Genomic DNA, 53808 nt, shown 5'->3' with positions numbered 1-53808 from the left:
TATCTATCTCAATTTCATCGGTTGCAAAAGTTCTATCAATTCTTTCTGAAAAAGGTAAATTAGAAATAATAATAAGTTTCAATATACCTTAATTCTAGAGCATGGCAACAGTAACATCAATATTTTTCATCTTTGCAAGTGGAAAATTTCTTGTCTTGAAAGCAGTAGACATAAGATAGAAACGATTGATAAAGAATTTGATGAACCCTTAAATAACCCCAAGTTTTCAGAAGAAACAAATCTTTGAATTCTTCAATAGTTATGTTCTGTATCAACTTCAAGATAGTGAAGATTCACTAATTTTATTCCGGGTGCTTCGAATCATTCAACTCCTAAAAGATTTGCGCTTGAACCGTCTATAATCTTAATATACCCTTGAATTTAGCATGTATTTTGCATTAGCATGCTCTTTAATATCTATCGGGAATTTTTAAAACCACAAAGCTGAAATGTAAGAGGGATATTTTTGGGTTTCTTATTTGATTATAAGCGATCTAGTTTTTGTGAAGCAATAATTCTGTATCAATTTCCAATATATATTCACCATCACCTAACCAAATAGAAATGTTTCATTTGTTTAAATTCTTGCTATCCCATGCTATTCAAATTACAGATAGCTGCAGTTTCCTTTTTATTTTTACTGCACATGAGCTGATGGAATTTTTTTGCTCATAACCTGCACGGAATTTTTCATCATTTTTGCATTTTGCTCCATATATGCATTGAATGCGCTCCTTCTTTTTAAAAAATCGGCAAATACCATCTCCATACCTCACATACCTTAATTTAGAAGAGCACTCATGGTTGCCTCCACATCCTCCACATTACATAAGTTGACTGTGAATTCTCAATTTTAGATTGACTATCACTAGATTTAAACAAAGATTTTCTATTATTGTTACAGTGGTGTCGAATTAAATTTATTGAGAACTAATACATTTAGCTTGCTCCACAACAGCCAGCGATAATACTTCATTGAATGGAAAGTAAATGTTAATTTAGCGAGATTATTTCTTTGTAATACTTCTTATGCCGCAAACTAATGATCCCAAATTCCTGTGACTAAAGCATCAAAACTACATTTTCAACCAGTCGACGTAATTCACTTACGTAATAAGAAAGTTTTAGTTACTGTGCTGTATGTATTTGTGGAACTAAAAACGTCGATAAATTTCAAATTTTTTAAAACTTTTATCAAATTATTATACGATTTAATTGAAAACGACTCTGGTGCCAACAATGAACTCAAAGCACCCAGAATTTTAATTTTGCACACATACAATAAGAATGCTCTTTACTTTTCGGCATTAGTTATTTCATTAGGTCCAAGAAAAAAAATAATTTCTCTGAAATAGGGTTCAATAAATAAGATTCCATGAAGCAGGATTCCAAACATTGAATTCAGCAATAGAGCCGATGGTTGAAATTGTACACACGATCATAGTTCTAATCGAAAATTATAGTTTAAAACAGAAGTTCATAACAACGAAATAAAAGAAACCTTACAGTTCAATATAATTAATGATAGTACACATTATCCATCCCATTCTTGTCGGCAGATATTGTGCATTTATAAGCTTATATTTCTATTTAAAACGATACATAGTTCAGGGATATATAGAAAATTTAAAGGCACAGTTACATGCTCACAAAATCTGAAACAGAATTGAATTTTTTTAAAAATCATAACAATTAAAAATGTAATCGAAAATGAAACACAAATTAATTAATTAAAATTGACATACATAAAACATTAAAAAAAAGTCAAAGACAAGTATTTTTGCATACAATAGTTTGTTGCTACTATTAATGTTTGACAATATTGTAAACCATATCGATAGACATAATGAAATTAAACGATTTTGCGAACAACTTGTTTCATCCACCTTATAAATTGTGTTAATTTAGTCATGCCAACGTTGATGAACTTCCTCTCATCATTTCAAACTAAAATACTATTTTAATTAACACTTGCATTGCAAACAAAAAGCATTCTAATTGTTTAATTTTACTTAGAAAGTGGCGAAATAAATTGATATAATTGTTGAAATGGTTGACGCTGGAGTGATATCATGGATTTATTATATGATTAATCTAGAAAATATAAAGTAAAAAAGCTAGGAGAACACTGATGACGCATCTAAGGGTCAAAAAGGTCAAAAGATCATAAGCTTTTATATAAAAAAAAATTGGTGAAATTGTTACAGTAATTATGGCTGAGGAAATTTATGAAGGTTTTCTGCATAGAGTACTAAATGAAATCTTGCTTTTTGAATGTTTCTTAATAATGGAGGGTGGTAGAAGTCAAGCGACCACTGATAATACTTGTAGGAGGTCATGAGTTTTCATATAAGATAAAAATAGGAGAAATTGGACTGATAATTGGGACTGGGGAATTGGTTTTTGACAATTATTTTAAATCTGTAGCTCTGCTTTAAGAGCAAAATGTCCAATATTATCATTAAGATATCATCATGATATTGTACGGTATTTAAAATATTAAACAATATCGTAGAAACACTGTATAGTATTTCTTGTGGTAATAGGAAGATGCGGTATTTTTTTCACTAACCGAAATTTTCTCACATACTCTCAAGGTGCTTATACCACAAATAAAATTATGGATCTTGGGTAAGGCCGTAAATGCAATGCACGAGATTCATCAACAATAATTATAAAATATAGATTTTGTCGTGAACCTAACATTTTAATTGAATATCTTCTGCGAATATGTGTTTCTAACCACTCTTGTTCACCGAATGGAGCCAAAATTTGGTACGAAACTACAGCTCCAGTCATAAGATAACATAGCAAATTTCATGGATTTAAAACATTCCGTTTAGGAGTTATTACATTTACATGTATCAAAAGAACAGATTGACAAACGGTCAATTTTTCCGCAGACTTGGTTCAAAATTTAATACGAGTTTATATTTTAGAAGTTAAACCTTTGTACCAAATTTTAACTACTTAGCACTTTGCGTTTTAGAGTTATCGAGTTTACTTGTAATCGATTATCCAAACAGATAAATTTCCTTCGGAATTCAATAAAAATCTACAAATTTGGTCATGAGTTCATATACCAAATTTCAGCTGTTTATTTCAAAGCGTTTTTGAGTTATCTTTTTTTTTTCTTTTTTTACAGATTGACAGACGTAATGCTAAAAATGTGTTTTTCAAACTAGAAAGATCTGAAACGTTGTGATTCATAAAAATTTAGAGTTTCGACTTTCTCTATTCTTTGTGTAAGGGAAAGTAATAAATTCATCTAAACGATTACCCTTCTGTCGTACAGAAATTGCTTTGAAAGCTATCTTTAATTTAACTGGCAGGTATTTATAGATGTATAAGAATTTAAAAACCAAGTTTTCAAAATTATATTATATTCAAAACATTATCCATGTAGTTCATGAAAAAATGCTTTTTACAAATAAAAACATGAAGATCTTCGCCAGTTTTGTTCAGACTATCAAATAAAACAATCTGAAAAGACTCAGCAACCCTCAAACTGCCCTTCCCTGTCTAGATCTTTCGTGGCTGCTGAAAAAGCTAGACATAATTTTAAATAAGTTCAGTAGAAATAATATTAACATAATTACTCTAAGATTAGTACCAATGGAAAAAAATTTGCTAATAATAGTACAAGATCTTGTGCGATATTTCCACGATCGTCATTCGATATTTTGAATACTAGATATTCGTAACATTTTTGATGGGAATTTCGTGTTGATGTTATAAATTCGCTGAAAAACTTTCATAAACCTTACTGTAGAAGCACGCACACACACGCACATGTATATATATAAGCATTATTTTATGTGAAGCAGAATGCAAGTGTGACAAACAGTGAAGAGACTTTGTATTTTTAAGTTCGTTTCATTCTCTCTCGGGAGGCAGGCATGATTATTTACAAGAAGGCGCGAACAAAGCATGTCCGCCACAGCACGTTGCAAAAGCAGAAGACGGGAAGAAGAATGAAATAAATTATATCTCGTCTTATATAACATGAGATGTGGATAGGGAAAATATTTTTTTACAGTGCTAATATATTATTAAGATTCTGATAGGGATTTCTGACGCATGTCAATCACAAGTAAGGGAAACACAGGGATCTTTTAAAAAAAGAATGTGCTTATTAGACATTTTTCTAGCCCATCACGCGGAGCGTGAGAATGTATCGGCGTTTAGCCGATTCAGCAATTTTATAAAGCTTCTCTTGAATTAATTAAGTAGAGAAAGTGGTATAGGGTCAAGAAATAAAAGAATGAAGTTACTATGGGCTAAATTAAGATAAAACTTTGTAAATTAATTAGAATTGAAATCAGAGTTTAAAATATTATTACACACACACACACACACATATTATCGTATCATTGATTTGCATATCATCTAATTATCGTATCATTGATTTGCATATCATCTAATTATCGTATCATTGATTTGCATATCACCTAATTATCGTATCATTGATTTGCATATCACCTAATTATCGTATCATTGAAGTGCATATCACTGGAATTTATCGTAGCGGTGACTTCACTGGGAAGTGTGAAGTCACCGTTCCACTTCATAAGAGTGACCTTGACTAGGAATGACGAATATTTTATGAGCGGTTATTACGTAACCAAAATCATAAAGTCTCTAATACCACCCAAGCAGCAAAAGATCGTTGGCCAACCATTGGCCAAGTATCGCCCCACGGAACGAGCGAGATTGGGGCGAGATCGGAGGCGATCTCGCCCCGACATTGGTCATGTCCCCCGGCGGTACGCCGCGCGATGGTCGCCCCGACTTGTTTTCGACGAATTTGCCGATCCTTTGGCGACTTGTTATTATCACGGGCGACGTTATACCAAGCATTTCGCGTCCCGTTTTATCAATGGGCGACCCAATACCAATCATTTCCCCATGTGTTTTAACAATCGGCGACCCAATACCAATCATTTCCCCATGTGTTTTAACAATCGGCGACCCAATACCAATCATTTCCCCATGTGTTTTAACAATCGGCGACCCAATACCAATCATTTCCCCATGTGTTTTAACAATCGGCGACCCAATACCAATCATTTCCCCATGTGTTTTAGCAATGGGCGACCCAATACCAATCATTTCCCCATGTATTTTAGCAATGGGCAACCAAATGCCAATCAATAGGCAATTTATTTCTGAACACTTGCTGGTGTCAAATTGAAATATTAGTTTAATGGTTATTCAATTTTCTCAAACTCTAGAAACTAGTGTCATAATATTTAAAACTATCATACTTAAAAAATTTTGTCAAAAGACTGAAAATACGAGATATTTTGAATAGTTTACTTTTCTTTTTTACCTATTAATAGTAGTGTTTGTTATTTATTTTGATAAATTTAAAATTCCATAAAATACTTGTTTTCGATAAAAATTCATGGAAAATGTCATTCTAACAATTCTTCCAACTTTTTTTTAACTATTATTATAGCATAGATTTTACCACAATCTTACCCTATAAAATGTTTAAATGACATTTTTTTACTGCTCTTTAAAAAAAATAAACAAAAGTTAAAATTATCTGAAATAATTTTAAATTTGATCACCTCAACATCTATCTACATATAAGATTTATTTCCTTCATTGATATTTCCTATTTATTTTCATTGTTTAATGCATGGGAAGAAATGTTAACATAATCATAGTTTCAATTATATAATTAATCAGTATGATTTTACCTGATATTAGAAATTTAAAAGTAGATGTATTATATATATTGCCTATATCATCTGTTTTTAAAAGCTATTTTATAAAAATTCGAAACAGAAAAATATATAATTCTTATTAAATTTTTTTTTTTTTTTTTTTTTTTTTTTACTATACACACTTTTATATTGCTTAATGTGAGCAGCAATAAACAAATAATTCCTAAAGAATAATGAATAAAACACAAATTCCTATTTTAACACCCTAAAATTTAATGCATTGGTTAAAAATAGTTTAAAACACTAAATTATATAATTCCTATTATATGTTTCTTCAATAGAAAATATTTTACAAGCACAAATTAATAAGTTACTTCAAATTTCTAATATTTTCATAATTTATGTTTAGTGAGGTTTAGATTCGTAGCAAAATAACAAAATTTGATCAATGTTAAACCCCGAATATTTCACAAATATGTTTCATAAAAATTCCATATACAAAAATGTAATGCTTCTTTCAATTTTACTGATTCTATTTACTATTGATTTTACAAAATTACTTCATGAAAAAATTTTATACCTCATTATAAATTTTAGTGTTAGATAATGTCCAATAGATAACATTTTACAAGCACAAAATAATAATTTACTTCAAATTTCTAATATTTTTTTATTATCTATGATTAGTTTGGTTTTATGGCACAAGAATTAAATTTAAACTTTGATTAACACTGAATATTTCTCAAAAATTCCATACACAAAAATGCAGCACTTCTTTCAATTCTACAAAATTCCTTATATTTACTATTAACATGCAAAGTTTCTTCAAGTTGTAGAAATTTTACACATTATAAATGTTAGTGTCGGTTGATGTCCAACATACAACATTTTACAAGCACAAATTAATAATTTACTTCAAATTTCTAATATTTTCTTGATCTATATTTAGTTGTTTGGTTTTGTAGCACAAGAACCAAATTTAATTAAGGATTAACACTGAATATTTCACAAAAATTCCATACCCAAACATGGAACACTTCTTCCCATTATAGGAAATTTTATTTACTATTAATTTACAGAGTTACTTCATATTGCATTAATTTTAAACCTCATTATAAATGTTAGTGTTAGCTAATATTCAATAAACAACAATTTACAAGCACAAACTTACTTCTTATTTAATAACTTACTTCAAATTTCTAATATTTTCATAATTTATGTTTAGTGAGGTTTAGATTTGTGGCAAAATAACCAAATTTGATCTATGATTAACTCTGAATATTTGAAAAATATGTTTCACAAAAATTCCATGCACAAAAATACAACACTTCTTTCACTTATGCGAAATCTTATTTATTATTAACTTACAAAGTTACTTTATGGTGTAGAAATTTTATACCTCATTACAAATGTTAGTGTTAGCTAATGTCCAATTGATAACATTTTACAAGCACAAATTAACAATTTACTTCAAATTTCTAATTTTTTTAAAAATCTATGATTAGTTTGGTTTTGTTTAATGGCACAAGAACCAAATTTGATCTATGATTAACTCTGAATATTTCACAAAAACTCCATACCTAAAAATGTAAACACTACTTTCAATTATACAAAATTTCTTTAGACAAATATTTTTTTAATTATTATTTTCCCCTCTTTATTTTTAGGAGAAAAGAAAAACAACTATGCAAAACAATTTATTTACAAAGACCTTCATTAAATAATATTTTAGAAATACAAAGTAAAATAATAATTTACTTGAAATTTTTTACTGAATTTTCTGTAATGACTTATACACCCAAGCAAAATCCTGAAACTATGACTTATAATTTAGAAGAATAAATAATATTGACACAAAGTAATTTATAAGAAATTTATTTAAACTTTAATTATTATGTAATACTTGAAGAGTTTGAAATTTCTAAAAATCCACACACATTTATATAAATATTATATATATGTATAACTGAATCTTCAGCTACATATAAAAAATTATACATTTATTTATACATTTCATTTTTCCTTTTTCCTGAACCTAGAAAACAATTATAATAGTAATTGAGATTTCGCTTCATTTAAAAGTACAAATAAAACATTTGTTGACAATTGGAGATGAGTAATTAACAAGCAAAAGACCTTTTTGCAGATTTGATGAACCTAAAAAACATATTCCTTAATTAGAATAATGATTGAGCTTTCACTTCTTTTAAAAGTACAAATAAAATATTCGTTGACAATTGGAGATATGTAATTAAGGAGTAAAATAGATATATAGAACTTCACAAGCTTGATAATGTTTTCAATCTGATAATGAACTATATAGGCAAATATTATAATAATGTTTAGGACAATAGAGAAAAATAATATAAACTAATGGGTGTAAAATTTATGTTACTATTTTATGAAAGGTGAAATAATTATAAACTATTCACATAAGAGTATTCAAATATAACTACATAATTGCAAGTTTTAAAGATTTTTTTTTTTTTTTTTGAAATTTACAATAAATATATTCTGCTAATCTATTTTTTTAGCCTTATGTCGAAATAAAAATAATAACACAAATGTTATTGCAAAATCAAAACATAAGAACGCAATTTAATATTTTTTAAAAAACTTTTTTCATTAGAAATTGTTGTTAACAAAAGGAAAGGCATTGTAAATGAAATGGAAAATATCTGCAATAATTTAAGAGCAGACACACACAAAAAAAAAGATAGGAAATAAAATCACTTGAAAAGAATACAAACAAGAAAAGAAATGATAATGGTCGCTTACGCCTAACGCTAATAATATCACGTGCAACTCCATGTTTCAGGTAAGCAACGAATTCGAACGGCTTCAACAAAAATAATCTTTTTTATTCACTATTTAGAATAAATAATATATTATTTACAAATATATAATAATAAAAACTTTACACTTACCAAGTTTCTTGAAATGACAGTATGCGTTGCTGGTTGAATTTCAAAATCCAATACACGCCAGGTGATTCATGGGAAATTTCTAAAATATGTTCGCATAGCGCCACCTAGGAAAAGCAACTTTCCCGACATCGAGGCGACTATGGGCCGATTGCTTTGAGCCGGTCTTTTTCACTAAGTCGCCGTAGGAGTTCGCCCCGATGAAAAAGCGATCTTCAGAGGCGACAGAAAAAAATATGGTCAAAATCCGATGTCGCGCCAATGCAAAGGTGACATTGGCAAAATACGGGCGGCGTATATCAGATGGCTGCGATGCTTGGCCAATCGTTTAGCGACTTCTCTTGCTGCTTGGGCAGTGATCAATACTTTTCAAAGAGGGGTGTGATTCAAATCCTCACTACGATCTTACTGGTGATATTTCGATTACAAGTTTTGGATCACGATAGAAAGTAACAATCGATAGGATCTGTCCAATGGAAGCTCTCGAACAAAACATAAAAGGAGAAATCTGTGAATGGGTTGAGAAGCGAACGGACTGGTTATTCTTGGAATTATCGTATTATTAAATTGCATATCACTGAAATTTATTGGAGCGGTAAGTTTACTGGAAAGTAACAATCGATACAATCTGTCCAATGGGAGCTCTCGAACAAAACAGAAAAGGAGAAATCTGTGAATGGGTTGAAAAGTGAACGGACCGGTTATTCTTGGAATTATCGTATCATTGAATTGTATATCATTGAAACTTATCGGAGCGGTGACTTCACACTTTCCATTGAAGTCACCGCTCCACTTCATGAGAGTGACCTTGACTTTCCGATATGCGTATTTCATGATGCGCTATTCCATACAAATAATTTTTAATTGCTTGTGACATGACTTTGCATATATTCTGTTTACTGTTGGCGCCATCTATTGGTAGAATATAGATCTAAAGTAAACATTTAAAGAAATAACGTATATATTTAATTCAATTTTTGAGAAAATGGTTTACTCCAATAAAGAAATTAAATAAATAATTTTGAAAAAAAAGTTTAAGAAGTAAGCTGAAATAGATAAATTAATTCAATCACACGTTACCTAAATTAGTAAATTAAGTATTAATTACAATTAATAAATTTTATATTTAATATTAAGAAATAATTTTCAATTAATAATATCATGGAAATAACAGATATTTGGAAATAACAGATATTTTAAAAATAACAATAGCAAAATTATTTGTTACTCAAAAAATCGTGGATTATGCATCTCTGCGAAGTGGCATTTACACCCTTTCGAATTGGCTGAACTGGCCGGGATTAAATCCGTGAAACATTATAATAATATATAATTTTTTATAATATGATATTTAAATAAAAATATTTAATAATTTGAAAATTCTTGAAATTCCTTTTGTTTAGATACTGTTACATCACTAGTCACTATGCTGCTATTTAATCATTTTAATCAGTGATTTTTTTTTCCCCCTTTCTATTAAATTAACTGTGACCTTGATTCCTTTTTCTTATCTTATGCGCCAAATTTCGAATAATCCCGTATTCTCGATTTATTTGCCGCGCTTTGGCAGTAGTTCTGGTTACTTTGTTCTGAAGTTCATAAGTCTTTAATACATTTCAAATACAATTTATTATTATAGCTATTTCTAATATTTTAAGTATTTAAGTACCGTAAAGATGAAACAAGTTTTAAGGATTGCCAAGCTTTCAAATAATGCAAAAATTCCAACTAAAGGCTCTAAATTGGCCGCAGGTTATGATCTATATAGGTAATGGATTGTTTCTATTATGTGATGATTTGATTTACAATTTTGTTTTTCATGAAACTATGAATGAAGTTACTATTTTTTTCAGCGCTTATGATTATGTTGTACCACCCAAAGGAAAAGTTCTTGCTATGACTGATATTCAAATTCAGGTTCCTCCTGGTCATTATGGTAGAGTTGGTATGTTGAATCTTGATGAACTACTTGTATGCAATTACAGTACTAGTATGATGTGTAATTTATGAATGCAAATTTAATGATCTGAAAGAAATTAGTTCATAGTATAATGTGTTGTAATTTTCAGTGCGTCATTCCAGGTTTCAGTGTTCATTCCGTCATTTTTAAAGCATGTCTTGACAGACTTTTTTTTTTTGTCTGTATTACTTATAAAATAAATAATTATTGTTCTGCATTAATGCTCTAACAAAACAGCTAAATTAGTCTTCCAGATCTAAAAGTATGGCAGAAATTAAAAGATATATATAATATGATATTGAAGAACCAGAGAGTAAATTGGTATTTACATACCTCAACATTTGTTTAATATTAATTATATCTGTCAAAATATTTGAAAATATTTTTGTGGGCGAAATTGATCCATTTCATTTCAAAAATATTTTTTTTAATGTCAAGCCAGACTAAAGAATTTCATGTTATTTCAATTTTGGAAAGGTATTGATGCTACATTTAAAATGCTTATTAAAATATTTAGAATGCTTATATAGCCATATTAGATGCCTTTATATTCCAATGATTCGCTTGTATCAGACTAGATAATTGTATTTAATTCATTCCCGAAGACCATTTTCTTTGAAAAAATCTCTGCAATTAATAAGGGAATCAAAATTTTATCAAATGGTTGAGGTGCTGTTATGTAAGCTGAACACTTATTGTCGGTTGAAAAGCATATGAATAAACGTAAAGTTAACATAAAATTGTTTGATCTGAACCCTCTGTCAGAAAGAAACAAAGTTAATTTTCTATAATTAGTTGTTGTAATGATTTAGCACAGATCCTTTCTTCTAATATTTCTAATTAATTCTTAGTATTAATTAAATATATTATGAACAAATTTCCCCTTATAGAACTAGAGTTGAAAATTTGTCCACTTAGTGACAAAAGATCATTGACATAATCATCCATTCAGAGAGAGGTTTTAATTTGACAAAAATTACAAGACTACTGCTTCTAATGAATGTTCTCAATCATTATTTATTATGGAAATGTTTTGTTTCTGTAGCTTCAAAATTATGTTTCCAATTAGTGGATTAAAATTTAAATATTTTAGATTGATCTAAACATGAAATTTTTTTAATTTCGTCATATTATAATTTAAAAAAAAATCAAATTTTGTTTCTTTTTTAACTCTAGCACCAAGATCTGGCTTAGCTGTAAAAAATTTTATTGATGTTGGAGGTAATATTCTTTATTTTATTATTAAAAGTATAATATTTTTATTTTTTAGCTCTTAATTTATTAATATCCAACTTTGTTTAAAGCTGTGATTCCAATAAATTTCATTCATATTATTTTGAAGATATCAGAATTAAGACAGCTGTAAAGTAAAATTTGGTTATTATTTTTTTTAAGGAAATTGTCTTTCAAAAAAATTATTAGTTATTTTAGAAAGCATTTTTATAGGTTAATATATATATATTTTTAAATACTGAAAAATTGTGAAAAGATTTTGTTACCTAATGAATAGCAATTTGACAGGGCCTTGAGAGTTAAATAGTTTCTTAATTTTTATTCTTTCATATTTTATTTTAAAAAATTAGTTTGTTTTTCAAAATTTACATACTTTTTCAACCTACAGACTCTATTTTTAAATAAAATATTAAGTAGTTAATTTCTCTTTTAATGAAACATTATCTAAGAATTCTTTTATGATAATTTTTAAAAGTAAATGCCAGATTCATAAAAACTGACTTGTTATAATATTTAAAAAAAAAAAAAATCGTTTATTTTGTCCATTCAAAAATTCATTTGTTATAAAAACTGCTTTTTATATGGATTTGTCCTTATGATATTTAAAACTGCTATGTCAAGAAAACTGTATTTTATCAATTGCTGAATGTTTTCTGCAAAATATTTTTTATATGAAAATCTTAAAAACAATAACAAAAGCCTTGTAATTAATTTAGTGAATGTTAATTGGTATCTTTGGGGGAAAATAATTGCTCTATGTTTATAAGCAATTGCTTTCAGGCATTAATTACATAAGGAATTGAATTATTGATGTTGTCTATAAATAGTTTAATTTTGTTGAAGTTGTAACATTGACAAATCATGTATGCATACATCTTCCGCATTTCTTCTTAAACAAATGTGCCTAATTTAACAAATCTTTGCACACATTGTTTGGGACAAGGTAAAGAATTCTGTGAACTTTTTAATACCCAAAAGTTAATTAAATATTAGTAATTAATCAAATTCTATAATAACTTTAAAGCAAAATATCTCGCAAAAAAAATATTTTTACCATTTTAGAATTCAAATTTTTACCTTTTGAATTGTTCTGATTTAATTTTGTGCAATTTTTCCTTTGACTTTGTTTCCTACTGTTCAAAAATTTAATTTAAATAAGATAAATTATTGATCAATTTATAGGTATTCTTTTAGCTATATAATAGTGAAATTGAGTTACTCTATTTTTTGAGATTTTTGTTTAAATAGTTTTGAATTTTTTTTTTTTTTATTAAAAGAATTCTAAAGTTTATTTAATCAGATTTTAAAATTATTCCCATTACCTTTACTTGTAGTAATAATAGATAATATAATTGAAAAGAGTAGTAGTAGTAAAAATTTGGAGTAGCAATTTAACAATATATATAAAATAAGTAACCCTTTTACATATGTTTTTTTTTCCCTCCAGTATCGAAATTTCGCACACATTATCTTTGATACAAGAGAAAGATCACTGCAACAATTAAAAGACAAAAATTAATTTAAAATTTTAGATAATAACATTTTGGCTAAAATACATCTTAAATATATTTTCTTTCAAAAACTATTTTTACATCTTTTAACTTTTTTCATAAATTTCATTTCTATACAGATTTATTCTCTCATTCCAATAATTTTTTACTTATTATTCAGCAACAGATTGTAAAACCCTCCGTGTTTTTGCGCATGCATTAGGATGGGTTTAATTCGTCAAAATAGGGGTGAAGGGAGGAGATGTTTACATTTACTAGTATCTAATAGGGGAAATGCAAGGTCAAAGGGAATACCGGAAATGCACTCATCATTCCGCGTTTCGCCCTTTAATGAGATAGCGTCGTCAAAATGCGGTCATCTCAGAATCTGTTGACAAACAGTAGTTTGCAACAATATTTTTCATTGTTGAAGAATGAGGAACACTGAGTGTTGCCATGACATGTTAGAATTCTAGAAAAGTTTAAAAGCTAACAGTTAACAATTTATATGAGAAAAAGTTATTGATTTTTTTTCGTGTCTTTTATTAATGACAAGTAATGTAATTATCTTAACATATATTAAACTTTTCTTAAATTTTAGTATTTGTGAATAAAATTTGAAGAACTCGTATTAAAAAGCATTGATAATCATTCTCAATAAAAGATTTTATAATCTTTTATATGAAAGGTTTTTTTTACATTTAAAATGTTATAAAATATTGCATGTTCTTGGAAAAGCCAAATTTCAGTTTTATCTTACTTTTTGTATTAACTGATCATTTTTACAAAAAAAATTATTTGCTACAATAGTTAATCATTAAATAATTTATTGCTTTTAATTTTGTGATAAAATATTGTTTGATATAGCTGGTGTTGTGGATGAAGACTATAGAGGAAACCTTGGTGTTGTATTGTTTAACTTTGGATCTGAAGAATTTAAAGGTATGTGATTTCATTTTAGTAAAGAATTATCTTTCTTGTTATCTGCCTTTAGAACAATTTATAAGAAATTTATGTTTCTACTGAGTTTTTAGTTCATTAGGTAGAATATCAGAATTTTTACCTAATGTATCAAAATTTTTAGAGTGAAAATTATTTATTAATAAAGACTTAAATGTGAGGGTAAGCTGTTTCTTAAGTGGTAATCAATATTAAGGATTAAATGTTGAAAGAGTAAAGAAAATTATTATTATTATTTGAATTGGAAAAATTCTTAAAACATCTGTTATATATAATGTATATTTGAACTGTTAAGCTATTTGTGAAAATGCCTGATTGTTAATAATGTTTCTTTGTGAATAAAAATTTAACTAATATTAGTCTGAACCTCTTCTCACTTCATCTTCAGTATTATTATTATTTTTTTTAATAAAGCAGATAAATAATAATTCCCAGTATAATTAATGTAATGTATTGAATAGTTGTTTTGAAAAATTACTACATAAAAATTCCATAATAAACTGGCTTCTGTGTTTTTTAATTATAATTCTGCAAATAAAACTTACTAGTTTCAAGTAGTTAGGAACCTGGAATCTATATATAAATAAAAAATGCACAGTAGGGGTATGGGCAAAACTCAGGTAAAATTTAAATTTATGATTTAGATCTCAATGAATTCCATCATCTTATGAAAATAAGAAAGTTTATGGATATCGATTACATTATAGGTTATAAAAAAAAACTGATTCTGAATATGGTAGCATTTTTAGTTCTATGCTATACTTCAGATAATTTACTTAATAATGAATTCTGATATATTTATCAATGTTCTTGCAATTCTAGTAAATAAAGGAGATCGCATTGCCCAGTTGATATGCGAAAAGATTTCTTATCCTGAATTGGAAGAAGTTGAAGTAAGTATTTATACATTTCTGAATTAGTTTGTTCTTTTTTCATAGATAGTAGATATTTTTAAAAAATTGTTCATGTATGTACTTGAACTGAGCTGATGAGTGCTAACTGAAAATAAATTGTAATTTGAGTTTATAGTATCATTTAATCTAATTTCAAGAAGTTGTTACTGAAAGCAGTATAATGGCTAAAATGCTTATTTATGAAAATTTTGTCTTAAAAATAGTGTGATGAATATGAAAGTGAATTTAGACACAATGTATAATGATGGAAAAGGAAGCTCAAATAAAAAATGTTTTTATTTTTAAGCTATAAATTATTTTTAATTTTTTTATTCTTTTATTATAATTTTGTGGCCCATCAATAGGTATCTTTCATTAAAGCTTAATAGTTGTCAATTAGAAATAAGATTGTTTATAATTGTGGAATCTTCAACTGAGAAACTATTATTTTGGCTTATTTATTTTTTTTATATTTCTTTCATTCACTTTAAAGATTACTTCATACATTTTAACATACATCTACTGTTAGTAAATGCTTTTTTGAACTTTAAAAAAAAATGTAATCTCATTCATGTATTATTTCAATTTAATACTAAACTTTTTTCTCTCATATAAATTATTCTGCTATGATCATGTTGGTTCTAGAAATGCTATGTATTTTGAAAATGGCACTGTAATGACCAGCATCTGTATTATATTTAAACTTGTAGAAAACTGAATTCTAGAATGCATAGATCTGTAACTTATTAAAGTTTGATTAGAAAAAGAAATTTAAATTTCTTTAAAAGGTTCTAAGTGATATACAGATATATGAAGATCAGATACTACCTTAGCATCAGCATTGTTTAAATCTCTTGAGTTTTTCTTTTTTCCCCCCTCATTTTGGCAAAACTAAAAAGTTATAATGATAGAGCAGTATCAAGGTTTTCAATGTATGTGTTATAAAGCTATTAAACAGCCATGATACATTTTTGCATAAATATAAATTTCTGCATTTCAAAAATCAAATTTTAAGTCTTTGGACCAATTAGTTTTCTTTTAGGTAGTAATTCTAAAATATTTTCAATATTTCAAGCTCTTTTTGTATACATTTACTCATTATTTTTCTTTTAGACTTTTGTTAGGTCTGTAATCAGATTAAGTCATTATGTGCAATACGTGCATTCACAAATATATAGCATTAGCCATGAATTGTTATAGCTAAATTAGCTACATAAAAGACTAAGACATGAAGATTTTATTTTTATTTATGTACTTTTTGTTATGAACTCATTATTCAAAGTAACTGTTTTCTTTTATTGCAAGCCATAAGATAACATGATGAAAAATTCTGTTAAAATATTTATAGATAGGTAAGAAAACACGCTGTAGAATGTTATAACATTCCTTCAGTTTCTAATTATATTTAACCTAAATCTATCTGAATGAGTAAGATTATATCTTATCATTACTATGGGACATAGTTAGGATAAGATAAATATTAATCTTTTCTCTATGATTTGAAATCTAGGTTTTATTCATTCATTATGAAAAATAATGGCTGCCAGGAGGAGGGGACTTGAGATTAGAATTTTTTTTGAAAATTCTTGAACATTCATGTTACATTTGAATTTAAGGAAACAAAGATGTGTCAATATGAGACTTTACAAATTAAGTAAAAAGAAATATTCGACTAAAAACTAATATTTTATTGCTAATTTTTGCTTACTATTTCATGTTGTCATAAACATAAAGGTTTAGTATATATTTTTCACTTAGAATTGTCCAGACAAATCTTAATTCTTTCAAAATATCTTCCTTTACTTTTTAAGCAAGCATGAATGAATATATAATAATAAGTAATTGTTAGCTTCCATCATAATGCAAAAATAATTGAATCATGTTTTTGTTTATTTTGTCAGTAGAAAAAAGGAATAAAATGCAATAATAATTAATAAATAAATTATTAAAAAATATGATTAATCAAAGGTTTGAGTAGGGTTTTTTTAATGTGGAGAATAGATAAAATCTCTTACTTTCTTTGATTGCTGATGGAGTTCTTGTTATCCTTCATTAGCATTCAAAATACTTGTTGTACATAATGCCTATTTAGGACATAAGATTAAAATAATCGGATAAGAGAATGAGATTGCAAAATTATTATGGCTTATTATTTACAATAATCAGATATTTATTGATGCCTGCTGAAAATTGAGATTTGTCTTGTAAAATCTTAATTCTATACTAATACAGCAACTGTACTAATCCATAAGCATTTGTAATGTCTATAAGGAAAGATTTTCTTACTGTCTGTCGGCCATTAGAGCTTTTGCTATTAATTGTCTATGTTTATGGTGGTCACTATAAGAACAAGATTTAGCAAGAAAGATCCATTTTAATTAGCAGAAATCGGATGGAGGTCTACTTTATTTTTAGTGTCAATTTAATGTGATAGTCGCTCTTAATATTTTACTAACTTAAAAAAATAAAAGGTTTTCTTTGAAATAATTGTTTCTTTTTCAAGTTTGCGAAAATGAATGTCTAATCACCCGGAATGCTATCTAAAGTAACCTTGTGTGTGTGTAAAAATAATGTAAAATATTATAATAAAACATTTTATTTGGGCTTTCATTTAAGTCTGGGAACTTTGGCATGTACTTGAATTTTAAAAGTCAGAATGCTTTTACATAAAAACTTTGTAAATTATGTTTTATGTATATAGAAAGCTTGTGCAAATCAAATAAAATTATTTATGCAAGAATGAGTGCTATTATCGTGTTGGGTTTTAGTGAATTATTATTTTTTAAATTTGTTTTCAAAAATTAAGTGTGATACCATATGTAGCAAATTTGTTGCTAAGCATGCCAACTTGAATGAATTTTTTACTTACTTTAAATGAATACTTCCAACGGTAACCTGTTTCTGTACTTCTATCATAATTGAAGACATTTGGTAAGAAGAGTTCTAATTGTAGACAGGCAGTAACACATTCTGCCATACATATATAATTAATGTTCATAGCATAATGACTGATCTATGTGTATTGCGAGTTAAAATATTAATTAATATATTTTCTGTTTCAGGCTTTAAATGATACTGAAAGAGGTGATGGAGGCTTTGGATCTACTGGCAAAAACTAATTCCATTTCTTTTTCTTTTTAATGTCTAATTTATTTTAGTGCATTTATTTTTAAATGAGTTTGTACATAAGAAATGAATAAAAGCTGTCCGAAATTCATTTTGCTTTTGAACAAATATTATTTGGCAAAATTTAATAAACAAAATGCAGAATTTCATCATTCTTTTAAAGGTGTGTACATAAATTTACAACTGAAAAGATTGTTACAGAATTATTGTGAAAGTGCAAATACTAAATAATGAATTGAATACCGTTTTTGAAGAACTAATGAAGACAATTCACTAACGTAAGTCTTTTATTGATGTAATGTCGTTTCATGATTGTCACCTTTCTGAAGCAAAGCTCTTCAATAATACTACTCTTTTATATTACTTGTGAAAGTGACAAATTTATCATGAAGATTTAAATTTGGATCTCTATCAATCCTTTGTAATTGGTTCCCAAAGCTTATTCAGTTTTTAATCTCTTCATTGAATATTAATAATTGTACTAGATGAAAATGTAAATTATTTTGGTGAGAAATACTACAATCTGTGACAGAATCCTGTTCTTTTGATATCATAAGTTGTTTAAATTTTATCTCCAAATTTTGACATCTGTTTCTCTTTTGATTTCAGTCTCTATAACTCTGCAAATATCTGCTGATTTTTCTGACAATTTTAATATGTAACTTTTTTTTTTTTTCAGACTCTTTATAAAATTTTCTTAACAGTCTTATGCTGCGTTCTAATATTTTTTTTTTATGTTTATAGAAACATAAAAAAATGTTAGAACACATTTCTTACAATATTATTTAATGATGTACTTATAGTAATCACTTGCGATTAAATCTAAATACAACATAAAATAATAGTATAAAAATACAATAAAATCAATGACTACTGTATGTTGTGTTTTAACTTCGACTAAGTTGAATAATTTTTATTGTTCATTAATTTGCACACTATTTCCTTTCTAATAGTAATTATAGCGAAATATGTTACAACTCTTGAAAGAATAACAAAATTTAAAGCTATAAAATGTATAAACTATATTTTACAAAAAGAATTCGACAGAAGTTGGGATTTGGCAAAAAGGTCGTTACCCCCTAATGCCAAAAGAGTGAATATAATAGATATTAAAAATATTTTCAGAGAATTGAAAAGGATCTGAAGATACTGTTCATTAAAAACGGCTTTTTGAATGAAGATCCATATTAAGTTTTGGAAAAAGATTTGATCTACGAGTTACATATTTGGAACAAAGCATGTTCATTGTTTTCAAGATTACAAACTTCGCAGTGAGAATTATAGTGTAGACCAAATCTATTCAACAGAGCTGGAGTTAGTCATCTGGATTAAAAGGCGTGCAGTTACGATATCTTCTTTTATTTTCGGCCCATGGGGTAAGGGAAAACATGGTGGAAACATCGCCAATTGATTCTTGATATTTGCTATTCTGGAAAATGCGTAATGTAGTGATGTTTCCTGATAATGAGAATTAAATCCTTTGAAACAATCCACTCCGTGACCGTTTTTGCGATTACATCTGCCTTTTCATTCCACTGTATCTATGGCTGTCCTCGATACTATACCAAAGCATATTTTCCGATTTAATTTACCCCGGGCTTAAATTTTGCCAACTAATCTGTAGATGACTTTTGATTTGAGTGTAAGGCATTTTAAAGCTTGAAGAGTCAAATAGCTGTCAGTCAACAAAGCAGATTTTTTCCTGTAACAAAGTTCGTCGAGAGCTTGACAAAGTGCCAAGGCTTCCGCTGTTAATATGGAATTGATGGAGTGAATTCTATAGATGAAGGATTGCTTACTAGAAATACACGCAGTAGACGTAAAAGATTGAGATATGGGTGCGTCCGTGACGATACTACAAAGAAAATGTTTGCATACAGTTTCTTTAGAGATTTTTCATCATATTACTAGGAAGAATTGAAAACTAAAATCTGAAAGATGAATTTCACAAAAATCGTTTCAAGAGACGATGCTGTCTGGCAGAACAATAATATAATTTGTAGAAGCATGCAAGTTCACAAACAAATTTTCAATTAAAACTTCGTATTTTTTAAACTAATTTAATGCCAAGATTGGAATTATGATGATAAACTGGTGGATGAGAGCCATTGGCAAGTTGCCTGTGAAAGAATTGTAATTTTTTTCTGATAGTACTTCCTGATCCGCGATTTTCATTAGAACAATATTTGAGGTCAATTTAGGCAGTCCCAAGTGCTTACCTGGAATATATATATATATATTATTATTATAAATCCAATTTGAGTTGTTTTGAAAAAATTGATGCCTAAAAATTTAATATATTGTTTCCGAGGGAGAGGGAAATCGGCATATGTAATTCGAAGAGTCGATTGCTGTTTCTTTTTTGATAGGTCAGCAATATAGCATTTCTCGGGGCTGATTTTAAGTTTCCAACGATTACACAGTTTGTGGACATTTTCCCATTATATTCTGAGGCTTCTTTGAAATGTAATCTAAAGATGTATGAGCACAATAGATGAAAATGTCACCAAGAAAAATTGAGCATTCCACGCCAACATCAGGAGTTTCAAAGGAATCCGCAAGGAAAATTACAAAGATTATAGGTGAGATAACACCCATCGATTTTGGAGAAAGTTGTGCAGGACCTTTGAAATGTTGCCTTTGATACCAAGTTGAAGGCAATTCTGCATGTGACCATTAATGTAAACGGAATCGTATGCACTTTTAATATCTAGACTAATTCCGATGAAGTATTTCTTTAGATGGTGGGCGTCCGTAATGGCAATGTGGATTTTATGATTGTCCCTGAGGGGAAGGAAACCATTCACAAAGGGACGAAATTTTCTCTCGATTATTAAATGATGGGCGATACTCAAAATTCTTCCAATAGAAGTTTTACTCGTTGAAAGCAAATTTCATCTACAAACACAAGAGCGCGCACAAAAACAAATTGATCAGAAGTCCTTACTCGGATTAAAATTAACAACATTCCGATTGATCACAAAAATCTATTGCCAATCTACATCTTATAAATACAAAGCAAACAATAATATAACAACGACTATTTTAGGAGTGATATAATTATTGCAGTCGGATAGGATTTTGCAGGTAATATTTGAATTTAATCATTTAATTTAGAAACAAAATATTTTTTTACAAAATGGCAATCTTCAGTAATATTATTTTCAAGAACCAAACGTAAACAGCTCACAATTTAAGATAAGTGTAATTATAACACGTAAAATTTATTCCCAATGTTTAAAATATCAAAAGAATCTTAAATTATAAATATAGTAATAAAAAAATTACACTTATTTGCCTTATTTTTTTCAGAAAGATCTAAGCTTAAATATGACAAGTAAGTTTTTACTTATTTTTTCAAGTTAATTGTCATTATCACTAAAACAGTATTTATTTATGAAAATATTCTGATTGATATTAAAAGAGCAAAATAACATATTCATTATTGTAATAACGTACAGCTACATTCAAGTAAAAAAAAAAAAAAAATGTTTTAAAATGTCATAGGAAACATCGCACGCATTTTGGTTTATTGTCTTTATATAACACGCTGTATTTTTATTGATAAGCATAAGCTCTTCTGTTTCTGGGATGATATTTTAAAGCAACAAGAACACAATTATGTTCCTTTTCGCTGGACTTGGTCATCTTTAACTCTATACCGACGATATATAATTCAAACACAACATCTTAAAATAAAAATCTTTTTACCTTGTATTTTCAGTATACAAAGAGAAAATATTGTAATTGCAAAAGATTTGATCTCGAGATTTCGGTTTTAACACCAAATTTGTCGATTTCTATAAAAATTTGGATGAAATCCAGCCAAAGGAAGCTTATCTGTAGCTTGAGAACAAAGTAGCTCAGAACTGCAAAAAGGCATATAAATGAAATTGGATATATATATTTATCATCAGAATTATAGATTGAATTTTGGTTCAAATAATGACAGATTTCTGACCTGCTGCAAGTAGATCAATGAAAAAAGCTTTATTTTTTAATTGACAAATAAATGTCTAAAATATACGAGTCCAATCAGTTATAAAATATTAGGAAAATATTGATATTTTATCAAATATTACTAATTAAGCTTTACTGCGTTCACTTTGTTATTAAAATATTTATAAACATCGCATATCTATTTCAATAATATTGCTTGAAAACGTGACTGTCAGGAGTCATGATATATAAATAAAGACATACATTTTCAGAAATGAAGTAAACAAGATTAATCTAAAATAAAATATAATTTACTGAAATGTGAAACTAAATTGTGCAATTTATTTAAAGGGCGGTCTCATAATGTACACTGCCACAAATTACCTGAATCCACCACTCGATATAAATATGTATATGGAGATAATATTATGAATGCGAATATAAGTAAAAAGCCAGTGATTTAAATTATTAAATTTGGTATAGTCTAGAAGCCAAAATTATAGATTTGAGTCAAATGTTAGAACCAGTCAATAGAAAAAGAAGGCGTCTGAAATGTATACTTAATTTTCTTCATTATGTCAGAAACACAAAACCTGCTATATTGAATCACTACATGATGATGAGGGCACTTATGCTTTCAAGCTGTAGCGATTTTCGAAGATTTGTCACTTTCCATATGTTCACAGGATCCAAAGAAGGGGAAAATAGAAGAGTTGTTAGATTGTGTAAGTATGTGAGAAAACTGAAAGGAGGACACTCCAACTAATTAAGTTAATGTTTTTTTCGCAAATGTCTCTTACCATAACTGATAGCATTTCAGCAGTAATATCGGGCTTCTTCAAAAGCATTTTTGTATGATTATCACTTCTCAACCATATATTTATTTAACAGATTGCAATGATGCACTAAATCAAAAGCATAATATTCCTTCTGTAAAATTCTCATTCGACGGAATTGTGGTGAGCAACAATTTGAGAAGAAAAGCACCAAGAAATTTGAATCACAAAGTTAATGGCCATTGCAAGACAAATTGGTATGGCTTGAATTGCATCATATATTCATGCTCTTTTTTTTAAAAATGAACTTTTTTGAACAAGCAGTATACAAAGAGAAAATATTGTTATCTTCAACAAATTTTAACCTAGAAATTTCAAATTATCTTCTCTTTAAATTTTCTCACGACACACACACACACACACACACACAAAAAAAAAAAAAAAAAAAAAAAAGACTAATTTTGCTAATCCGTGAACGTAACTAAAATATAAAACCATATAATTTTTTCAAATTTATGAATTTTTAAAAATCTATTCTTGGCTAAGTTAAACTATCTTTTTACAGCTCATTATAATGGATTTTTAATACATATAACTTTCTCATTTAAATTCTTTTCTCACGGGTTAATAATCTATTATTCAAATACGAAAACACAGGTTTTTCACATACAGTCTTAAGTGGGTTGGGGCGGCGTTGTATGGCAGTATCTTTTGGAATAACAAAGCAATAAAATTGCAATTATGTATTTTTTTCCAGGTCCACGTGAAGTTCGACAGGACTATAACACGACTACAGTATTTTAAACTACAATTACGCATGCTTCGCCAACAAATATTGCAACTTCATCAGTGGCCAGAAATAAGGCGATAACTAACCAATAGTTTAAATATCGTAGAATTGCCTTATTAGAATTAAAAAAGCTTCACATAAAGGCAGCTATGCCTACAATTTCATCATCAAATCATTATTAAATTGAGCAGCAACCAATAATAGAACAGTTCGGGAATTGCTGGGAAGTACAGGATGGTTATAATTAAAGTTCTAGAGGGGTTCGAGACCCCTCTAGAACCCGTTCTATATACGCTATAGGGACCATCGGAAAAAAATTTCTGCAATGAAAAAATAATAATTCAAATTTTAACCACCAGATGGGACGTTAAAAAAATGTCTTATGCAAATTAATCAACTCTATAAAGAGACTTGCAGTCAGAGCCTGAAAATCATTATGCGTGCCTTATAATTGTTAAGAAAGACAGAGTTTTAGTGGTAAAACTTTTTATCAGAACGGCAGCAGTAGCTCCGCTGCACTGCGTGAACATCGTCGTTTAAAGGAATTGCGAAAAGGGCTCATGTCGAAGAGTTTGAAAAAGATGATTATGAAATTTGATGAGACTGGAGATATGGGTATGCTGCCAGGAAGAGGGCGGAAACCGTCTTAGAATGAAGCTGTCGAAGAAGTCGCTACTACTGTCGTTGAAAGAGCCTCCAGTTCCAGCTATTTTTCAGCATGTGCTCGATCAGTGTCACGTGAGTTGGCGATTTCGTGGTCGATGAAAAATTCTATGATCCATTTTAAAGTGGCATCCTTATAAGATCCATGTGATGTAAATGCTGCAACCTCAAGACCTCCAAACATGCTATGAATTTGGCTGACGATTTTTGGCCAGAATGGAAGTTGATGACACATGGCCTTGGCAAATTCTATGGGCAGATAAGGCGAACTTTTCTGTAGACGGATCTGTGAATAATCAAAATTTCCGCATATGGGGTGTTTCACCTCCTAATGTCCTGCACCAACAACCACTGTGGTGTGGATTTACTGCTGATTTTATCTTCAGACAATGTTACTCTCACTCCTCAAGGTCTTAAAACGAGCTCTGTCATGAGTGCATGGTACAGTGAACTTCTTCGACAATAGGCCATTCCTGCTTTACAGGAACGGCAATGTTTTCGAATCACTGTCTTCATGCAAGATGGTGCAACATCCCACATTGGACGCCATGTCAAAGAACTGCTTCGTGCTACCTTTGGTGACAATCGTGTAATATCCAGTGCTTTTCTGATGTAATTTTTTAATGTTTCCAATATAATTATTTATTTTATAATGATCATTACAAAAAAAAATCCTCTTTTAATTGCACTTTTTTTCGGATGGTAAAGATCTTTTACTAATTTGTTGGAACAAAAAAGATTCATTACTTTGAATTATACATGTATTTCTCCCCCCCCATTACATTTCTATTAGAAATTCCAATAATAAGATAATTCCAATAATAATTAGTAATGTTAAAATATTTATGGATATTAATAGAATGTTTAAATAACAGAAAATGATGACTGAATATCTATTTTCTTTCAGATTGAAAGAAAACAGTAACAAAACTTTTGGTAAATAAAGAATAGATTTAATCAAAAATGGAAAGAAGATCAAAACAACAAAAATATGTACAAATGGTTATTACAAATAACCAAGATCCTGTAAATTTAAAATTAAACAAAGATAATGTATTGGAAATCAGCTTTCTTCCCAAAAGTAAATATTCTGATTTTCAGCAAGATCAGATTTGGATTCCACCACCTGCAAAAACTTCAAGGCGATTGGCGGGTTCACAAAAATATCCGAAAAATAATATTTTCATAAATATTCCAGCTGATGGAGCTGTTGAAAAAACAAATGACCAAACTCTTCGAATCGCGCTCGGCAAAAATGAAAAAATTATTCAAGAAAAACATATAATTCCATCCGCTAAAGAAGACGATAAAGCACTTGAGTTCCAAGAACAAACACAACGAGTGAGAGGTACATTTCAAGCCCAAGAACATGTTCTTGAAGAAGCAGAAGAGTTACTTAAAGAACATGAAAATAAACAAAAAGTTTTATCAAAGTACTGTCGAGCATTGAAGAAAAATATGCAAGACATAGCCAAATCAATTAAAGAGCTGGAAAATCAAAATAAAGTATTAAGAAAAACAAAATCCACAGAGAAAACAAAAATGTGCAACAATAACGTTAAGAAAGAACATCGATTTTCCTCATCCTCGAAACAAAAAATTGTCCATGAAGAGGTAGGAACAGCGAATATTTCCCAGGATGAAAATACAGGAGATGATCCAAGTCTAAGTGAAGAATATTCTCCTATTCGAAAACGGAACGATTTTGACAAACGCGTTCAAAAACAGAAGCTTAAAAGGACATGTTCCATCGAAAATGTGTCAATAATGTATTTACCAATTGATAAATCTACACGAGAGGAATCTGAAGAAGAAAGCAATAAAACAGTACAAATTAAAGACAAAACTCGTAAACAAATGGCATCACATCAATGCATCCCAACTGAAAACTTGATGATGAAACTTTCTGATAACATGAGGAAAACGAAACTGCTCATCGATTCAGTGTATCAGGAAGATGAAACCGTCGACACAATGCAAAAGAAATACGTTTCAGAAGTAGAAAAATTATACCGTGAACAACAAGAATTATTAGAAAAAATTTACCAAACTTTGGATAAGACTAATAGTGATGTTACAACTAGAAGTTCAGAGTCTTTTCAGATAGATAATGTGCAAAATCACTATGCTAATACTACAGAAAGAAGCTCAGCACAAGAAGAAATGAAGGAAATGCAAAGGAAAGAAAGAATGTCTAAAAGTTTCCCAGATATTCATTTACAGAAGGAGACTAAATCTCTGGAAGATCGGCTAGAACACGCTGATAAAAAGCTCACAACACTAAAAAAAGAATTAGAAACTACTAAAAGATTCCAGTCGAAATATAAGCCTGAAATCGATGAACAAGAATATCCAACTATCCATAAAAATCTTGAAAATAAAACGATAAACAAATTGAGTGCCCCAATCAAGTTTTTAAAAAACGATGATATGAAAAGCACTCCCCAAAAAACTGGATATAATAACATTTTAAAAAATGATGATTATGCATGCCAAACTGAAATAACGCAGGTAGTGAGGCAATTGCCTTCAAATATATCAGGAAAATTTAACATTACCAATGACCCCAAAACGGAGAGTGTTTCCAAGAACGATAGCTATGTATCTGAGACTAAAATAACACAGAAATTACGGTTCTTGCCTTTAAAGGCAATTGAGAAAACAATGAAGACCAGTACTGCTTCTCCTATTACAGAAATACTTAAAGATATCAATAAATCAATAGATAATGTAATGCCTTTTTGTAAATATATATTGCCAGGAGCTGAATATTTAAATACTGAAGAAGGTTCTTTAACAACCGATGAGATTAGTTACAAAGAGGTTCCACAGAAAGAATACTACGATAGAGATTCTTCAAAAACAGACAATGAAAGCACAAAAATTTTGGAACGTACGGGTAAAGACAAAATTCAAAAACATCAGGTACAAATGGAAAGTAATAAACGTAAAGAAAATGGGAGAATGAAATTTTATTTTGATCCCGAAGGGCATGCATTAGTAAATGACAACACTAAGTACAAAGTCGTTGCACAGAAGTCTTATAATAAAAATGACATTTCAAAATTGCAAGATAAAACAAGAAAAGAACTTGAATATTCTGATAATAATAGAACAAGACAGAAATATCAAACACAGAAGGATGATAATCAATACATAGAAAATAGAGGGATAGCCGATTTTGACAGAAAGCCAACAGACAGTAATGGATATGGTTCTTCACAAAGCTTTACTCAGCTTTCAACAATGGAAGAATGCGATTGTTCTGGGGAATGTACTGATCCAAGACATTTCAATGAATTTTCTGAGTTTCAGAATCCATCCCAAATGAAAGACAAAAGCAAGCAAAAAACCAAACATAGTACTTTAACTAAAGAGACACTTCTTGAAGGATCTATTGGAATAGACGACGATACTACTGAATCAAAAAGTGATTATCAGAATAAAAAACTCGATCCTCCTGAAGAAAGGAACAAAACCAAAGAAGAAGAAAAATTAAATTTTTTTGTTTATCAGTCACCCCTTGCAGAATCTACAAAAATAGATGATGGTACTTCGCGTTTAAAAAATGATTATCAGGACCAAAAATCTGATTCATCTGGAGTAAAGAATAACACAATTCAAGAAAACAAATTAAAATATCCTTTTAATCAAACACCTCTTGCAGAATCCACTAGAATAGATGACAATGTTTTGGATTCAGAAAATGGTTACCAGAACAAGAAATCTGATTCACCTGAAGTAAAAAATAAAACCAAAGAAGAAAACAAATATAATTTTTTTGCAGAATCTACAAGACTACAGGATGATAGTTTCAATTCAGAAAATGATTATGAGAATACAAAATATTATCCAACCAGAGCAGACAATAAAAATAAACAAGAAAACAAATATGAGTTTTTTCATAATCAAACACCTGTTACAGAATCTAATAGAAAGGATTATAAGAACAATTATTACAAAGGTTTCAAATCACAATACAACAAGACATCACAGACAGACTTTCCAGTTTTTACATTAGACAGTTCAATTTATCAACCTACTTTTCAATCAGATTTGTATTCTCAAAAAAATAGGATTGATATTGATGGTAAAAATTCTGATCATAGAATACACAGTAAAAATAATCTTGACAATGTCAAACAGAAATGGAATGATCAACCAATATATAGGAGACATATGCAAACAACACTGAATGAATTCGTGTATTCATATCCTAAAATGCCAAAAGAAAAATTTCCAGATTCCGTCTTTGCAAGCACACCAAAGAAAGTCCCCCCAAGTGTGAACAGAGGGGCCAAGAATGCCACAACTGCCATTTCAAACATGGAAAAAGCAAGTAATAAAATAAACACTTTGTACAAAGACATAATGTCTCAATTTTAAAAATAATCAAATATTTATTTTAAAGCTATGATTTCTTTGATTATATATAATAGATTGAATTAAAATTATTTTTGAAATATTTTTTTTAATACTTAGCCAGTACTTTAGGGAAAAAGTACATAACCAAGAAGTTAATTAAAAATAAATTAAACAATACATTATTAATTGTTGCTCATACTTAACACTATGTCCTTAATTAAAGTCATTCCTTTATGAGAAATATTATGAGAGATTTTTTTAAAACAACTAATAATTAACATAATATTTTTTAAATAGCTACTATTCAATTAAATAATGTTTCGAGAAAATAGATATAATTTACTAAAGGTATTAAAAATGTTATCAGTAAATTTTTGAGTTTAGAGATGTTTTCTGACTGAGCAAATAGATTAGGAAAGTAGATGATTAAGAATTGGCAATTGCATATTTCTTAATACTAGCAGATTGGAACCTTAGGTAATGCAAATCTTGACAGCCCTTTCCCCCTTTTTTATTTCTAACACCAAATATTTTTTTATTGATTTTAATTCTCTATATAAATAGATTTATGCAAAAAAATTCTTTTAAAGATTTAAATAGGGTCCTTTTCAAGAGAGTTGGTTCAACATTTCACATATAAAAGAATTATAGATTTAATTCAAAAATAAATTGCAAAATTTTTGAACATTTTATACAGAATCGGGCATTTTTAAATTATAAAGCAACATATTTTTTTAGAGATTTTAAACAACATAATATATAAGTTATATAAAAAAAGGAATTTGAAACATTATAAAAATATTCTAAATGATATTTGATTTTAACCAATAACATAAAAATATTCCAACATTTAAATGATATTTGATCAATTTGAATTGCTTGACCTTGAAATGTGAATTAAATGAAAGTGTAAAATTTATATACTCAGTAAATATCGCAAATAATATTTCGCATCCCCTAACTTTGTGTGTGTGCAGAGGGGGGGGGGTCCTTAAGCAATTGACTACTTGATAATCTGGCACTATTAGAAATACAATATCAACAAAATGTATAATTTGAGATGAAATACAGAAGTTGGTATGTGAAGATATTCAAATACCTGTAGAAGTTTTTGACTGAAAGACTCCGGAAATGAAAGTTGTTTTTTGTGATAGTGTAATATTAAAATTTCATAAATTCAGTTTCTCCCTCAAACAAATTTTCATATAAACAAATGGAAAACCTCATTCAGATGGAATTGTGTTTAGTCAATTCTAAATTATCTGCTTTCCCTGACTTGAAGTAGGATACAATCAATAAATAAGTGATTGCATAAGAGCCCTTGGGTACTCCCAAGACTTTGAGTTGCGTTTAGAGTAATTTAATTTTGTGCTTTCACTTTATTTAGAATGATACTGTACTCAGTTGTTCAAATAAAATCAAATATTTAAATTTTGAAGTATCACTATATTAACACTCTTAAGTAATTTTTGCAAGGTTCGGTTGATTTATAATTCTAAAAAAATATTAGCTTTATAATTAAAAAAAAATACCCAATCTTATAATTAAATAGTATTTGGGTTGTTTTAAGAACATGTCATTTTTCAAAATCACTTAAGGACATAGCCCAAGTTAATTCATTTTACATATGTAGTGACAAATTATAATTAAAATTGCATCTGACTATGAAATTATAATTTGATCCTTAAATGCTTAAAATTACTTTTAAATTTTCTATGAGCAAGGCAGAGATTTGCCGACGGGGGGGGGGGGAGACAAATCCAACAGAGGGGCAAACACAATATCTCTAATTTGTCTTCAAAATAACTCATAATAATTACTTTTTCATTTAATTAAAGGCAATTAAATATTAACTAGCTTCTTTTTTTATTCAGATGCTGCTCCTTTCTTTCATTGTTAAAACTTTACAAAGGTATAAGTAAAAAAAATTTTCATTTTCTATTACTGACCATAAAAAAATTGTCCATATTTGAGTCTATTTCTTTATGAGACTCTTGAGATTTAAATTCCTAAGATCTAACTTCAGAAAAAGTATGGTTATATTCCATTCTAGATTGTAGTATATAGATAGAAACACAGATTGCTACAGAATGACTTTTCATGCTAAATGAACAAATGCATGCTCTTACTATTTTATATCAGATGCTATATAAAAGGAATTTTGATACAAAAAGTTTCATAAAAGAAGCTTTTTTAGAAATCCAGAATAATAAATAAAAAATATTCGATATTTTCGCCAAAAATCGATTTTTCTTTGTAATTTCCTATCTAAAATATTTGTTAAGTAAGGATTGCAACAACGAGCAGGAATTCAGATGTGTTTGGAATCCGAGGAGAATAAGTGCGCGTACTCAACAAAAATTTACTATAGTTCGGTCACGAACAATATAGAACGCGGAAAAAATAGAATGATGTTGTTTCCTAAGAAAGCTGGAAAAATTACTTTGTAAATAACATACAAAGTTACTATTTTATGTAAGATATGGAAAATAATCTTATGAAAAATAGACTGCTTAAACGTTAGATTCCTCCAAGTATTTATTTTTTCAATATATATATTTAGGCTTGAAAAACCAATGCATTTTATTAAAAAACAATTAGATCTTGAATATAAATTTCTCTATCTTCATTTTTAGGCATGTGTTCCTATGGATAAGGACTTTTTTTTTTTAATTTCGAAGTTATTGCAAGCTAATATTTCTTTCAAAAAAAGAGTTTTATCCTCTCAGTTGCATGCATCGGTTTTTCTTAACCCCTTCGTATACAACGACGAGTTTGACTCGCGTATGGAATAATTAAATTTTTAATCTGGAATTAAGTGAAAGTATTAAATTATTTAAAATGCAAAAATCACTTGAAAACATATCATTACCTCAAACGCCCTTATATTATTCAAGGGATTAAAATAATAATAACTGTCCCAAATAAGATCTGCCATCTAATTAGGAAGTTAAGTAAATTCGTATGTCAAGGGGTTAATATTTATGACTACTCTATGAATAACTATTTTAACCATCTTTTTATCAAGACATCTTTATTAAAAGTTTATTAAAAATTTAGAAGCATCTGAAATTATAGTTTTTGCCACGAATTGAATATATAATATAGATATATAAACGATACGTTCATAGATTACATAATCATAATATTGAATGCAGAGTCTGAAGAATTTAGGTCGTAATTTATTTAATAAATTTAGTGCGTACTTGGAAAAACTCTTTTAGTGTAGCTAAAAAACTACCCTACCATATATATATATATATATATATATATATATATATTGTTACGAATCTGTGATGCTGCTTCACAGCATAGTTGGTTCCATAGGAGGTCCCAGAGCTTGGCGATGAATTTGGCGACTTTGGCGCCAAAATAGATTATACCCGAAACATCGAGAATTTTCCCGATCCGTCCATTAGGAACCAAGATACGCCTCGAACGTTCCTGATTGGTTGAGAGGCTTCTAGCCCCGCCTCCTGAGACCTATAAAAGGAGGCAGCCGAAGCAACAGAGAAGGGTAGTCAGAAACGACAGAGAAGAGTAGTCGGAAGCGACGGTGAAGAACTGGTCTTCTAAGGATTAGCAGAGCAGCGACGGAGTGCTAATGCTGAACTAAGCTGTGCGCTACTGTCTGCAGTAGAGTCTTGTTTATGCTGCTGTGTATGCTATACGTCTCAGCTGAAGATAATCGTCTTCTATGCTGTATATAGTTGTCGTCTTTGTGCTGTCCTGTGTGTCTTCGTGTAAATAAACGTCGTTGTTTCTTTTTCTACTGCCGCCTGCTGATTGAGCGTTCTCCACACCATATAACTCCCACTATCCAAACGAACCCCGGGAAATTTCGTAACAATATATGTATTTGACGTCAATTGCAGTCGATAATATTTCTTTAGTGTAATAACTGCAGCCTGATAAATAAGATTGAGAAAAAAAAAAACCCATAGATATTTTGCTATTAAATTAGCTTAATTTACAATTATACAGTTTACTTACTCGAGTGATTTATAATGAATTCACATAATTTGGCTACAACAAATAACTCTTTTTAGCATGTACATTCACAAAAGTGTCAAAAGAAAAGTGATTTGTTAAATTTAGTTTAACCATTAACTAGATTTTAGTCTTAGAATTCTCACAGTCGAATGAATAAAATAAATTTATCAATTCGTTACCGAATAAGTAATAATTAGATGAATAAAATGACAATGGATTTTAGCACTTGAATTTGAACGATGAATGATCGTAAACAATTCTATCGTCCTATTCATGAATAATATAAAAGCGTCAATTTCTCTAATAATTCCACCGACAGATTATCGAAGTGTCCGATGAAAAGAATTTTTTTTTCCATAATCTATGATAAAATCTTCTTAGCCGAAGGACAAAGATTAGTTGGAGAAAATGTGACGTCTTGTTCGCTTCCAAGCTTAATGATTATTCTTCTAGATATAGTATAAATTATATGCTGAAGGAATATTATAACATTTAAATCAGATGACTGAGAATTCGGACTTAACATCTTCGATAACAATCGCGTTGAATTTTTAGTCGACCGATGAAATTTTTTTGACAAAACGCGACATGTATTGTCTTAATTACATGTCGCCTTGTCGGTTATATTGCCAAAAGTAGTGCAAATTAAAAGCTTGGCGAACGACATTTGAATCAAATGTCTGAAAATCTGTGGATATGTCGTCGACATTCATTTCATAGTCGGTCGCCCAGAAAATGTCGGCAGAATGCGATATTTTATTCACTTGTCAAATATATTGCAAATCTGGTGTAATTTATAACCTAAATGAATGACATTTCAATCAAATGTCCGAAAATCTGCAGACTTAACGCCTTCGACACTCACCGCATTGAGTTTAAAGTAAGTCGACCAAAAATTGCCAGCAAAATGAGATTATCACCTTGTCGATACCTTATTCACTACTTACCTTGTCGGTTATATTGCCAAAAGTTTGAATCAAGACATTTGAATCGGATGTCTGAAATTCTGCGAACTTAACGTCTTCAACTACCATCACATTCAATTCTTAGTCGGTCCATCAAAAATTGTTAAAAAAATGCGGCATATTATTGACATACCACTCTATCGATTTTTTTTTTTGCAAAAAATATAGTCAAAACATTTAACCGTTACTTGGATATTTCGACTGTTTACAATATAAACTGTAAGGTAGTTTTCAAATAATCATATTCGATAATGCGCAACTCTCTACAACCATCCTGAAGTGGTGAATACTTTTGCCGACTAAATTCTCAATCTATCACCGATAAGGGGGGAGGGGGTTAGAGGCTGCCACAAGGGTGCAATTGCCCTCCTGCTACCGCCGCCTCTAAAAGAAGATACTAAAACTTTTTTTTTAAATTACCCAAAATTTAATGTTTTATTATTTTAATTTGTCAAATTTTGTTTTATATAACTGCTCATATACAGATTAAAATTAAAATTAATTTAAAAAAGTCTAGTTTAAGAGGTTGAAAAGGATGAATGGAAGGCCCCAAGACTTGCACTGCTTAAGGGCCCTTAGGAGAATTAATTCAACATTGACTTCAGGAAGATACTTAATCCCAAAAAGAAAACATTGCTATGAAGCCGTGATTTTCAATCAGTATCAACTACTAAAATGTTAATCATAGATAAAAAGTAGCTAGGAGTTAATTATCATTCATTTGATTGGAAAACTTATTGATTGCATTTTATTTTTAGTATTCATATGTACAGTTGAAAAAAAAAAAAAAAAAGGGAGGCACCCATCTTTATTCTAACATTGTTCCTCATTCAATAAAAAAAAAAAGGCGTCATTTGAAAGAATTTAATGTAATCTTAAAGATTTTTGAATTAAAAATTTCTTAAGGGGCCGTCTATATTTTGAAGTAAGAGCAAACTTCAAAAATTCTAATGGCAACACCCATTTTTCAGCATCAAATTTTAAAAATACTTCAAAATTTATTTCTGGAAACCAAGTATCATTAGTTTAATCTATTCATTTCGAAATTATAGACCAATAAAATTTGGACTTGTAGACCAATAAAATTTAATATTAACATTAGATACTTTTATTCATATCACAAAAACTTTAAAGTTATTGACCTACACTCATTTCCTAATGAAAATATAAGATATTCTACACATTTTGCATACATATTTAACAAGTGAAAAAAAATTAAAGTTTAAAAATTTTTAAATTGCAACATACTTAAATTTTGGCATAAATCGATGAACAAGACCATTTTATGGGGACATGCAAAACTTCAGCTCATTTCTACAAGTAGTTTTCCTTTTACAATAAGTTTTTCTGTATTGATCCTGAAAAGACGGCACATTCAAACATTTCAAAATATTGACAGCTTTTTATATCGCATTGAAATGCCACTGATCATGCATTCATTGAAACAAATATTTTCTGCATTGTTGTAATATAAAAATATATTTAAAAATTCATCATCAGCAAAGAAAATGAAATAAAAAAAAATTATTGCTCTATTATTTTATTAACAGTCGCTACTTTTATATGTGGAGGATAGCCTGCACCTTTGTAATAAGATGGAATTTTTACTCGTCAGCTCATATGTCACTTACAGAATATAACAAATTCCAGAAAAATGGGAAATTTATTTCGTAGTTATTACTTTATATTATTTAATTTTACGAATATTTTGAAAAATTATTTCTCTTAATAATTTATGGATAGCAAACTTCATATTTTCTAACAAGAAAAGGACTTTTGTGTTTGTTGACATTTACTGATGTTTGTTTAAGTGCACAATATTTTTAATATGAGTCTCAAATTTCATAATATTAATTTGCAGTGATTATAATTATTGCAAATTAAATTGTAATAATAATTCATTGCAATTATAATTAAGAGTAAAGAGTGTATTTAATTTTGTATCTTTTACTCATACAACAAAACTTTCCATTTTGGTGTTTTCAGTGTAATGGAGAATCAAGCCCTTCAATATTTCTTTCCTGAAAAAAATCAAGACTCTTCTAAAATTTTCGCTATAAATATGTTGACATGGATGAAATAGCAAACGATTTTACCATGTGGATTGAAGCTTTAAAAGACAAAAATAAATAAATACATATTACCGATTTCAACAGATTATCTAAATTTTATGCATTTAAATATGGATACAACCCTTTAAAAGAAAATGTCAAATATCTCCGGATATAATTATGGCATATTAACCAAAAGTTGTACTTTGGGTACTTTTTTCATGGGAAATCTATCTATGGGAAATTAAAAGGGCGTTACTTTATTAAATTTCAAAATTTGCACAGTTTTAAATATGCAGATAACTCCCTATGAAAATGTTAGATTCCGCATTATACTTCATTACTACCTTTAAAATGGTACTTTTAGTTTTTACATAGGATGAAGAATTGCAAAATAAATCTGGATGGCTCAATTTTTTTCCTCCGATAGTGCATTGAGATCTTTTATTAGTAAATGACTATTTTATTATACATAACTGCCTCTTTTATGATTAAAGTAGCTGCTATTTAAAATTAAAGGGAGAATATAACACTTTAGTGGATATTTTATGTGTTGTAGATGCAGGATGTTTATTAAAGTTCAGCTTAAATTCAAAAGAGTGAAGTAAATAAGAAATTTGTCTAAATATAATAAAGCTGCTTTGAACTGATGAAACCACTTACAGCAAAATAAAAAATAGAAATTTTTATTTTGAAATAGCGTGAAATAAGTCACTTGCAAAGTATCATAGATTTAGTTAGAAAAGAGCACTTTTATGCAAATTAGAAAACACTTTAAATATGCACTTTATTTATTCATGAATTCCAGCATTACAAAATGCAGAAGAAAGGAGTAGTCACTTGTTATGAGGATCATTTGCTATTTTGTTGAAGAAATTTCTCAGGGAAAATATATAATATTTCAAAGTTAAAGCAATAGCATGATCTTTATAAATTTCTAAATAATTTTTAATCACAACCTTTCAAACATTGCACAGATATCCACTGCATGGGTATTTTATTATACTAAATCAATGATACCTTACAACTGCAATTAATTTTTTGTTTCCTTATATCTGTCTATCAGAAAAATGCTGTTTCTGAATTTTGACACAAAGTGGCACTGTCAGTAATCTCATCAAGAAGCATATAGCCATTCTACTATACCTAAATTAAAGACATATCTATTATAATTTTGAAATTAGTAGAAGGGTATTTAGTGGTCAACATGTGTATGTGTGTGTTTGATGGAGGAATGTATCATATTTAATTATAATTTATGTTGCTTATGTAACAAATCACTAATTATTACTTATTTATTTGAACAGTTTATGCAATTCTTTTCCCTACTTCAAAAACATATAAACTTAAAAAATAATAATAATAATTGAAACAAGATGCGTATGAAAACTGCATTAGTCAAAATAGAACTGATTTTTTTTTAATAAAGAGAATAGAAATCAATTGAAGAACTAAGTTAATTAAAATAAAAATAATGTCGAGAACAATTACAGAAAAAGATTAAAATAATAAGGTGCAGACAACAGTATATTAGTTAAGTACAGAGTAAAATAGATAATAAATGAGTATAATAAATTCGAAGAGGGAACAATTTACATAGAAAATGTTAGCTTTATTATATACAAATTAAAATAAATAAATTATTATTTACATAATAACAGTGTACTGATAAAAATGAAATGGATGTAAATAGATGCCTTTATTTATTCCTTAGGACATGAAAACATAAATCTACAACAAAAGGCCATACAAGAGCAAAAACTGTTCCAGCTGAATTCAAACTCCATTCACCATAATCTAAACGATTATTTATTGTCTGAAAACAATACATAATACATATTATTAAACAGTAGCATATTCAACATTGATGTTATTTTTTTAAAAAAAATCTGACATGAAATAGTTTTGCATTCTCTGGAAAGTGATGACATGAAGGTTACTGAAACACATTAATAATTATTGCAAAACTATTAAATAAGCTAATCCTATTTTTTCCATTATCCATAATATATGTGCTCACAGAAACACAAAGTATATGTGCCATTTCCTATGAGCAGTTGATCAAAGATTCAAATTTAAAAATTCTAAGTAGATTTGCATAAATTTATTACAAAGTACATTAAATGAAGAAAATCTCTATATATCACTTCTTTGTAATTAAATCTATAACTAAAAATTTTTTTAAAATTTTTATCCAAAATAATTTCAGTTACTAAGTACATATTAATTTAGTAAACGTGCATATTTTTTTATTCCTAAAAAATATATTTCACATTAACTTTTGCAAAAAGCTTCATAAAAATAACAGCCATGTTTCATGATATTTTATATCTAAAAATTCCTAAAAGTTTTGCTGTTAACCTATCATTTAAACGGAACAAAAATTCACTTCATGCCAGATTTATTTATGCAAAAATTATATTTATATTCATTTATATGCCAGATTTATTTTATCTTTGATTTTCTTTATCTTCTAAACACATGCTATTATATCTGTAAACTGACTAATAACTACTTTTAGAATCACTTAATTTTTCGGTTAAACACATCTCATCTGACAATGTTTTGGCAGAAAATTTTCTAATTTTATCTATTCCAAAACTCTAATTTTCTTATTTAGAATACATTAGAAAATTTGTTTCAGAAGAAAATATATTTTGTAAATGAAAAAATGGGAAATATCAGCCGTCACTTGTTCTAAAATCTATCTTTTCAGAAGAATCAATAATACTTTCAAATAATAATAACATAACATCTTTGAAATATAAGCTAATTTATTTAGAAATATTAACATTTCTTTATCTAAAGTTGCTAATATATTAAATAAATTTTAAAATAAAAAAATATCATTTATAGACTGACTATTTAAATTAAAGACAAATTTCCTTACTTCTAAATTTTCTAGATTAGTAGATTCAGCTAAAATGTTCAAATTATCAAGCTTCTTCAAAATGCCTTCCATAGACTTTTGCAAATTCATAAGAGCTAACATTAGGAAATATTTGTCATTAAAAACAGCACAATCTCGAGCAACTTTTGGATTTTTAAGCCTGTTGAAAGCAGTTCTTTCAGTAGTTTCAGGAGATTCGTAATCTAAATATCAAAGACATTACACAATCAGTTACACAGTAATATATGTTATTATGCACATTTCAAAAAATCGAATAAATGGAGTTAGGAGAACCATTTGAATCAGCCACAATTAGATAATACAGTAACTGTTTAATTGTATTTATATATATATCCTGGGAAATATAAAGCATTATTCAAATTAATATCATAAAGAATGTACTTAGTAGAAACTTTAGCTTGGTTCCAATCTTTTCATTCATAAAATTTGAACTGCCATTTAAAATTACTCTAACTATTTTTAAGGCAATTTGGAATATAATGAACTGATGAATTATTAACAGTTAATTTAAAAATAGTTAACACTAGATTACAATATCAGAATAATAATAACTGAATCTAGATTACAAGAACTTTTCAAGTATATCTTTTCAAAAACTAAATTAAAAAAATTAAAATGTTAAAAAAACCCCACACTTTGACATTTCAAAAATTTATTGATCATGCATAAAGTTTAAAGAAAAGAAAAAAAAAAATTATGCTTTCATCACAACTACTTTCTTCCTAATAACATGAAGAGTACAAAAACTACAACTTTTTTTTTTTTTTTTTTTTTTTTTTTTATGTAGGGTTGGAAAACTTTTTTTATATTTGAATATACAAAAATGCAATATATATAGAAAACATCACCACAAGAGGAAAAAATTAATTCTTTTTAACTTTTTAAACATTATATTTAACTTTTCCTCAATACTTTCTAATTTTGATTGTTTTGACTTTTGCTGAGCAGCAAAAACTTTTCAACTTGTTGATATTTATTTTTATATCATTTATCAACCCAGTTTTTTCTGAAAATTTCTCTGAGCTTTACAGTACTTTTTAATAAATTATTAATATATTTATACTGAAAAATATGCAATTAAACAATGACAATTTAATAGTACAATGGATGTGTTTTAATGAGATCACATCATCATTTGCTTTACATTATAAAAATCCCCTGATCTCAAAAGAATGTATTGAAATTCACCCAAAAATATTTACTGTGTTTATTGTATCATTATAAACTATCAGTTCTGATATAGGGAATTGAATGATGCTTCATTTTACAATTGAATTACAATCATTGCATTAGCAATTGAAGTTAATGGAATTTTTTAGTCTACTTATATCTGGAAATCATTTTTCTTATGGAGATCATATTCTTTTATATGGACTAGAATGATATGTATTGGATTGAGAGATCAGTTAAGTGCCAAGTCTGACTTGAAATCTGTAAAACTATCATAAACCAATGTTCCCAGTGATTGAATTACAAAACTCAAACAGATAAAGGAAGGGGGGAAAAAAATGTTTGGGTGTTAGAAAGAAAGCTGAAGATCATAGCAAGTATAAAAGTCTATCTAAAATGAATCAACATATCACTGCAACATAGCTAATAAGCAAAGCACTTAATATTTTGAGATGGGGCATGAATTATTAAAAATATTTTAGAAACAAAAGGACAATTAATATATAAACAAACTTTGAAATATTTTCAATAAATAATAATTAATGAATTCTTTATATGCTTTTTTAAAATCAATTATAGACAGTTTAGAGTTAAGGTAAATACTTCCCCCACCCTAAAAATCATAAAGAATTTTCCAAAATCATTTATTGTTATCAATTGGTTTGCTTTATCAAAATTAATATCCCAAATTGATCACATTAAACAGTAACTATTGTATTGTGATAATGTAATTCAACCACAATATTAAAGTTTATTGTAACAAATATATTTTAAATAATTTTCAAGCTAATATAAATTACTTCAAATAGTTCTATTTTGTACTACAAAATTGCATGTGTTTTTAGGGACATCATGCAAATTGATGATATTCTGCTCAATTTCAAATGACCAAATGTGTCACTATTTCTTGTTGAAATATAAAAGTCAAGAAATTGTCTTTTTGCATTTACATCAATAAATTTTTTTAACTCAATCTATCACATGGTTTGAATATCTTTACAATTAAAAAAAATCAGTTGAACAAAGAATTACCAGAAAGATCAGATAAGATGTCGAAATTTGATATTTCACTAGATGTTGTAGATAATGAATCAGATGAATTCTCTGGATGACTGTCTAGGAACTCAAAATTTTGGGGTAAGTCAAATCTATTAGATTCAGAATGTGAATACCTATCATCTTTCCCCTGTAAAAATAATTTTATAAATTAGTTTCTACAGATAAATATTAAGATATTTCTTACTTAACAATTATGTATCTTTCTCAAAACCCAATAACAAAACTAATTATAATAAATGTATAATTGATTACTTAAAATTTTTTTTAATTTAGTGTTTATTTGTCAATGTAACATCAAACTTTGAAAGAAGATAGAGAAAACATTTAAAAAAACTATAATAATAAAGAGCAGTAACTAAAAAAATAATTACAATCAATTACTTATAATGTAAATATTTTAATATGACTGCATTAGATCATTTAGATTAGATTATGTTACAATCATTATTAAAGTTGCAGCTAATTGAAAAATAAGATCTGGTGCAATGCATACAAGAAAAGTAATACATAATGTAGCATATAGGTACAAATTTCAATTCATTATATGACAGTAATAGAATAGTATAATCTCTGGTTCATTATTAAAAACTCATCAAGAGTACGACAAACTTCACCATTATATGCCTTAATGTGGTATATATTATATCTATTGGTGAAAATAAATATTTTGAATGGAATAGAATAATATGGAATATTTGTTTATTATTATATTATAATCAAGAATTCAAAAATTCTTGATTAAAATCACGTAGAAAGTTATTATTAACTCTAAAATAATCATATAATTTTTATCAAAATTCTTGAAACTTTTTAGAATACAGTTAAAATACATAAAAATACATGCTGCTTTCAATAACTATAATATATAATAACACATCTCTATTCAATAATTTAACCCTCTGGCTAAGTAATTCTTTAAAATCATTATTTAGATGCAATGTTTGCAAATAAGTTCAAATATCTTTCAAAGTAAGTGAACTGATACTAAGTTGTTACATGATAATAATATAATATAATAAAAATCTGTAATCATAAAAATAAACACTCTAAACTGCAAAAAACGTGGGATGCAACAGAAAATGGACTGATTGCCAACCCACAGAAATCGTGGAATACACAGCTGGAGGGATAATAATTTGTTTAAATATAACTTGCATGTATAAAGATTATTTATCATAATATAACTAAAGAAAATCTAATAATTTTTTTTAAAAATATTATTGGATAGCTTATAGATAGCTTTATATTTTTTTTATATATATGTATAAAAATTAATAAATTTATAGTGATTTTTTAAAAAAATAATTTTTTTTAAAGAAACTTTTTAATTTTTTAATTTTTTTGTGAAACAGATTAGATTCAACCCAAGATGTATTTATTATGTATGTCTGCTGCAAAATAAATCTTTCACTTTAAGTTAAATGTCTCTCTAGAAAAACATGAAGCTTTGAAAAGAGAGGTTACATCCCAAGTGCTGTCTTTGTTACTTGATGGATTAAACCTGCGAAATTCATTACTCGTAATCCTTCATATGTATCTGTGGTTTTAAAGCAAAACAATAATCTAATAAACTAAAAGGGGAAGGGTCTAACAGAATAGTATCTACACAAATTCAAATAAATGTTCAACTGAAGGTCATTAAGCAAAACGTACATGCATCAATCTAATCAATGTGCCAAATAAATATTTCATATACTTAATAACTTATAGTATTTGATTAGAAAGGAGGGGAAAAGCCATAATTCTAAGTATATTAAGCTTATTATTATTTAAAAATAATAAGCTTGTCTCAACGACAAAGATGCATGTCCTTCTCATTAAGTTTTATATATTATATACATATAAATTTAAATTATCCATGTTCTTAAAATTAACAAATTTTAGCAGAGACTATACTCCAAATTCATTTCAATTTCTGAGTAGTGTATGTATGGGGGACAGGTTTTTTTATGTTTTCAAGTAGCAATTTTTATAACTTTAACTGTCCAATTTAAATTGTAATCACATGAATATTACACAATTGAAACTATTAAAACTCTAAATGCATTCACATATTCTCATTTCCTGATTTTTGCTTCGCTATGGTGAGAGTGCAGCTTGCTTCCGGTCATGGAATTAACAAATAAATTTTAAATCCAATAAAAAAAAATGAGTATTCAACATAATAACAGAGAAATAAAGATTTAAACATAATTCTTCAGTTCATTTACCAGACATTTTGTATCATATATATTACAGTCATTGAAATGATTTTAAATACTGTAGTATTGCTAAGCTAACATATAAATCTATAAGAGGGAAACTTACAATTTTGGACATATGATATAATTCTGAAATAGTAGGTGGATTATAATTTTCTAAAACAGTGGAAGAAATTGAATTTTCTGACCATTTCCCTACAAAATAAAAGCACCATCATTTATATTGTATTAGCAATGAATCGATTATGCATGTATTCAAACAACAAGGGAAAAAAATCAGCAAAATAGTTTCTACCAAAACAAGATTTTATAAAAAACAAAAGTGATTATAGCTGAGAAATAAATGGTTACAAATGTTTAAAGAAATTTCTTATCAGGTAACACAGGATCTTAATAATTTACTTATGTTCTTAATTATAATAAACAAAGTTGATTTTCTTCTTTGATTCTCAACATATTTCTATTTAGTTCATGAAGTTATACAGAATTACTTACATTTCTATTACCTGCCATTAAAAATTATGAGAATTTACAATTATGATAAACACTGAAGTTCTGTCAAACAACAAAATTATAAATTTGCTCTTTTGATCTAATATGTATAAAAAAGGGAGGAAAAGTAATGATAAAAGATTGAAGGTCTGTATGCACACTGATTAAAAATTCAATAGACACTAGAATATGTCTTCCAACAGCAACAATTACTAAAATATTATCTAAAATTTTTAAGCATTTCTTAAATCTAAATTTATATTAAATCTAAACAAGAAAACAACAAGCTGGTAAGTTAAATACCTTTTTCTTCAGTAGAAGGAATAACTTCTTCAAAGAATGGCCCCATTAAAGACACAAATTTGGCTATTTTTTCATTGTAAGACATTGTTTCAATTACCTACAAAATAATAACAGCAAATAGGGATGAAATTAAGGGAACTAATTTTATCATTATAATAAACAAAATGCAAGAAATATTTAAAAAACAATATTATTGATAAATACTTCTATTACTATAATTATTATTGAAAATAAATACAATATACAATAAGCAAGAATATCAAACATGTATACAATATTGCAAGAATATCAAATAATTAAAACCAGAAAAGCAATTTTATCTATGTAAATAATATTTATAGCACATATAAATAAATAGATACTAGACTCTTAGTAATTCAACAAAGGACCAATCTCGTCCTTCTTATAGTTTAATGTTTTCAACAGAGTGAGTACTGAAGGGAGAAACAAGTTACTACAAGCAGATGTCAGAAATCGTTGAGTGACATAAACATTAGTCTGCTATTCTGATTTTGAATTCAATTTTGTATCATTTAATATATTATTTTCAGCATAATTTTGAAATATTTGGCGAATAGGTTTTGATATTAAACTGCATTTTTTTTATAAATGAATCTTTATTAAACAAATAGTTTTATCAATTTGTCATTCCGTTAATCTGATACCTGCTGAATTACAGGATTTGCAATAACACATGAAGAGATCATATGAATAATGTATGCAAGATTCATTTAAATATTACCTAGCAAAGCTATCTTACCTTAGTTAATTCATCAATGTAATTTTTCATAGCGGTTTCTTGAGACATGTCTCCTAAATTATACCAAGTATTCCTAAGAAATAAGAATAATTTTAGTCATACAATAATAAGAATAATTAGTGAAGAATATCTGTTTGTAAATAATTATAATTGCTCTAATAATACAAGAATCATGACATTCAAAGCAAAAGAAATCCAAAAAGATTTGTTCAAAAAATGAACCATATTCAATATTTTGAGAATCTACAAAAAGATTAAGTCATATCTGAACTATTTTACAAAGATAAATTGTATAAATTGCAATTATTTGCGAAGAAATATATTTCAACTATTGTTTTTTCTGAATAATAATAGACAATACTACTGTCAAAAGAAATTTCTTTCTATTGCCATTATAGTTAATTCCCTAGTGTTTATTTTTCCACAATAAAAAATTAGAAGCTTAAAAATAAACAAATAATTAAAATACCTTTTAATTTTAAGAAATAATTTTTTGGATAAAGGAACTAAACCTACTAATGTAACATTAAATCTCCATTTCAAATTTTGATAACAACTTTTTTCACACAATTTATTTATAGAATATAAGTTTTAAAGAAACATATAAGCTTTTAAAAGTTATAATGAAATGATATATCATGGTTTTACAATTTAGGAAAAGCAATCTTACAATAAAGAAAATGAATATTAAATTGTGGCACAATTATTATACACATAGAAATAAATAGTGTTTGATATTAGTAATATATATATAAATGCTGTGAACAGAAACAGCAAGATATAAGTTGAAAGAAAAATATTTCAATTGGAATTTAATAAAAAGCAAACAAATTGCAAAGCAAATAAAGCATAATTGTTACAATATTTTTTTTTTTCAATTTGCATATTAAAAAAAAGAATAGCAGCTTAATCATTAAAAAAAAAAAAAAAAAATACCGAAATTATTACAACTATGAAGTAAAATCAAATATATGTATTTAATTAATTAAATATATGTAATTTTTTAAATGTTTGTGCATGTGTGTGCATGCGAAAGTAGATTCTCTACACTTGCATACACTCATAGAAATTGAAAAATATTAAAAAAAGATTTTTTAAAAAGTAGAAAATCATTTTTATAAAAACTTTTTAAAGGTATAAGCATTCATGTAATCTCATAATTATTGTGGTGAAGCTTATTAGTCAGCTAACAGCTATCAAACTGTGAATATACAGCAAAATTTGATTTCATAGTTTAATACAGTCACCATAAAAAATTCATAAATTAAAAAAATAAAATGCCAATCTTCACCAACATTGCTTTAATAATACACAAATTCTGATGTACATTAAACATTTTTTTAAATGCAGTAAAATATTTTAAAAATTTATTCTCACTTTCATCACATTATATCAAAAATAAAGAGGAGCAAATATATATTGTCTCATAAAAAAAAAGCAAATAAGAAACAATAAAATGTGATTAATTTCACCAGAGATGTGAAGATACAAAATTCTTTAAATAGAGATGCTGTGCATGAATAGGTTAAGAGATGAGATTTAAGAATACAATTTGTCAGATTGCCCATATGATTATTAGTCATTTTTAGGCAATGACGGTATCACAATCTGACCAACAAAAGATAAATTATAGTAAATTATTGAAACAGATAAGTCATAATTACATTTATTTAATGCTTAGAATAATTTATTGCAAAATGGAATAATTTAGCAAAGGTAAAAAATTGAATGAGAATATATAGCTCATTCAAATTATCAAATTGTATTTTAATATAATCATAAAATCAATACTAAACATTCATAAAATATAAGAGGAACATAATAAAACAATGCATACCATTTTGCTCTTGCACTAGTATTCCATATGTAAGGTTTAGGTATATAGCAAGGACCTTCTGTAGCTTGTTTTTCTAAGGCATGTAGTTTCAACATCATTTCCTGAGATGGCTCAAAAGTACCTTTAGAATAGAATATATAATTTTTATTTGTAAAAAGTCATATATGAAAAAATATTATGCAAAATCATACAGATTGACTATTACCTGATTATTATTTTATTGCTCTCATAAAGCTGAAATATAATTTAATGGAAATTTTGAAGCAAACAATAATATTTTCTTCTTTCAATGAATCAAAATAAAAGCAATATATAGTTAACATCACTTAGATATAATTATGAATTTTTACTGAAAGACCATATGCAGCTTATGTTTTTACAAGCTTTTCTTATAGTTAAATTTTCATAACTTTTTCTATTAAGAGAATGGTATATAAAATAAACACTATAAGTTAGAAGATGAAAATATACATATTAAACCATAGTTTTATCTAGTAGGAAAAGCTATTTATATTTACAAACTATTTAAATATAATAATTATATTTTCATAAGTGACAACAGGTTTTCTATTGTTCTTTTTAAACTCTGAAAAATATGAATCATATTATAGATTTTTATATTTTAGCTAATATATAATTAAAAAGCTTTTTATTGTTATTATAGTAGAAACATTGCTATGGGATATTTTTCAAAATAAATGTATCTAAATTAAAGAAAATTGTCAAAGAAACTGAAAGAAAGAAACAAATTCAAATATGATGGAAAAATCATTTCACTGAAGTACTTTTCTTTTTAAGTCACAAGCACATCACCATTGAACTATTCTGTAATCTATTTACATACTATCTAATAATTTATGGTGGAATAAGAAAGAAGCAAACATATTCATCAGACATTAAAGGATATTCTGAGAGCTGATAGAATGATTTAGTTTTAAATTAGGAGGAAAAAAAATAGGTTTCATTTAAAGTTAAGAAGATTCTATGATGAAAGATATAAAAAAAATTCAAGGTCAAAGCATTCATAGAGTAGAATGTAGTATTTATTCAAATGATGTAAAAATATATAATTGATATATATAAAAGCATAAGAAGCAAAGAAATTTTAAAGTAAATATTTTTCATATTTTAAATTTCAAAAGCTCTTTTGAAATTATAGAATACTTCCTCCAATTTCATGCATCCTATGCTCTCTCTGTACATGGTAAATTTTCCAGTAAGTGAACAGTATAAAAATCGATAAGTTTCAATGTTAATGTTTATACTTATACAAAATAGAGACTGTGCTTTAAATTTATTGAGAACATTATTTTATAGTAAAGGCATACAATAGCACATATATTTAAAGAAAAATAAGAACAATCATAAAAGCAAGCAAAACGCATGGGGGATTTCTCAAATCTTCTGCATGGTCGCTACATAATAAAGGGAGAATAGGCGAAAAAAAATACTTCAAACAAAACAAACCTACCATCATATGGTATACTATTTATAACATCTACAGCAGCAAAAAATTTTTCTTGGAGTGACATAATTGCAAAAATAATAATAATAATAATTTTCTAAATTTCCAATACAGATATATATAAATTTTTTATGGACGTTAAAAAAGTTTACGAATTTTATCCTCGAAATTTATTATAAAGTACCGAAAATGCCTCAAATCACGCCGCATAAAAAGAAATATAAACAAATGATTTTCATCCACTGCGGTTAAAGTCTAGGAACTATAAGCTAAGCAGAGAAGAAAAAAAAAGAAATATTTGCTTTGCAAGGAATGTGATAAAATGTTAAAATTTAATTTGAACAAATTATAATCCCAACTTTTTTATATAAAACATGTGAATATAGATTGAAAAAAATGACAACCAAAATGAAATTAAAGGTTGAGCCAATTTATCACTCAACTCAACTCAACTCGTTGCAATCTGCGGGAAAAACGTGTTTACTATTTTCATTGGGGAATTAGACTTATTTCACACGATCTTTTTTCTGCCAAAAATGAGTGTGAAAAAAAGAGTATTAACTAAAGAAAAGAAGCATAATAAGTCCAAAAAATCTAAAGTATCGAAGAAAGGCTCTAATTCCTCGGATTATGTTAAAAAACGTTCTAAAAATCTTGCCTTTAACAAATCTCAGAAGAAGCATGCAGTCTTTAAAGAGCAGAATTATGAAAAACCTACCGCAGAACCTGCCTCAGAATCAGAAGAAGATAATGAAATGTCTGTAGCTTCTAGTGACGATTCGGAAGAAGAATATGAAAAAGCTCCGAGAATCAAAAAAAGTGTTCAGGTGAGAAATTTGCTTCCTATTAAAAATAAGAAAGGATTAATTTATAGATCAGAAATTGTTAAGGAAGAAAGTGAAGATGAATTACCGGCAATTGATAGTGAGAAGAAAGAAGTTAAAAAGAAGGATCTGATTCAGAGCTATGCAATGCAACAGAAGGTGTTTAAAGATTTGAAACGTAAAGTTGCTTTGTTGTGTACATCTATAATTGAAGAACCTGATAATAACATGGTTGCTTTAAAGGAACTTGTATCCATGATACAGAACCAGACTACTCAAATGGTAATCAGTGAAAAAAAAGTTTTATGTTTATCGTTGCTTCATGTGTTTTTAGATGTTCTTCCTGGATATCGAATCAGAACTCAAGAAGAAACTGACACAAAGGTTAAATTAAAGAAAGAAACTAGGAAATTACTTGGTTATGAACAGACTCTTTTGAAATGCTACAAAAAATATTTAGATTTATTATATGATTTAGTGAGAGATATGAAACATAAAATGTCTCTTAATAACATTTCAAGTACTAAGCAACGTGTGTCATATGAAGTAGGCTTGATTGCTGTGAGATGTCTGTGTGAATTGTTGAGTACACGATTTAGTTTTAATTATTTTAAAAACATAGCAAATAAATTAGTACCTGTTGCAATTGATTATGATGAAAATATTTCCAACATGTGTTGCAAAGCATTTGAAAAGCTTTTTCGAGCTGACAAACTGGGTGAAGCATCATTTAGTCTTGTAAAACAGATCATTGATGTTATTAAAGAACGCAAGTTTAATGTTCCTGTTTGTTTACTGAGAACATTTTTATGTCTGAATTTAAGAGAAGCAAGGCCAGAATTTGAGAAAGTTGACATGGCTAAAGGACGTAAAGAATGGCGTGCCATGTCCCGTAGCCAAAGAAAGGATAAGAAAAAAATTAAAGACCTTGAAGCTGAATTAAAGGAAGCTCAAGCCTATGAATGTGTTGATAATGTAAAGAAATTCCATACTGCTACTTTAAATAAAATTTTTTGGGTTTTCTTTCATATTCTCAAAGATGGTGAAAAGGTATCACTCATTGGTCCCGCTCTAGAAGGCCTTTCTAAGTTTGCTTATCTTATCAATTTAGAATTTTTCGATGATCTTAATGCTGTTGTATGTGGCATGATGGAAAGTGGGAAACTTAGTGATGTTGACAAGTTACATGGTGTGTATACATTGTTCACTATTTTAGCTGGTCAAGCTGAGTCCTTACATATAGATCCTCTTAAGATATATTGTCATATGTATCAAGGCTTGCTAAATTTGAGTCATTCTACTGATGTTGAGCATTTTGACCTTACTCTTAAATGTCTGGAATTTAACATTCTAAGGAAGAAAAAGAAGATATCATTCAACAGGATTTTAGCATTCATAAAACGTGTTTGTAGCGTGAGTTTGCAAACACCTGTTCATGGAACCTTGGGATTGCTTTGTTCTGTGCGGAATATAATGATGAATGTTAAAGGTGCTGATATTTTGCTTGATTCTGAGAATTCAATAGGAAGTGGAATTTTTCATCCTGAAATGGGAGATCCTGAACACTGTAATGCACAGTCAACAGCTCTTTGGGAGTTGCATTTATTGAAGACACATTATCATCCAGCTATTAAATTGTATGCACAACATTTACTACATAACTGTTCTAACACAGGTAGATCCCTTCTTCCAGATAAATTAGCAAAATTGACTCCAATTGAAACTTTGAACCGTTTTTCTGAAATAGCTGTCGAAAACAGAATGGACTTTTTGGAAAACACTGAAGAGCCTCCCAAAAAGAAGTTTAAAATCGATAATAGTATTGAAAACACATTTGTTGCAAATGATGTCAAATTGGAATTAGATGCAGATGCATTACACAATATTGATTTTTTACAGCATGTTGCATCTGAAACATCCCAATAAAAATATTTTAATTATGTATTCCATTATTATTTTGTATGAAAATAAAATATTGGATATTTGTTGTACCTTTGTTTGTAGTTTGATAATTAGAAAAACAAACATAAGTTTATAATTTACAACTTTAGTTAGTACAACTTTTAATTTTTTCATTTTTATAAATTATTTATAAAGTTTGACTTATATGTATCTATTATTTATAAGTCTTTACTTTTATAATAAGGTTATATGTTTAAAGGTTCTGTAAAGAATTGATATATTTTTGGTATCTTTAGTAAAACTGATTAGTTGCCTTATTTCTTATATTGATTTGCATAGTTTAAAAGAAATCTTTGTCTTGCAATTTTTAAACAATAATATTAAGATTGTTAGGAAAGGTAGCTGTTATAGTTTTATCATTTTTTGTTGGAAATGACAATTAAGTATTACTATTTCATAAAGCACTATTACTATTTGAAAGAATGCATAAAATTAAAATTATTTATTTATATATATTATTATTTTATATTATATAATTGTGAAATTTCCATTGAACATCAAACATCCTGACACATTATGGAAGAAGTTTGTTGGACCAGCTTCAGTTTCTCATGTCTTCAGACTATGATTCAAAATTGTGAGCCCATCATACAATAGGAATTGTGCTACTTCAAGTAGTTTAATTTTCATATTAATAAAACTAAACAAATTATTGAGAATGTTTTTTGTCTTCTATCTAAATATCCAATGTAATATACTTTTATAATGACTTTTTTGCATGAAGACATGTATAGTTTTACAGATAATTAAAAAGATAAATGTATTGTTAATTGAAGTATTTAAAAATTGAAACAATTCTTTTTTTTTTTTTTTTTCAGAAAAAAAATGTTATAACACACATTTATGCATATTATATTACTTTGTGCAGGTATAATAAATATTTAAATTTCTAGGCATAATAAATATTATTGCCTGTTTTATTTCTAACACCAAACAAATTTTAAAAAAAATATAGCAGCAAGCTATTATGCGTTATTTTCAACGAGAAGCAGGCATTTATCAACTGGTAAAACTTAGAATTTGTAATGAAATTTTGCATATTGTTTCAAATATTAATTGAAGCAGTTGGCATCACATCTGAATAACTGTTTATTGTGTATATTTGTTTACACATTAAAATCAGTATGATGAATGCAAAAAATTTGCAAGTTTTCACAATTGCTAATCTGATAAATAATATACATTATTTTATGTTAGGCAAATAAAGTATCAGATTAATAATAAATATCAATTGTTTTAGTGCCAGTGGCATTTTTGTACTTGAAGAATTTTGAATAATGGCAAATATAGTGCAAAATTTAGTCGTATAATATTGCCTTTAAATGCAATCACATTGACTTTTAGAATTGACTGAAAAAGATTTTTTTATGATTTATGAAATGAATATTTTTGTTTTCCTTTCACTTGTCACTAAGAAATGCGTTATGTATATTCCAGCTTGGGCAGAGGAGGATATGTGTTAGGGAAAGTCATGCTCAACAATATAATTTTGGGGGATAGATAAAGAAGCACCAAATTGGTGAGGAAAAATGCATTTGAGACTTGACTATGTTGTTATATAATTTTATTTTAAATGTGAAATTTGGTCATATATTATCAGATTTTAATTCATTTTGTTGGAAATAAAGCAATGTATTAATACAAATCACTACTTAAAGTTTTTATGATTGCCAACCATCATTATTAAACTTACTTCAAACTTTGGCCATATAATACTCTATAATATATATAAAACCTTTATGATAATATATAACATATATTTTTATAGGTATACATCTTGACTTGACTAATTAGTGTTCATAATATTGACTACATGCGAGTTGACTGTTTATCAATGAAGGTTTTTTTTTTTTTTTATAAAAAAGATGAAGGCTACAAGAAGATGGAAATTAAGTAGTAATTGTCTTTTTAATAGTGATAAGTTAATTTGATAAGATATAGTATTTTTGCTACAGCAGTTTGAATTCCATTTATACATTGAAATAAAAGGAATTTACATATTATTTCAGATAACATGTCAAATAATGAAAATTTGATATCCTTATTTTAGTGAAGATTCCAGAAATAATTAATGTTGAATTTACATTTTCCCAACCCTTGTAAACTTAGCATGGTTATTTTGTACAGTAGAGTAATTTACAAAAAATGTAATTATGCACATTTCTCCAAACTCAATCAAATTTACTTTACCAAAGGGCAGAGACGGTCTTCCCCATAACGGGGCCTGAGTGCAAGAAGCCATTTGGGGCCCTAATTCTTGTGAAGTAAAGAAAAATACAAACATGAAAATATATTATTAATGCATGTTTATTTAATATGTGATTTTGTTTTTGCTAATACATCAATTACTTCAGAAAAATTACAATTTTTTTTCGATGCTTAGTATATTAAGTGCATTTAAGCGTTCTAACACATGCTTGACTGAAGATAATTCTTTATTAATTTTAATTTGCTGAAAGAGCGCTGAGCTCTTGCTATAGTAACTGCCAACGTAAAGAAAAGTTTTAACACAGTTAATACACTTCAAAATAGCTCCTTATTATTTAGTATTTATTGCAATATGTCTTGTGCTGTGCATTATTTACATTTCTTTCATTCAAAATCAAATCCTGTAGCAAACAAATTTCGTGGATTAAATTTTCATCTACATCTCTATTATAAAACTTTACAAAAATTTTGGAACATTTCTCGATTTTTTTTTTTTTTTTTAAAGTTTATATCAGTGATTAAAATTGAAATCAGAAATAATATTTTGTATACTTTTAAATCTATCTTCTATTTGTACAATAACAGTATCAATTACAGTGTTAAAAAATAACACCTAAATTCCTCTACCGTTTTTTTTTTTTTTTTAGCTTTGTTTTCTGCTAATTCGGAATATAATCTTTTCCTTTTTCGAATCCGTTTTGCAGGAAAATGTTCTGAAATATTCAAATTACATGATGGCACTTTTGCTTCGTCTAAAAATGTGTTAAATTTTGTTTTTAAATTTTGGATTTCAGTTTTAATTTTATTGACTAA

The 53808-nt window shown here is 27.7% G+C and overlaps 4 protein-coding genes across 5 annotated transcripts; 3 read left to right on the top strand and 1 right to left on the bottom strand.

Moving 5' to 3' along the window:
- Positions 1-10096: 10096 nt before the first annotated feature.
- Positions 10097-18352, top strand: LOC129968370 (deoxyuridine 5'-triphosphate nucleotidohydrolase-like). The gene is made up of 6 exons (XM_056082230.1): positions 10097-10367; positions 10453-10544; positions 11736-11780; positions 14150-14224; positions 15065-15135; positions 18198-18352. The coding sequence occupies exons 1-6, from the start codon at positions 10276-10278 to the stop codon at positions 18252-18254; spliced, it is 432 nt and encodes a 143-aa protein (XP_055938205.1). The 5' UTR covers positions 10097-10275; the 3' UTR covers positions 18255-18352.
- A 7076-nt stretch (positions 18353-25428) lies between these two features.
- Positions 25429-31450, top strand: LOC129972949 (reticulocyte-binding protein homolog 2a-like). Its single transcript, XM_056087276.1, has 3 exons — positions 25429-28170; positions 28576-28768; positions 31431-31450. The coding sequence occupies exons 1-3, from the start codon at positions 25429-25431 to the stop codon at positions 31448-31450; spliced, it is 2955 nt and encodes a 984-aa protein (XP_055943251.1).
- Positions 31451-37406: 5956 nt separating this feature from the next.
- On the bottom strand, positions 37407-48231 carry LOC129966925 (acyl-CoA-binding domain-containing protein 5-like). Of its 2 annotated transcripts, XM_056081551.1 has the most exons (9): positions 47701-47957; positions 46742-46770; positions 46537-46657; positions 44700-44772; positions 43940-44036; positions 43251-43339; positions 40917-41070; positions 38694-38896; positions 37407-37619 (listed from the first exon to the last, which is right to left on the bottom strand). In XM_056081551.1, exons 3-9 carry the CDS (start codon positions 46632-46634, stop codon positions 37503-37505), a joined length of 831 nt encoding a protein of 276 aa, XP_055937526.1. In that variant the 5' UTR covers positions 46635-46657; positions 46742-46770; positions 47701-47957; the 3' UTR covers positions 37407-37502. The 2 variants fall into 2 exon arrangements, with proteins under 2 accessions (XP_055937526.1, XP_055937519.1); XM_056081544.1 differs by lacking the exons at positions 46742-46770; positions 47701-47957 and adding an exon at positions 48008-48231 and having other exon boundaries at positions 37408-37619.
- A 234-nt stretch (positions 48232-48465) lies between these two features.
- LOC129980821 (nucleolar complex protein 3 homolog) lies at positions 48466-50799 on the top strand. Its single transcript, XM_056091216.1, has one exon. It carries the CDS (start codon positions 48538-48540, stop codon positions 50749-50751), a length of 2214 nt encoding a protein of 737 aa, XP_055947191.1. The 5' UTR covers positions 48466-48537; the 3' UTR covers positions 50752-50799.
- The last annotated feature ends 3009 nt before the right edge of the window (positions 50800-53808 follow it).

The sequence above is a fragment of the Argiope bruennichi genome, chromosome 1 (assembly GCF_947563725.1).
Source record: "Argiope bruennichi chromosome 1, qqArgBrue1.1, whole genome shotgun sequence".
Classification (NCBI taxonomy): domain Eukaryota; kingdom Metazoa; phylum Arthropoda; class Arachnida; order Araneae; family Araneidae; genus Argiope; species Argiope bruennichi.
This window is presented reverse-complemented; position numbering and strand designations above follow the sequence as displayed.

Excerpts from the sequence above, each read along its gene's own strand:
- LOC129968370 (XM_056082230.1), top strand. The coding sequence starts at position 10,276 with ATGAAACAAGTTTTAAGGATTGCCAAGCTTTCAAATAATGCAAAAATT. Across the intron at positions 14,225-15,064 it reads TGGATCTGAAGAATTTAAAG|TAAATAAAGGAGATCGCATT; the intron begins GTATGTGATTTC and ends TTGCAATTCTAG. Across the intron at positions 15,136-18,197 it reads CTGAATTGGAAGAAGTTGAA|GCTTTAAATGATACTGAAAG; the intron begins GTAAGTATTTAT and ends TTTCTGTTTCAG.
- LOC129972949 (XM_056087276.1), top strand. The coding sequence starts at position 25,429 with ATGGTTATTACAAATAACCAAGATCCTGTAAATTTAAAATTAAACAAA. Across the intron at positions 28,171-28,575 it reads AGAAATCTGATTCACCTGAA|AAATGGAATGATCAACCAAT; the intron begins GTAAAAAATAAA and ends AATGTCAAACAG. Across the intron at positions 28,769-31,430 it reads TTCAAACATGGAAAAAGCAA|GCATGTGTTCCTATGGATAA; the intron begins GTAATAAAATAA and ends CTTCATTTTTAG.
- LOC129966925 (XM_056081544.1), bottom strand. The coding sequence starts at position 48,068 with ATGTCACTCCAAGAAAAATTTTTTGCTGCTGTAGATGTTATAAATAGT. Across the intron at positions 44,037-44,699 it reads ACATTGATGAATTAACTAAG|GTAATTGAAACAATGTCTTA; the intron begins GTAAGATAGCTT and ends ATTATTTTGTAG. Across the intron at positions 38,897-40,916 it reads CATCTTATCTGATCTTTCTG|ATTACGAATCTCCTGAAACT; the intron begins GTAATTCTTTGT and ends TTTGATATTTAG.
- LOC129980821 (XM_056091216.1), top strand. The coding sequence starts at position 48,538 with ATGAGTGTGAAAAAAAGAGTATTAACTAAAGAAAAGAAGCATAATAAG.